Source organism: Platichthys flesus, chromosome 9, assembly GCF_949316205.1.
Source record: "Platichthys flesus chromosome 9, fPlaFle2.1, whole genome shotgun sequence".
Classification (NCBI taxonomy): Eukaryota; Metazoa; Chordata; class Actinopteri; order Pleuronectiformes; family Pleuronectidae; genus Platichthys; species Platichthys flesus.
In genome coordinates this window covers 20,004,031-20,076,119 of record NC_084953.1, presented here as the reverse complement: position 1 = coordinate 20,076,119, position 72,089 = coordinate 20,004,031, and the positions used below count along the sequence as shown (strand labels likewise).

Sequence of the window (72,089 nt, the reverse complement as noted above, 5' to 3'; positions counted from 1 at the left end):
TGTGGCTTAAGTGAAAAATTAAGCCACAAAGGATAAGCAGTGTAGCTAATGGGATGGAATTTGATCACAGTATAAACATTGTGTACATTATTGTACATATCATTTTTGTTACGGCACCTACCGAATACAAATTGTGTTTATTTCACATAAAAGTGTATGTTATTTTAGTGTTTATTTAGCTTTTTTATTAATTCACAAGCTGTCCAAGATGATGGAGACAGTTACAATGACAGTGCTGATAAATACAAAGGTTTTTGTGTCAGCACGCAGCTATTCTTATGAGTGTAAACTATCCATCTTCACATAAACAGCATTGCATTTTCCAGCAGTATCATTGTGTTTGTTTGCCTGTTAGGTTAAAATAAGTGTACATTGCTCGTCAGGAATCTACTGAAACTACATATTTTCATTATATTTTGTCATATAGGCACTTTGTACCTGCATTTAGAAAAGTGCTGTACATATAAAGTTATTTATTATCATTATAAGACAACAATTGAAATTCTGTCATCAGCACTAAGGCAAGATAGCGTTGTTTCTCAGTGTTTAAGTTGTTGTCGTGATGGTACGCGTGTTCATAATCCACGTGCTTTTCTTCCAGCTCTGAGCTCTCACTCAAGTTTCTGAACATTAATGCTGAAAGGAGGAAACATGCAGTTTGTAAGTGCAGTAAACGCTCCGGCAAACCTTATAAGGATGACTCAGAGGACAAGATGACACATAATGCATCAAAAGCACAAACACTAAAAGACCAGAGATGCTTTTTTATTTCTAAGTATGTATTTATATACTTATAAATCAAATTTTTCTGTATTAAAAAATCAAGAAACACACTATTTGAAATACAGATCCTTCGAAAAACCATCTCAGACAGTATGGCAACTTATTTAGCACATTCCTAAAACCTCAATCATTAGTCAACCCCATTATTGAGATTATTACATCATTATGACATATCATTGACATTTTTACGGTGGAATCTCGCAAAAGTAAAACGGTGATGTGTATTGTATGCATGACTTCAGTTTCAAGCTATTCCAAAGAAATAGATAATTTTGTATATTTCTTAGATTCATTTATTTGTTTCAAGTTGTGACTCAAAGTAGTTACTAAAATAAGTTATAAGGCATACATTATCTATGTGTATTTGTTTTACAAAGGTTCAATTTCAACCAGGCCATACAACAATGATAGAAATCATCACTTCCATAGGGTTGGTAGCATACAGCTGATACAATACGTTATAAAGGTTATTATTTTTTTAAATACACTGGTACCTGATATGTACTCAGTATTGGCCAGTATGCAAAGTTAAGATATTGGTTTCAAGAAGGGAAATAAGGCATTAGTAAGCCCTATAATTTATTCAGCAAAATTCTAATGACAAGGAAACAGACTCGATTGGCTTTTAGATGAATAAAAAAGATACACAGCAAATACATGACCCGACTAAACACACGAGATGAAAATATATATTAAATGCGAGAATAGAGTACATTAAATTGTGAACATTTTTTATAAAAGAGAAAAAAAACAAGATCAAAATAAAAATAGTCACTATAGTTAGTTACAATGCAGAACAATACAAATACAGTATTATATTAAAAAAGAAGCTGACAGAACTATTAACTCAGCAATTTCCCATGGTCCTGTTAATATGAACAGATAATCATGTACAATGATGAGTTCTAAGTGTGTTTTCACACGTTGAATTCTGTCAAAGGTTTTACAGTTGGTGCTAAAATAAGAAAAGATGTCAATGCACTTCACAACATCAACAAAACGTCAACACTGAACACCAAGGCTGAGTCTCCAGAGAAAAAGCCATGGCACAAAGTTGGTGAGTAGTGGCTGTAGTCTGCAGATGTTGGTCCTTCTGTGTTAACTCATTCATCACATGCGGACTTGTCTTTACTATGCTGTGTTCTGGTTTTAGGTTCTGACATCAAAGATTACTTTAACTATGGTTTTAATGAAGAAACCTGGAAGGCCTACAGTGAGAAACAGCAAAATCTGAGTGACGTAAATGGAAAACCACAATCTAAATCCAGGGTGAGAAAAGATATTATTGATATTAATATTTTCTTAAGATTATAAGAACCAAAAGTTGGTCACTTATAAAATGAGAAAATGACATAATTTTCCATTGATGTAATTTTAACTAGAAATTATTTTTTAGGGGAGTTAGAGCTTGATGTTTTTCCTCTTAGGTCGGGAAGTGGCACGCTGAACAGACAGAGAGAGAAAAAGTGCCCTCTTCTGCTCCTTCTTGCTCAGGCACTTCATCCATACTGACTTCCAGGTCTGTAACATAATCTTTCCTTCATCCAGTGTATATCCTCACTGCTCCAGCCCAAAATCCATTTCCTGACCTAGCTGCGAGCTGCCAGGCCAGGGGAAAATGGCGGATGGTTGTTTTTGTTTATTTGTGATGCAACAGCTATCAGACGGATGCCATCTGTTTACTCTGATCCTGAATGGGCTTAGGGTAATAGGGTTGTATTGGCAAGGGATCCCAAAGTGTTGAGGTAAACACAGACTTGTGTTCATCTGATGTAGGCCAAAGTTACATTTCATAGAAGGTATGTAAACACACACAGAGAATACTGTGAAATGACTTGTGCAAATATTTGGTTGAGAGGATAATGTAAAACAATGTTTGGACAGATAATGCTTTTCCAGATTTATTTAAAGTTTTTTTGGTATTGAGTTCATTCATTCAAGTTTCAGTTACAATCAGTGGTGGGATTGTGTATTTTCACCAGTACTCTACGGACTTGAATACAGTACAAATGGTATCATACATTTTTTCAGGCATTTTACTTTTATTGCGCGTCAGAATTCCTGTCAACTTTTTCCAATTTGTTACGTTTTACATCTATTCTCTTACATAAAATCTTAGCATTTTTTTTTACAATTATTGAATACTGTAGTCATACTAGTTGTTGTTTTATTGTCATAGATAAAAAGCACTACATACAGCTGCAGCATTAAAATGCAACTAATATTTGATGCAGCTATACAACAGACCCATCACAGGCCACACTGCTGTCTCATGACTACTTTTTTTGGTTGATCTTCTTCTGTGGCTTAAGTGAAAAATTCCCGTTACCACTAATTAAGTTTTCAAAGGGGGTTATATTAACACCCCTATCCTTTTGTTTGTTGGTTGATTGATTAGTATGTTGGCTTGTTAGCAAGATTATATAAAACATTGAAATAGATTTCTACGAAACTTTGTTGAAGGATGCAGTGTGCCACAAATCACTCATCGATATTGAAGGATAACAATCTGGCGTATTTAAGGGAGTGATATCTATGAAACATTTGGTGCAGCTTGGTGGAATAAAACAGGACTGTTGGGCCTTATCAGAGGTATGCTCTCTACTGAGTTAGTTACATTATTGTATGGTTTGTCTGTAATAGATTTCAGCAATTCCTCATTTCTACCAAATGGCTGTATTGAATTATTTTACATAAATTGGAGTAATCATAACATTTTACATCTAAGTGTACAAAGTGTCTCTATATAGAGGATATCCAGTGATTTGCAGATTGGAGAGCCGATTGAGCCAAATTTGTGATTTGTGTTTTTGGGGCTGACTGAATTAACATTGATTTAACTTGACCAGAAGTGATTTAAAAATAACTAAGATGGTTAGGATCATCTAAATTTAAGTGGGTCAGCGTTATGTGTTCAAACTGCTCTGGCTCCAGTCTGTTTACATTATGGGGAAAGCTTTTAAGAGCAGCAGAGCAGGGAAGCCTGTGGGAGACAGGGCTGTTTTACTGGGCCCATGGTGCTTTACAGTCCAGTTACAGTTTCCCATCATTTATGTATACACTCATGAGCAGCAGATGGTTGTCATGTTAGTAAATAGCATCCATCCCAGCATGTTTCTTCCTTCTATTTATGGACCAGGTGCTGTATGCCTTTGAGTGCTTTTGCCCGTGCAAAACTGCCCCAATTCCCTCCCATTTGCTTGGATGGTTGATGAGGATGTTGGAGGGTCTGACTCTCACCTGAGGCTGACTGGTAGAACTGGCTGATAAATTAAAGATTCTACCCTTGACTATGATCTCCTCCATCGGCAAGTTTGCCCTTCAGGGAAGGTCATATGACAGGGCTGGATCAGAGTTGAACCACACACACACTGACTGTGAGATTCAACCATTCTTAATTTGTTTTGTCTCAAAATACAGAATGGGAGATGGTCTATGTTCTTTTTTTTTGTACAAATCTGTTGTGTTAAAAGTTGTTCTATTTCAAAGCTGAAGTGAGCAAAAGAGACATTAAGAAGCTCGGAGCCGTCCCCTGTTGCGTTGCCTTTAGATGTTGTTGTTTTTCCTTTTTTTCCTCAATGTTCCTCTCTGCTGTTGATTAAATCCTAGTGACAGAAAGGGGTTAGTGTCCCATCTGTATGTGTGTGTGCACACAATGGGGGTGTGTGTGGGGAGGGGGTGCTTAGGACTTTAAAGAGCTGTTTTGTGAAGAAAGCGAGATGACCCACATAAGGAGGTTTAATGCGTTAATGGACCTGGAGGGGGTTGTAGTAAGGACGTTGGGAGTGAGATTAGGACAAAGTGATGGCCTGTTTTAAAAAATGTTATGTAAGTGCTCTTTCGAAACACATGAAGGAATCGTTTAAGGTGAACACGAAATCAGGACTTACCTTTAAAAAAGGCTCATCTAACATTTTCTGGCATTGTATCCACATATTGCATGTACATACTGTATGTGATGTATCTGTTGACTAATTATTATAACATTCCCGGGCAACAGAGAACCAAGAGCCATCACTGTTGTTACTGGAGAACGACCTGAAAAAAAAAAAGTGAGAAGGCACCCATATCTCATTGATGTGGGAATTACTCAGGTAATGTGTGTGTGAGCATTAATATACATCCTATGACTATGTGTGATCGGAATTCACTACCGACCCCCCACACTTAAACACAAAGTTTGCAAAGACCAAATGATATTGTTTTTATCCAGTTTGAGTTTACAGATGTGTCTGATGACAATGTTTCTGTGTGTGTGTGTGTGTGTGTGTGTGTGTGTGTGTGTGTGTGTGTGTGTCTGTGCGTGTGTCTGTCTGTAGGCATGAGTGATAGAGGAGAGCAAGCTGAGTCAGGAGGGACTGAATCAATGAATGCATGCGGCTATAAAGAAATAGCCATTTTAATAAAAGTATCTGTTGCTACTTGGTGGTCAGTGTTCACTTTGTGGCCACATAGATATCAGAAGCGTAAAAATATGTTTGAACTTCAGCGGGACAGTGGACGTCAGACATTAAGGTGGTCATTAATATTTGGGTGAGGACACATAAAAATAACATTGAAAAGATTCTGGCCATCGCAATCCTAGAGCATCTCAGAATGGGATTTGTTTGATCGCCTCTCAGGATGCATTTAGATTGTGTTCAGACCTGAGACCACTTGTGATCAGATCACTCAGGATGGATGTTGATACCAGGTCGGGGTTGAGGATACATTCGAGATCCAATTAAACAGACCACATTTGGAGGTGGCTTGGAACACATATGAAGAACTGGCTTCTCAGCTTTTTCCCGATGAACCAAAAGTAGTTAAACACGTCTCAGTGTTTTTGATTTATTTGTGGCCACCACCACAATATCAGCTCTGACCCCCACGTAATGAGCTCGGTTTTGTTTACCCCTAATGTTTATAATCTTATTTGATCGTGCTGCTCTCTCCCTCTCACACCAACATACACAATGAGAAATTATCCATCTATCTAGTTGGACTGGATAAAAACAACATCATTTGGTCTTTGCAAACAGAAATGATGTATGTGTGTATTTGCATTTAGACCGGGACGGTAGATCCGATCGCGCATGGTCACAGGAGACACATTGAGGACTCAGTTTAATGCCAGTTGGGAACAGACGTACTCAGAGCTGTCCTCTTGTGATTGGATCTCTCAGGACAGATGTTAATATCAGGTCTGACCAGGGCCAAAGACACTTACTGAAGCTATTATGTTTACCTTGCAGGCGGTTACTGAGATGTCCCCAGAGGAGGATAGATTCAGCTATTATTGTCTGCGCCCTGGGCCCCATTCCAGCTCTCTCCTCACATATACCTCGACACCACGTAAGTCACCACACCACTGGGAAAAACAAACACCTACACACTGACCGTGCTTATGTGGATACTCATTCACAATATCCTTACAATAAATAAACAAATATCTTTGCATACTATCTTCATCTTCCTCATCTGACGCTAATATTATGAACGGAGGAGTTGTGAAACACAGGTTTCATGTGAAAATAACCCCAGGAGCCCCCCCCCCCCCCCCCCCCCTGAGGGCCACATCACTCAATCATGCAGCTGCACAAATGACTAATGGCAATCTGAGTGTGTGTGTTTAGAGAAGCTGCCACACGTGTTATAATAAATAATCCTGCAGAGTTGAAGGACTAAGGTGAGCATCGGTGAGCGTGTGTGTGTGTGTGTGTGTGTGTGTGTGTGTCTGCTTGCATGGGTTTGAATTCAAAGGAGGGATATGGGCCTTCCTGTTGTATAATCCAGGTGCGAGGGGTCCATCGGTGCATCCTGTTGATCTTTGAAGTGAATCAGACAGAAATCCAGGAAGTCTTCCTGGCTCAAGCACACAACTGGGCACATGTCATATCTTCATCTTCAAAGGGTCTAAAATAGAAGTGCAGGGTTAGTCTCCCGTCTTACCCCCCCCCCCCCCCCCCCCATGAGCCACTGCCCAGAGAACTCATGCCAGATCTGCTAATACAACCAAAATGTCCAGCGCCATGTTGTGTGCAGCTTTCAACAGACGAGTCCAGCTTTGAAGTGTATTTGCGTAGCTTTTATCCAGGCCCCTCCCTTGTCTTTAAGTTATGGGGCCTGCCTCCTTTTGTGATGCAAATGTGTAACATGATAAAAATAGCCCCTGGTAAAGAAGAAAAAAAGAGAGAAAGTGCTGGGCCAGCAGATTGGGGCACAAGAAATGTGCTGAACAGAGCGACCTCAGGGAATGGAGCGGAGGGAAAGACATGAGCTGCTTCCATTCCTTGGTTTGTTTTTCAGTGAGGTCAGATTAGATGCTAAGTGTGTTTGATTAGTGCCCAATTTGGTGTCCAAGTGCATCATTGCAAGGGTATACTTGTGTCATCTTCTAGCGCAACACAGTGCACAGCCAAGGTGAGGCTGTCTGTGGCTGCAGCTCGGGCCTTCTGCAGCTGGTTAGTAGGTCAGTATGGTCAGTGTAGCAACACGGCTTGTACATGAGTGTCCTTTCATTTGGCATTGATACACTTACTGTAGATCGCGGCTGAGCAGATGTGCAGTCCTTGTTGAAATAACCATATGAACAGATGTCCTCTGATCATGGCTGTTGATGAGAGCCACTGACCTCGACAGCTCTTATAAGTGTAAGCATCATTTAAATCAAAAGGGGGAAATCAGCACTTTGACATTTTAAAAACACCATTAAGTTAAAAAAAAAAAAAACGGATTGGAAAATTGCTTTTAAGCTTTAGGCTTTTTCATCATTTCTAAAAACAGAATCTTAGAGCAGTAATTCTTATGTTTTGATCATCAATGTGGAAAGTCGGCACCCTGTAGTGATTCTGCAGATTTGCCAGCGTTTTTCCTTTTCAGGGAGTGCATGACCAGCAGCTAATGACTTTCCTTTTTAAGCAAACGAAACTCAGGCCTCTACTGTAGTGCAGAAGGGCAGCATGTGGTCCGATGGGAAATTTTATCTACTCCATCTAAACCCCTCCAGCCTGAAGCTCTGTGAAATATTAGCACGAATCGAGAGAGAAAGCCACGCAAGCACAATCGGCAGCCATTAGCTCTCGGCCATTAGCTCTCTCATATGTTGCCAAGCATGGAGCTCCAGCCTTCATCAAACACTCACTCGAGATCGCCACAGGTAGAAACAATTATTCACTCACGCTAACATGGATGCGATGCGTGTGGACAAGCCGATGTTTATTGTGCGTGCATGTGTGTGTGATTGTGTACACACAGTATAGGCCACTACAAAACGAGTCCTGAGCTCTGTCACAATATGGAGTAGATGCTTGCGGTTTTTCACTCACTTTTTAATACAAATCTTTAATAAATGTCCTCATATTGTTATACATTCTATACACTCTATGTTATCTTATGAAATGAATTCAAGTATTCCTCGTAATGAATCCTCGTCTTATTGTTTACTCCTCTTTCCTGATGAATCACTCCATTGTCTTTTAGTTTGTTTTCCTCCAAAAGGAATTGCCTGAAGGCCTTCAGCCCCAGGTTTTCCTTTCTCAAACTGTTGGATGTCAATGTGTGCATGTGTGTGCACGTGTCTTCCCTTGGGTGTCCAGGTGTCTGAGGTATCAAAGGCCTCTCTGGGTCAGTGCTCGGTGGTGAGCAGTTCAGGGCCTCTCAACTCTGTGGGACTCATATTTGAAAGGGAAGGAAGATGTTCTACATTTCAGTCTCCGAGCAGGGGAGCCCGCTGCTCTTTTTTTTCTTATTCACGTCTAAACTTCCAGCAGCTCTTATTATTCTTGCTCCAGTTTCAACCATTCTTTGTGTTCTTAATGTTGGTGAAAACTGCTCTTAGCCCATTCGCTTGTTGGGGGTCTTTGGGGAAAAAAGAAGGGGATGTTATCCAGATGTGACCGTGTATTTGTGTGCTTGATCCTCAAAGGGATGTGTGTGTGTGTGTGTGTGTGAGAGCGAGAGAGGGAGAGAGAGGGAGAGAGAGGGAGAGAGAGTCCATGTGTGTCTGATTTAGAGCTGATTGTGTTGCTCTCTCATGTAAGATGTGAACATTATAACAAGTGGGACGATGAGCTCTACAGCCAAGTGTTTGACTCATTCTGTTTTACTGATGGAGGAAAAAAATGATTCTTCATGTTAATATGCAGAATCTGTGACGAAGGACGACGTTTTGGGGCTGGAAGCCTTCTTGTTTGTATTTATTTTTACCAATCACATTTGAGTCAGCTTTGGGTAAACAGTGAGCAAAACAGGTGGAACACCTTGCCTGAAATGCATCAGCTATCAGCTTTTACATTTTTCTGCATATACAGTTTGCCAAAATGTCGGCAATACCTACAAAAGTTATCACTTTTTGTGATTTGTGTGCAGAAAAATTTGACTTGTGGCATCAAACAAGTTGAACTGTAAACAGTAAACAATGAATAGAAGATGGTGTCTTGGCCTGAATATCTAATATCTACACCAGAAGCCACAAAATATTTTCTGTTGCACCGAGAGGCAAATTTCTCTTGGACATCTGATGGGCTCAGAGAATCTCTTGTTGGTAATGGGTGATGTTGTTGAATTTTTGGGCTTGTGGCCTTGTTATGTGTTTCCCATATTAATGCTGCACTTTGATCTTCCAACAGTTAAAGTACCTCTCTGATATTTCTACACCCATCCATCTCAAACATGAGATCCACCTATCTAATGTCTAATGTTAGCTAGACTGCCTTCCCTAATGCATGTAGCCTGGAATCCTTTAGATCTTCATAAGGTTAAGTTATGTCTGAAACCATCTTGTATGAGTTAAAACTGATTTCACAATTTTGAGTTTAATATGCAACAAATGTTTTAAATGCGTTTGCCATTATGCAGCACTAGTAATTTTGCATGTATTTTCATGTGTGAAAGTAGTTGTCATACAATATTGTTTTATTTGCTTACACAATTTCAGCACACACCTCACAACTCTAAGCATCTGGAGCAAAATGCTCCAATATAAATTATATTGCATATTGACTAAAGGTTATCCTTGATTATTTGTTCTTTAAAATATGGAGCAAACACATCTGGATTTCACAGTGAGTCTGTCTATTGTCACTCCAGCAAGTGACCAATTTAAAGAAGTTTAAATTCCCTCCCTAATGGCTAGCTGTTGAGTTGGCAGCAGCGCACAGAGAACAAAGACATGTCAAACTGTGGAGAAAACAATGGACGGAAAAAAAGGAAAATAACTGGTTACAATGAGGCGTTCATTGCTTTATTGTAATTTTGTCGTAGTACAAGCACATTTATAACAGGGTTATGCTCAGACCATGTCCTGAGATGTCTGATGATTGTGGGAGCTAGAAGAAGGGATTTTTGCCATTTTAGTTTCAGGATGAATTACCACAAAACTAGGCAAAGGGTGCAGTACGGGTTGAGAAAGAACCCATTGGAAATTGGTGCAGATCTGGATCATGGGGCAGATCCAGATTTTTTGTCCCACTTTCTTTAACATTGTGCAATAGGGCGTTTTGCCTGCTAATCAATTCAATAGATATCGTGGATGTAAATGTGATTTCATAGGGGGATTAGTTGCTCATGAAAGGAAATGATCCTGGTCCCTGTCAAGAATGACTAAAAAGTAACGCTCTATCTTTTTTTCTCCATGCAGCTTTCCTTTGTGAACGTGAATCCCCTGCAGTCTTCCCCGACGCTTCTTTGGACAGGTAAGCCCGGGTACTAGTGTGCAGGGTCTGAGGTGTAGGAACAGGAGAAACTACAGGTGATATGGACATACTGTCTAATGAACAAACACCTACCCTTTGGAGGGAGGCTGTGGCTGAGGGGGTAGAGTGGTCGTCCTCCAACCTGAAGGTCTGCAGTTTGATCCCCAGTCTGACCCATCTGCATGCCGAAATGTCCCTGGGCAAGATGCTGAACCCTGAATGCCCCCCCCCATAGAATAACAAAGTGCTGCGAATAGATGCACCGTATGAATGTGTGTGTGACTGGGTGAATGTAAAACTGTACTGTAAAGCCCTTTGAGTGGTCATCAAGACTAGAAAAGCGCCATATAAATACAAAACCATTTACCTAAAGACAGAAACGAATTCAGCAAACATTTTGGAAGAAGAAACATCTGTTATCATTTATAAAAATCAATATTAGTGCTGACATTTAAAAGAAATAGATGCCATTGAAATCAGTTGCCTTTTCTCTGAGGCAGACTCTCATTGGACATCAAAACACAACCTGTAATTAGCTTTTTGGACAATTCTGCTTTAATCATGAGCTGGATCGATGTTTATCCCTGCTCATTTTGCTCTGTGGCTGATCTTGCTACTGAGACAATGTCCAAATAAGGTAGAAAGTAAGAGAGCAACCATGTTTGTGCCTCCAGTTTCCTGTTTATCAGTATCCAAGTCATCCCCCGCCCCCCTCCTCTTATCTATGTCACAACCTGTCAGCAAACTCCCTCTTTTCTGCTCTAATTTACGCCACTCAGATAACCAGAGGGCCACGTTGTACTCCAAGCTCTCCCGCATTTTCTGAATTAAGCTGCTCTCCTGTTTTGTTTGCTATGTAGGTTGTTTCATCTGGATGCTGTCTGTATCAAGCTCGTCTCAATCCATCTCTCTGTTTGTCTCTGCAGCTTCCTGCCCCTTCATCTTCTTTTCTCTTTTCTAAATCCCAGTCTTTTCCTTGCTCCTAATTTCTGTCCACGTGTGACTGAATTCACTCTCTGCTCTGTCCTAAAAGATGGGATTTCTCACATCTCGGTCAATCTGCCAAATCCTCACATCCTTCAGGGACTTACTGTTCCTATGAACTCTGCCAACCATCTCCCGTTCGCTTTATAAATCATTTCCTTTTTAACTTTTCACACACACACACACACACACACACACACACACACACACACACACACACACACACACACACACACACACACACACACACACATGTGCAGTGTCTACACAGACTGTCCCTGCCTTACTGTAGCTGCTCAGCCTTTGCCTCAGGGTTATTCTGGCATGATCTCAGCACTGGCCTTTCATGCTGTGTGGAGGGCCAAGGTCCAATTGCGCTCCCAACATCCATATTTTGTATTTAATACAATAGTTGTGTTAATGTCTCAACGAGAGGCCTTTACGGAAGAGAAATAACTACATGTTTCCACACTGTTCAATCAAAACCAATTATTACTTGATTTTCATAGGAAACACGCCTCCATGTGAAGGACAAAGATTCAGTCGATAGAGTATTATTTATAGGGTCATATCTGCCTTACAGTTTAAAATGGGGGCCACGTTGACCTAGATCTGAAATTAACACCCTCCCTGAATCAAGATGTAGGTGTTAACATATAGATCAATATGTATTTTGATCCTGCTAGCGTTGGTGCCCAACATACAGTAGCTGTAGGTTCGGTTCCGACTTGACTGACCTATATAAATATAAATATACATATGTATATATATATAGAATAATGCTCAGAAAAATCTATTTATTTACCATATCACCTACCTCTGATTAAGCATTAATGAGTTATGCTTGTTTTATCCTCTGGAGCAGCACTGAGACCGAGTCAACGTGTGAGCCCTGAGTAATACATAATACTTTGATGATGATCACAGTTATTATCCTTCTGTTAGGGCCTTGCCAGCAGCTGCATGCTCACTCACCCACACTCACTCTTCAATTCACTAATTCACTTAGTCTCCATTCACAAACAAGCCTCTGTTTAGCTCTGTGTCTGTGTTACACCAAAATAAAAATCTAAGGAGAGAGAACTTGCCCGGCCAGTGCTGACGTAAAAAAGGGAGAAATAGACCCAGTTACTTCAGGATTTATGGTGTAGTGTGTTTGGACCCACATCTGGTGGCAAGCAGTTCCATTGGACGAGCTTCACACACAACCAGTGCACCTCCAGCCCACTCGGAAGTTTTCAACTGGAAGCGGGTGGATGAGCCACGTGAATGAGCAGAAGATCCAGATAGGATCAGTAATGTGCCCTCCATCCGTTCCTGGCTCCACCTTGACAATGAGCCAGTCACTTCAAACACTTGGAAAACGCAGATGTGCATTTGGACAAGTGCTTTGATCATGCTGCAGAGCAGTCCACTTGTTTTTTATTCATTGATTCATCTGTAAATGTATCTGCTCATCAGGTTTTTGTTTCAGTTCCTTGAATGAATCAGAATTGGCACTACAGTTTGCCGGGAATAGATCATTCACAGGAGGGTTTATAAATGCTATGATATGATATTACAATACATCTATACAAAGCTATTTTTCAAATAAACTCTATGCCACAGAGAAATATACTTAGTATGATCTTGTAATCTAGTTTACCACAAACAGATGCATAACACTGCTGTCCTCACATCATCAATCCTGTATAGATTGTTTTGGTGGTTACACTTGTTATTAAATGCACTCTGTCTGTCATTTGCCATTATATAAACTCAAATTGAGGCAGGTTTTCATAGTATATTTTTGCAATTCAATTGTATGTATATGTGAAGGAGCTGACTTTGTATTCACACCACCATTTATTTTTACGTTTCAGTGGAGACTTCGAAAAGACATACAGTCCCTCAACTTCACAATACCCAAGTTCATCAGGTAAAATCACTATTTCTATAAACAAACAAAGTTCCGCATTCACAATGTTCAGCCAAACAGCTTTATTGTACAGAATAGGATGCCACCTGAATGTTCTGGGAACGTTACTGTGTTGTAATGGATGGCCGTGAACCAGTATTTATTTTATTTTCAATAGAAAAACCTTTGTTTTTAACCTCCAGTGTGTGTGTACCTCCTAAATTTAGACATTTAAATGAACATAACAGTTGAAAGTAGAAAGAAGAAGTTCCATTACTCATACAATGGCATGTTTTGAAAGAAAAAACAAAGACACAAATTGGTGGCAGGTGCTCATCTGAACACTCTGATGTGGTGAATGCTTATTTCATACATTGAATAAGTAGAATCGATGTCAGAACAGCTGCTGCTGTTTATGGTCTTCTCCAGTCATGTGCCTGGCTTGAATGTTCTTTCTTTGGGGTGTCATCTTCAATCCCAGGGAGTATGGCCTCCAGCTCCAGAAAGATCCGTGTTGCCAACGCTGAGAAATGCTTCATGTGGCAGGAAAAGTGTGACAATAGCAGAAAGAGATCCAGAGAGCGCGGCCACGATGAAGACTCTACAACAGACAGAGAGAGAGAGATTGAGAGCTGGTCCTCTGCACACAAGAAGAAGAAGAGGAAGAATAATCATTTAGTGTCCAAGTAAGTTTTACACACACAGGAAATTGGACCTCCACATTGAGCACATCTGTAACTATTGAGCACAAGCACATTGAGAAAGCAGTGAGCACACACACCTGGAGAAGCGTGCCAGGGATGTTAAGGGAGGGGAAAGCACTGTTCTTTCACTCCCCCATCCTTCCTTTCTCTTGCCAGTTCTCTCTGCCAATCCAGCGATACAGTGCACTGTATTCTAGGCTCGAGCTCACAGCTTCCCTCCAGGTGGGTCTCTGAGACTTGAGGTTATAAATACTCCTTATCAGTTCTGAGATCAGTTTATTTATTTAAGACATGTAATTCTCAAGTCTGTTTCCCTTTTTCTATATCATATTAAGGGATGGGTACTGATCTGTGTGCTTCTGAAAGTATACACACAGAGGTATGTCAGTATATGTCTAGCAATGATTGACATTAAATCAATTTGTAAGAGAGCAAGTTAAATCATCTGGGTGAGAGCAAGTAGAATCTGTGGAGAGCCTACGCAAGTGACCTAAACCCTAATAGGGCGCTAGTGTATCTGCGTAGCATGCAAACCGATGAGACACCTAGTCTAACACATCAGTATACCATATTTGATAGCCTTAATGCCAAGTCACGAGCAGCAGCCGCAGCTAATGTTAGCAGCCAGCCTGTAGCCTATGCTGATGAAGTTGAACTTTCCCATTGACGACATAACATCGAATACTTCACCATTTGGACAAGCTATGGCAGGAGAAAATGTTCACAGTTTATTTACCTGTACTTTTGTTAGCATTATCTCTTTCTTTCAATTTACTGGCGTATTGCAAACAACTTTACAGTGCATATCACCACCCACCGTATCTACTTTACTGCAGGAGGTGAAATTACATTTTCTGGCACTACAGAGAAAGCAAAGGACTGAAAAAAAGTAATGTTTGGTTCTGATACTTTATTTAAAGTAGAGGAACTTGCACGAATCAATTTGAATGTGAACGAATGTCAAACCATAATCACATATAAAATATCATGGTGCAACCTCTGCAGTCACACTTCCCGGCTGCAGTGGATACATGTCAATATCTGCTGAGCAGATGTGGCCGTCTGGATTAGGCAACATGCTATGTGTTGGTTCTATTCCAGATAGCCACTTTTTCAATTTCAACTCTGTCAATATGTGTGCACTCACAACCTGGCTCTCTCTACCTCTCTCTTTCTTCCTCACATACACATGCCTACATATTCTGTATATGATTAAGAACTTTAGAGGAAAGACAAAAAAAGAAGTGGAGGTTGTCAGGTGAGTTATGAGACGAGTGCTGTGTATGGTGTTGGCACCAGTGCCGGGTAATATTTCATGTATGTATGTGATGGCAGTTTCTGTAGGATCCTCTGAAATACTGGCCGCCTCAAGTGGCAGAGAACCAAAAAACCTGAGGACACGTGTAGAGGGAAATAATTCAGTCGGGAAATGATAGTTTTTCTAAAAACTATGGAACAGTTGCTGTTCTGTTGCTGAACAGATTAAAAGTGTTTTCTCCATCTAGATGTTGGTTATTTTGGTGCTGTAAATACAAGTCCCCAACAAATGATATTCTGAGTCTGTTGGTGGTGTCTCTCCCATATCTCCAGCCGATAGGTATAATATAAACTGCTATAACTGTTGTGAGAAAAAATACAATTGGGAAGAAATGCACACTATTGAAAAGTAACATTGGGCTATTGTGACAGAAATAAAGACTATTGCAAGGCCAGGAGAAATTACTGCCGGCATATGCAGAACTATTTTAGTTTTTGTGGTGCAGTGAGGAGGGGGGGGCGAAGGGTGCCGTGCACATGAGGGAACAAATACAAATCATTGTATTAGCCAACTACTACTAGGACATAATTGAGTGTCTACACTTCTCTGCTTGGAGTTTGGGCCTTTCCTCCTGGTGGCTCACTGACAATAAGTACCACTTCAAATTTCACTTAATGCGCTACTACCCTACAGTCTGACAGAGGGCCGCTGTATGTGTACTGAAACATTCACATGCTTACATTCCTGCACAAGCCAAATCCTGCCCTGAGTTTCCTCCCTGCACACAGTAGCCAGTTGTCTTTTTAATTATTCAGTCAGGCAACTGCCGGCCATAGCTCCAGCATAGCCTACCTGCAGATGTGTAACCAATGCCCTACCCTGACGTGCACCTCCCCAAAAATGTGACCACGTGCCGAGGCAACACAGAACACAAGAGCTATGTTCAGCTTGATAGCATCGCATATACGGCAGACAGTATTTCTGGGATCTCCCGCTTTGCTCTGTGGGTAAACTCGGTGAGAAGGCTCATTGCGTATGCTCCGTGCGTACGCTCTGTGAGTAGGCTCTGTGAGTAGGCTCTGTGAGTAGGCTCTGTGAGTAGGCTCAGTGAGTAGGCTCCGTGAGCTTCGTGAGTAGGCTCCGTGAGTAGGCTCTGTGCATAAGTAACAGAACTATAAATAGCCTTAAGCGTGACATTTCACTGTGACAGAGGACTCACATGTTAGGAATCAGGGATAGTCTTGCCCTTGACCAGGAGAACTTTCTTTAGACCAGGAGTGGGATACGGACATTAGATATTCACTGCCTATTCACTGAGAGTACATGCAGTACAACCCAAAGTTGAACTTAGCAAGTATAATTTCTCCATCTGCGTCTGTGGTTGCAGAGGCTGTAATACCTTTGATAACAATGAATCCCTCTGTCAGCGAGTGTAGGAGCTTCACTGTTAATTAACTTGCATGGAAATAAGTGCAAAATAGCAAAAACGACAAACTGAAATATCTCTTCCTGTAATCTGCTTGAAATACACTGTTATGCTTCTCAGCACTTTTCCTACTTACTGTGGTGAGCTTTCGCCTGTTTGCCTGGATCCAGGTTTCTATACGGTGCTCAGAACAGTGTTGTGGGTCAGTTGAGGGAAGTGGGACATGGGGACAGCTGGGAAGCTGTAGGCTGCAGAAGATGGGAGGTATGGGACGCACATGTGCATGACAGACACAGGCAATGCACAGGAGGATTGGTGATTCCTGCCATAGATTTGTTCTAACGTCACAGTCACAGCAGCTCCCTCCTGTGCTGCTCACTCCTTCTGAGCTCTCATGTGTGTGCCCTGCATTCTGGTCACATGATCAGACTTCATATTGTGCATGTAAAACACACACACACACACATACACAAACACACACACTCACATGTGCAGGTTATATTTTCTCTGTTACATTGATTTATGACTGTGCTTGAGAGTATTTTTAGACTTGAGCTGGAGGAATTCATCTTTTGTGTGTGTGTGTGTGTGTGTGTGTGTGTGTGTGTTTGTGTGTGTGAGAGAGGGAGAAACAGATGGAGCCTTCCACAGCCACCGTTATTGTTCATCGATGAAGATGTGCGTGTTGCTTCTTGGTGAAGAGTTTCTACGCATTTGTGTAACTGATGTGGGAGCTGTGCTTGGTATAGCCCACATGTCCTGCGCTGAGTCACACACACACACAGGCTGTTTCTGAAAAGGTCAAACGCAGGCAGATTGTGGCAGGGAAACCCTCTGGGCATCAGCTACTGCTAATGTGGTTGTGACTACAGGCTTCAGATTAACCACCACTACTAACTGATTCCACAAGCTCAACACCAGCATTTCCTGTCGTGCACTTATCCAACGTGAGTGATATACACTGGGTCTGTTTCCGTCTCTTCTCCAAATGGGTGCAGGCTGATTAGCTGACTTGCCATTTGGTCAACACTTGCCCTCAAATTGTAAATCTTTAAGGATGAATGTCATTCTTCTATTCTATGTTATGTGCAAATGTGAGCGCACACACATAAAACAATGGTACAAAGCGATATCTATTTTTTGCCTGGGTCCATTTCTTCCACATGGCCTTGTTCACACGTTCAAAGAGACGTAAACTAATTGAGATATGCTTTGGCAGAAAAGCTTGCACACAGAGCCCAGTGTGTTCAGAGAAGTCTAAGTGTGATGAGGAAACTAAAACGACAATTGTCATCCAGCTTAAACTTTCACTGAAAGCTTTAATAGAAATTGCTGTGAAGCAGGAGCATTTTGAGGTATTTTAGGAACCCGTGCAAAAGAGACCTTGCTGGGCCCAAAATGTCAGACTGTGCACATGAATAAAAGTAGAGTAGTCAAGTTTAAGTATAAACTCCTTCCCAAAAACAGAGGTACAATGTTTTTGACAGTGAGCTAGAGGCACGATGATGGTGTCGTTGCCAATTATAGAATATATTCAAGGGGCCGCCCTCTCAGCCAGGGGCCCAGGTAAGTGGTTATTTTGTCTCTCCTGTGGTAACACTGCTGCTAAGAAGTTGGTTTCAGTGTTAACAAAGGGTTTGACTAATTCTAAATGAAGAAGAGAAACTGATAAAGAAACAGCTGCAATTCTCTGGAACCAAAATTAGGGCAAAGCTAATTCAGAACAGCACGGCGGTTTACAGAGTCAAACTAATTTGCACCAGTCAATAACAACAGCCTCTTTCAATTTGAATTAATTCAAACCTTCGTGATTTCCATCCTTAGAAGAAAAGATTTGGAGAATAACATTTTCATAGGTTTAATATGTGTCTGTTGTTTGATGGCAGCCTTGTGATTTCTAAGAACAACTATGTCTGTCTCCCAGGTCTGGTTTTAGATTTAGGAGGGAATTTGATCTTCTCCCACTGGCAGACAGGTCTCAAATAAAAGCCCAGATTTGTTCAACTTCTATTGTGCCTGGTGCCACTTTTATCCTGGCCCCAGGCTCTGTCCTGGAGCCTGTATAATCGTCCTCCTACATCTGTTTTTATTTCCCCTCTGGCCAACTTGTTTTAGTGCTGAATGTGACATACTTTCTGCCTTTCTGCCTTAACTTCTTGCATGGAACTAAGTTCTTTCCAGAGCCAGTGTCTGGGGATCTTTACCAAGTCAATTATAATGTTCCTTCCAACAGTGCTTGCGTGTCCCTGCATTCAACTCCACTTTGGGTCTTTAATGCTATACACTCTGCATCAGCCTGCCTTGACTTAACACACATATGTGTAGGAGCTGCCATAGATTCCTTTGCACAGCTTCTTCTTTTCCCTGCGGCAGCAGCATTGGCTCACTAACCTGCTTTGTATGGGTTAAATCCACCATCTCAACATTCTGGTCATCCTTCACAAAACATTTGCTTCTCAGAAATAGCTGCAATTTCCAACTCTTTTATTTTTTAGGTTTGACCAAAGCCCCTAATTTTGTTCGATTTTACACCCACGCTCCAGCAGGAATAAAGGCTGGTAAGTCAAATCTTTGTTCTAGCTGAAGCAAACTGATTTGCACCGGTGTCTTTACTTAATCATGGTTCTGTCAACCTTAGTCACTGAGATAAACTCTCACCGTTCGGCCAAATCCAACAATGTGTTAAGAAAACAAGGAGAATATAATATTAAATAAAGAAAAATGGCTTATTTCTGATCCCAGATTACTGCCATATATTACAGTTACATGTCGTTTGCCAACCAAAGACTTATAACCATAAATTTGCTGGCATAACAACATATTTGCCTGCATGATTCATCAGAAGTTACATTCTGTCCCTCCACCCACAGCTGTTATTTGTTTTTATGGATATTACTTTCACTTTAATTGTGTGAGTTATAAATTCATTTCATTTAGCTGACGCTTTTAACCAAAGTGACTTACAATAAGTGCCTTCAACCATGTAACCATGTAATGTAATTACTATATATCTGTAGTGAGAGTCCCTACATCCTCTAGGTTTCTGAATTAAATGACCGTAGGGATGGAGTGGGCAACATTACAACATGTTCGGCTCATGCATCTAATGAAATCTGCACCGCCTGGCCTTAAAGGCCTAACCACTGCTAATGAATAGAATTATAAAACGAGAAAACAAAACCTGAGGCTTCCGTGCTATTATTTACTCTAAAACTAAAATGGTCTCCTTGGGAGCTGTTTGACTGTCTCCCTGGTGTTATGTGAGTTTGCTGTTTCTGTGTTAGAGCTTTGAGCAAGAACAAATGTGGGCCTTGGGTCCTAATCCCTGCTGCTAACAGAAGAGCTGTCTCCAAATATTGAATACATTAAGCTTGGTACTCGCAACGAGTCTGCCCCTTGAGGCTCTCTGTCGCTCTCTCTGTCTTTTCTGTGTGGAGTGAGTGAATGGTAATAATTACTCCAGCCATGTGTGAGCTGAGAGCATTAATGGGGCAAGATCTGTACTTTTTTTCAATGGACTTTTCTGAACAAGACGAAACCAGATTTACTAAACTTTAGTGTGATGATTGTGAAAGGTCAGGTTGATCATTTTAAAACTAAAAGCCATGATCTGGCTTCTTGTGCAGTATAAACGTGAGGCAATTTCAGAGAAAGTGAGAACTTATTAATTTGTACAAGCTACAGACACAACAATTTATAAAACAAAACAAAAAGAAAACCAATATCTCCCAGTGAAAAAGCGGTGACACACACGTAGAACACACTGACAAAGGAGTTTGTGGTGATCAGAGCTGGCGACGGTGTCGGGGTGCTGATCAGGTGATCTATGCAGCAGAGTTAATACGTCACTTCCACCTCTCGCCTGAATAATGCAGAGGATTTGTTGCTGCTGTGATCGCGTCTGTGCAGAAAACCTCCCGCTGAGTTGTGCATGTGTGAAAGCCAAACTCGGTAAACTTCGGAAAATCTATTATTTTGATTTTACCCAGAGGTCGTGTCTGACAATGTCTCATATTTCTACACTGTCCCAGACTGGAAAACCCAACCTGTTTCTAGAGAGGGCTTTTTGTGTTTTTATGTCACCTGAGGGCAGACCAGAAATTTCTACTCCTCGCTTGTAAGGGGAGGGTGAGGTGAGGGGTACCCAGCTGGTCCCAATCTGCACCCACACGGCACCGTTTTATCTATCGTGTTGTTTTATGACACTTGGACTGAAAACCAGTTATTATCAAAGCTATCTGTGTGCGTGTCTGTGAACTGCAAACACACAGTTCAGGGATGAAATCCACCACCTGGAGTCAGATCTCCAAAACAATGGATAAGCTGCTCGACGGCTTTGTCTTCATTTCTGCTGCACATTGCCACATATACGTCGCTGTTGGTTTCTCAGCTGCAGCCTCGATCAATCCCATTAAAAACGTCACGCGGTGGAGATGTCAGCTGCTCCTGCTCTTTCTCCTGGTTATCCACTCACCATATTCCGTTATTGCTCCACCAGGCCAGATCACCCACCTCTGAGATGTCCCAGATGGTCTCAGGTTCTGAGGCCACACACACTCCCCTGGCTGGCCCTGTCATACACCGACACTGTACTGGTCAGCCTGAAGGGTCCAGCAGCCGAGGAGAGTGAGCTGGAGCCAGGGGTCGCAGGCTCCATGACAGTCACCCCAACGCTGTCAGATGATCTGAAGGACCAGCCCTCTAGGCTTCAGTGTGGAGCGCTACCCCAAAGCCAGCTTTTTATTTTGAATCTGACCATCTGTTCTTCTCATTTCTGCCCTGACTGACCATCGTCATTTGAGTTTCACCAAGCTACAGTTGTAGGAACCTGCATTGTCCTGGCTGTGCATCACTCAGACATCAGTCAGTCAAAGAGTGTTATAGAGCTTGAGAGCTCCAGAGAGAAACTTCACTAAGAGTTTGCATAACTTCAAATATAACAAGTGTGAGCAAACTCTAAACACTTTTTTTTTACGTTGTATTTTAACTTTGGTTACATCACCTAAAAAGGCGATTGACACCCTTCCTGTTGCCTATTGGCTGTTTACCCAAATTAGGATGATGATCCAGTTGTCATGGTTCCATTACTGCCCCATTGCAGACAAAACCCAAATGTTAGTGGGTGTCAGTGAGTTTTTGACAAATGGAAAAAGACTTAAAGGGATTTCAGTGGTGGTTGCACATTATCTTGTTGGCACTTCAGGGTGCTGCAGCACTCATTTTGGGAAGCACTGCAATTTACAGTGTTTAGTTTGAACCATCAATGTAAGGAGACATTCACTCCAACCATCATTACATTATTGGAGGTGTGAAATCTTCATTTTCCCTCCCTCTTTGCATGCATATGTTGTGATTCATGTGTGAATCATGTGAGTCATTTGGGGTAAAGGTGTGAATGAATGTAAAAGGTCAGTCTCACAGGGCAGCAGTGAAGATACAGCAGCATGACTGTAAGGACATGCTGTGACACTAGTGCTGCATTCATTGTCACGGCCGGGGGGAGGCTACAAAATCTCAGACACGCATTGGCAGGGACAGTGGTTAAGGTTTTGGTCCCTTTAGTTCTGACTTATCTCTGTCCCAGTGGAGAAGGAGGCAAAAAAAATCAGCCAGCAGTCTCATTCCTGCGGGCAATGAGCTATTTTTCCTTTTTTGTTATTTCACGATGAAATGCCTGGAGTTTTATCAATAGCAAATGTAAGAAATTCACTGCATGTGTGTCTGGTATTTTTCAGTAGAGAGAGGCGAGCGAGGCACAGGGACACTACGGAGCGAGGGCACAAATGCCACAGTTTTGAAAGATTCAGTGAAGAAGAAGAACAAGAAGAAGAAGAAGAAGAACAAGTAGGCAAAGCAACAGGGAGAAAGCGTTAAAGCCCGAAATAGAAAAAAATCCCTATGCAGGTCTGTAACTAAAACAAACTCATGAGAAAAATAAGGAAAAACAACAGAAGTGATTATGTGATTCTCTGTCATCTATGTCCTCAGCAGCAGAAGCAGATGTAGAAGGGAGGATGGCGAGGGCCAATAGAAAGAGACACAAGGAGACCAGCAAAATGTTCTCTATGGACAGAGAGGAAATTAAAATCGGACCGACTTTTAGTCTAGACTTTCAATCTGTGTGACGAGAGAAACTGTCCTGAGGCAATTTTTTAGAATGTAAGAAAATAGCGCTGTCTCTAGCTGAATTACATAATTTCCTTTATTAGAGAAAGTAAAGAGAACTGTACATTGTATAAAATATGAATGTGATGTAATAGCTTTTGATCTATTGAAGTTTCTAAGATTTCTAAATGTGTTATTGCTTGTCGAGTAGCTCTGGAGGAGAATGTGAACTGTGCTTCAAACTGGTTTTCTTTTACAATGACTTTATTGATCATTTAACCAAATATACCATCAGATATATTACACAGGCCGAAGCGTGACACATAGAACCACAGTAGACGGACCTCAGACCATCCACTGATACACAGAAACCAAGTCAGCTCTTTTTCTTAAAAGTAAGAAAATAAGTAAGGCCTCCACAATGTCAATTATTTTTTTTAACATGTTGTGAACACATTGATCATTTTTTTTTTTAAATTTTCTTTGCAAGTGGTTTGATAAATTAGCCATAGCTTTTGAAATAAAATAAACTCAACACTGACGACGACTTGGTAACGTGTCCTCAGGTTAACAGATGATGAAAACCACTGTCAGTACAAACAGAATGGAGCCTGTATTTAAAGGCCATACCACAAACAAACAAAAAGAAACGTATTACAAGTGCTTGGATCAGTACTTTTATAGACACCCAACATTTACAGTCAAGAAATGTGAGTCCAACTTAACGCATACCCTAATATATAACTACTGGAATTGGCAATGTGTTGTGTCTTCTCTTGATCCACCCACACTCGCTGGATGATGTGCCAGAGAATGTCAAATGTCCCCTAAACAGATAACACCCCACATCCTTGTTAGAGGCGCCTCCGGCCTGGATTCTCCCGGTCCAGCGTTCTCCGAGGGACAAGTTAACCTCTGGTAACAATCCAGTCTTTTTGTTTTGTCCCCCTGCAAACTCCTGGCAAAGTCTCAGCTGTCCGTTCAGATTGTGAGATATCCGTAGAGCTACAGCACTATTCTAAGCTTCTCCCACACAGCAGGCTTATGGTGGTCGACCAGTCTAAAGCTCTGTCTTCCACGTTCCTTGGTCAGTGCTCGGAGTGCCGCTACAGCAGGCTGCCTGGCCAGGAGACGATGGTCAGGGTGATCCTGCCCCGCAGCTCCTTCAGAAGGCGCACCAACGCTGTGTGGGTCATCCCCCACGTGCTCTTCCCATTCACCTCCAGTAGGATGTCCCCGCACCTACACAGAGAAAGATCCCCATTGAAACAATAAGCTTAATACAGGGTTATGTAAATGTACACAGGTCCGCTAAATACATAAACTGATTTCAGACATTCACTGAGCTCCATATCATTTAATTAAATTATCTGGAGAGGACCTACGCCTGATAGGTCCTCTCAGTGTCTGATTCCGTTGCAGTGGACATTCTCAGGATCCTTTCCTTTCATCCCCTTGTAAAAACTCTGGATTATGTCCAAATCAGCCTATGTAAGAATACAGCAGGAGTTTATCGGAGGATTCACGTGAGCAAATGGGGCACATCAATTAGGTTTCTAACACACAGAACGTTTACACGTAGAAGCCATCGACAAAGATGTCAACTTGGAAAGACCAGAAGATTAGAGATTTTCTGTCAATAGGAGCCGATGCTGGTGTTGATAGAAACAAAAACACGTGACCCTGCCTCCTGCATGCTGCACCCCCCCCTGTAAATGTGAAAGCATCTGACCAGAGAATCTCCTGCTGCGTTCTTCATATACATGAAAGATAAACTTCAGAAAGTTTTCAAGTATTTGTCTGAAATCAGCTTTAGAGTACAAAAAAGAATCGGATCCATATACACTATATTTTTTTAATTGATACCGTTATTTTGCAATTACATTTTTTGAAGCTAGTCAATATAATTTTGCTCATGGGCAATAAGAGGTGATATAGGCTGAATACCTTATCCTGCCGTCATTGTAGGCTGGCGTCCCCTCCACGATGGAGCGGATGAAAAAGGATTGATTGCAGTTGACCTCCTCCTGACCTCCAACGATACTAAAGCCCAGGCTGCCCGAAGTGCTCCGCCGCAGGATGATGTCTTTGCAGCAGTAGAGATGCCTGCGTGAGCCAAGAGGGAGCTTTAAAACACTAATCTCTCAACTCCACCTTTGACGTACATGACATATACATATATAAATATATATATACTGTGTATCCATACTGAGTGTGAACTGTAGCTAGGCTGTAGCTAGGATGAAACCAGCTCTGCTCAGGAGATAAAGGCCTGGTAGCTCTCATGAGCTGAATGATAAGGCTTTTCCTCTCAGAAGACGTGATCCAATGAGACTGATGGGACTTCTATGTCAGCCTCATACAAAGAGCCCAGGGCTGAATGAAAATTTAATTCCAATCCTTTTTGTCGCTCCACTGGTCTAGACCACGTTCCCGTGGTGGTTTTCGTACTTAGTTGTGACTCAGAATCAATTGGAGGATGGAATTCCAGGATGAGCAAATTTTTATTTCACTGTGAAGATAAATTCATATGCTAAAATCTGAGTGAAAGTTCTGAAAGAAAGTTGAGCTGATATAAGAGCAGTGAAAGTATAATGAGTATTCTCTCCCAGCTGGCTCTGTCAAAATGTTACCTGGCACCATCTGGCAGAGGTCAGAGGAACCAGTGTGGGGGTGTCAATTATACTGGGCACAAAAGTAGTAGGAGATAAGGTAGAAAAATGAATATGGAGTGGATTCAGGAATGCTCACCTGGGTAGCTGCAGCCATGACACCCACAGTGGGGAGTAGTCGTCATTGGGCAGCATACTCTTGGTGCTATCTGTGGGTGAGGGTGTGAGGCAGGGCGGCAACGTGCACTCCTGCAGGCTTTCCTCAGGGGGACGCATCTCTAAGACCTTGAGCACGACAGGAGAGGTGGTGTTTTTCAAGTTGGCCACGGCCTCGCCTCGCGTCACCCCCGTCAAATCCACGCCGTTCACGTTTAGCAGGATGTCACCTGCGGGGTGGGAGAGTGGACAGCACAGCTCATCATCCACCCGGGTTGGCTGCCTCGATAATAAGCGTTAAAAAACCCACAGGACAGGGACTCATCATCTGCCTATTTAATATTCAACAGCTTCCCTGCTGGAACACAAAAGGGATGGAAACCAAGCGCCACCTGTGCATTAAAAAGGCTCCCAGTCATGAAAGCGGTGCATGAAAAACAGACGGCTCGGTCCAACACGCTAGTAAACAACTTGAAGGACACTGCATGGATAAGCAAATGCAAAATAATAGTTTTTAACAAAACACAACCAGGTTTCATAACCACACAAACAGAGACAGCCTCTGCAGCTGGACAGGGAGGGTAATGACAGGCTTAATAAGGGGATATTTTAAGATGGATATGTGGGAGTTTGCAAATCTCTCACTCCCCTGCACGAAAAATGCATTATCGGATATAAAGATTGCTGCAATCACATCCAGTTATGTGTGATTTTGCTCCGATCAAGTACTCTACACAAATACACAGTGGGCCCTGAGCACTGCGATGCTAATGTGTGTTTGTGTTTTTTGTTTAGGCGTGTTAGAGCCAATTTGTGGAGCGCTGAACCGCAGCAGCGCCACAGAGTTTTCTGCCGGATGAATAACCTTCATAATGAAACACGAGTCAAGAGTGTTCATCAATCAGCATTTCTGTTATATACACAGTATTCATTTCAAATTGAAATCCATGACACCCCTGTGTTATGTGACAATCACACAGAACAAATACTACGTTCCCCAGTGGAAAGGCTTTTAATCAAATGTAACAAGACATTCATTAGTGATTGACTTTACCTTTCCGAATGGAGCCCTCCTGTCCCACCACTCCATCCGAGTCCACGTTCGTGACGTAGATGGGGAGGTCCCACCCTCGGCTGGACATGCCCCCTGCCACCGTCATCCCCAGGGAGTCGTACGGCTCCTTCGTCAGAGTAACTGTCTTCTCGTAGCACGCGGGCTTCTGGCAAGAGTCCTTCACACAGGAAAGGTGGCAAATTAATAATGGCTGTTATCTCGAGTTTTGTAAGGCCGTGACCTTTCTCTGTAAGGTACATTGAGATAATGGACGTTATGATTTGACATTATTTGAATATCACTGCACTGAAATGTCAAATTTTTTAAAGTCACAAAGCTGTTTTTTCTTTATGTCCCAATCTCTCTCTCTCTCTCTCTCTCTCTCTCTCTCTCTCTCTCTCTCTCTCTCTATGTATATTTATATATATATATATTTATATACTCTATGGCCCAAATGTGTTGGTAAATGTACATATTTTGTCTTTCTAAATGTATTCATATTCATATAAACACTACAACGCAATACCAGTACATGACATGAGCTCAACTGTTACACCAAGGGCACCTTCAGACTATATAAACTGATTAGATTTTACAGCAGCACATTTGCATATTAATAAGGACTGTTTTCTCTGGGACCTGCGATAGCCCCTTAATGTTTGGAGAATTCATATGAAAACCACCCGTGATGAGTGCCATAGGGAGTCCAATGACAGAGACGTGGTTGCTAATTAATGAATTAACTCATTACCATAAGTGGTAATATATATATGGTGGTTATTAGAGTGGAACATCAGGCGGCTCAAGAGCCGTTTCATAATGTCTCCACGTTTGATATCGAGAAACTGATTAATTCAGAGACATCATGGTTTGGAGAACGTGGCTGTGAGTTAGATATTCCGGGTGAGTGTGTGTTGGATGGGGGAGGGCGAGGGAGCGTAATGAAACACACGGACACATTGAGGTTGATGGGATGTAGTGTGCGCTGCTTTCTTAATGTGCTGCATTCACACGTTTCCGCAGCGCTCGCAGGGGGGAGAGCACTTGTGGTCACGTGGTTCCGAGTGTGGTGTCGCTGGGTAAACACCATCCACACGTAACTGCCTTCCAACGCAATATGAAGTAGGTTGTAGTGCAGTGTATTGCACTATGTATTTAATATGTAATGGGGGCTACGATAGTGACAGAGACTCATCTTATGTAACAATTGCCTCCAGAGATAAGTTCAGAGGTAAACCACCTAAGCAGTGGTGACATTAAACAGAGTCCTTTGACATGTACTTATGTGTCAATACAGAAAACATCACCTGGATGGCTGCCCAGCATTGCACCCCCGAGGTACAGAGAAACAGCTCCAGTAAAGCTTAGTAATTGCAGTGATTCATTACATCGCATTTGTTTAAACATAAATAAGCCAAAGGTTATACCACAAGGTTTTGTTGGGGTTTATATGCTGGGCACAGTGACCTTTAATCAGGTGTTTTTTAAGCTGTTTTCATGCATGTACTGAGGGACTGGATGTGCAAATATGCAAATGTCCGAGTCAGTTGCCGCCACCATTTCCTAAATTTCTCCGCAAGACCCCTTGTCGTGTGATAAACAAAAAATTGGGCTTTGCAGCAGAAGTAATATCCTGCCTCCTGCATGCATTACCCAGACACCTCCCGTCACCTGAATGTTCAGGACATTTGTTGCTGTGAACATGTCTGACCCAAACAATCTCCTGTTTGGACCCAACATTTTACAAGTTATTTCTATCTTTGGATGCAGCAACGCTAGCTGTTTCTGGTTACTTACTGTGGCATCGTGTTAACCCCTCAGTTGTGAGAGCAGTGTCAATCAATCAAAGATATTTTTGTCACAACATTGAACTATGTGAAGCCCCTAGTGCTTTGACTGGAGATACATTTTCAGGATAGTAATGTACAGAAGCTGACTTCGCCCGAGAAAAGCTTTTGCTGGAGGATGGCAGACGCTACCCTTAATCCTGCAGGGTGATGGGATGTTCATTCTTTGTGGTGAAAGATGGCTGATGTGAATGCAACAGCTCTGTGCGAGCAGAAGACAGTCTGCTGTACTGCCTGACTGACATGCTTTGACGGGAGAATAATAGTCTACCTCCATGGATCATTTGCACCTGAAAGGGAATATTTATCAGGAGAAGGGGAGACGGGGGAACAAAGCTTTTCTCTGTATATCTGTATGCGCTGCTCACCAGTAGTGTTTGCTCGATATCCACGGGGGAATATGGGGGGGGACCATCCATGCCCCACGGAGCTTCTTGTAAGATGTCTGGTGTTGGTAGGCAGATCTGACGAGACACTATGAAGTGGACGCCCTCCTCGCTTGCCTGGAGACCGTTCAGAGACAACAGAGATCAGAGATGAGTGCCAAATGATAATTAGACAATAATCATTCTTTCAAGTTCACCAATCTTATGTCTGCCTGGTTATTTAAGGCTACAGCCCTTCCAGTCTTAATATTAAGCTACACATACTGGATAATGGCTTAAGTCACGGTGAACGGAGTGCCATCAGTCTTCTCATCAAACACTCTGCCAGAAAGCAAATAAGTATGTTTACCAGAAATATTTAACAGTTCCTTGATAAGTGGACATTGCAGCATAACAGTTACAAAATTATTCACGTATATCATTAGACATAAAGTCTCAGGGTTAAAGTATGATATTTTCAGTTTGGGTGACTCAGCCCTTCAACAATAATATGTAAGAAAATTTAAATTCACTGCCACCCAATAGTGGCCTATTTTGCAATTCAAAGACCCACCGCTGAACTTGCCAGTCCCACTTTCATTCACACATTTAAATGAAAGTGCTCCAGTAGACCCACAGATGAGTTGGCTGCCTGCCCCCCCTCTCCCCTCTCTCATTTCTCTGAGGTTTCCCCTGGTCTCGGCTGCACAGAGCTGACTCCTGAATTAGCCAGCTACGGCCCATTATTGCCCTAGTTGGACTAATTTAATTTCTTCCCTGCCAGTTCTTAATCTCTGACAGAGCGTGCCGTCTCTGAGAGGCCATCTTGGCTCTCAGAGAGATTCACAAGAGCCAGTCAGACTGCTCAGACAGGAACTGCGGGCCGAGAGACTCGGCACAGTCGGCCACAAACATTCTGCAATTAACCATGATTAGCAACAAACACACCACCATTGACTGGCATCAACCAGGAACCATAGGCCGCTGCCTGGTCCGCTCCGTGAGGGAATCGCCACAATTAAATACCATTAACTGCAGTGAGTGCAGACACAACAGCGCAGTACAACACAATTAGCCTGAATCACCACAATTATCTTTAATAGCTCCGAGACCCCGGGTAAGAACAGAGCCCAGTGTTGTTTGTAGTCTGTAACAACATGCAGACTTATTTGAGTGTCACAACTATGAACTTTCCATAAAATGCTCAGACCTGCTCTCTTAGTTAAATCGGTTCATTTAAAGGAGGACCGACTTTCCCTTGACCTCTGCTGACTGACCTGGATAAGCAGAGCAGCGTGTTCTGGTGCTCCATAGCGTAGGTCGTGCCCGTTGATGGCCAGCACGCGGTCACCAACACACAACTGTCCGTCCCGAGCTGCCAGGCCGCCCTCCAGCAGGTGAAAGATGAAGACGCCGTGCTCCTCTGGCCGCCTCACCAGCTTAATGCCCAGCTGCTCCTCTGGGGTGCTTTTATTCAGGACCACATGGATGCTGTCGTCCCTCAAGGGATGCTGGGGTATTCCGTGAGACGGGTGACCCCCGGCGCCATCATGGCCGTGCCCATGCAGGTGGCTGTGTGAGTGCGAGCGGTAGCGGTGGCGCTGCTCTCGGAGCACGGTTAGGCGGAGGAGCTGGCACGGCTGTTTGAGGGTCGCCACGGCGTAGCAGTGGGGTACATTGCTGATGTCGATGCCATTCACCTGAGAGAGGAGGAAATAAATTACCACATTGATTCTTTCTTGTTGAAATGGGATACAACTGTAATTACATCTGCCAAGGAGGTTTTGTTGTTATTGGTGTTTGTTTGTTTATTTATTAGCGTGATATCTCATAAATGTAGTGATACCTTCAGGATCATGTCCCCGGGCAGCAAACGTCCGTCCCGTGCAATGACACCTTCTCTGTAGATGTCCTGGATGAGGACGCGGACCAAGGGGGTCTCATTGCCGCCGACAGTGCTGATAGCCAGCGGATCTGAGGGATCCATCCGCGTGATCTTAATACTGGTAAGTTCTCCATCAGGGATCAGGTGATGGAGCTGAGGAAGAGCCAGCACTAAACAAGAAGATAAGAGAGAAAGGAAAAAGCTGATCATTATCTCACCGCATAATGACAAGAGAAACTACATTTGAAGAACAGCCAAGTAAAACCGGAGAGGAAGTAGGAGATGAAGTGAGTGTTGCAGAGTGAGAGAGGGACACATAGAGGGGGAGAGATTGTGTTGGAGAGGATCAGCGCTGAAACCAGCTGTCCCTACTCCCTCAGGTTAGTTAAACAAACTTGTACAAGCCAAAAGGGAACACTTACTTGGCTGATTATACCGGTTGATGTTTTAGTGATTAGTCATATACATCTGTATCAAGTATGCTTGGGAAAACCCGCAATTTCACATTTCCACAGTTATTACTTGGGTGGGGATGCAACTAAAGCCATAATACACTGAAGGTTTTTTTATTATAGTTCAACCAGTGCACTGCAACAATGTTAAATAAAAATGTGTTTTCTAGTTTTTCTTATAACAATATATGTATCCGAGGTTTTTAATTAGTGTCACAGCATGATATAAAAAAAAAATGATTGGCATTTGCAGCTAATTCTTAAAACTCAACGAAATCAATAGACCAGATTTTGCTTCTACAATCAACACAGGATTTAATTAGAAAAATATTTCTCTAAGCATACGGCCCTTATTTAATATCTCACGTTTCTGAGAAACGTTTACTTGTCTGCCAGTTCTATCACCTTCTCCTGTGCACAGGCTCCCGTCACGCTCAGTGGTGAATTCCGCTTACCACTGGAATGACACATCCTGGACAGGCCTATGTGGAAGTGGGTGGGGATCTGTTTGGGCCAACAGCCTTTGCCAATAAATTATAGAGAATTTTTTTATTGCATTTCTTTTTCTTTGGTTATGAGAAATCTCTCCCTTTCCCTGATCCTCAGTGGGCTCTCTCCCCCTGAGTCTCTCACTCCGTAGCCTCAGTCGTCGTTTCTACTCACGCTGCACTTTCTCCATTCCAAAGTCAATATTTTGTCTTTATCACAGCAGATTGCTCCAAGGGTGGAGAGCACATTACCACAGAGATCTGCAGCTATTATGTAACCCCTCCATCTCTCCATCCCACAGCCTTTCAACCTCTGTCTCATCCGGTCATTTCTCTTTATTGTCCACCCTCCTTCGTCCACGAGGACATTACTCTGCCTTTATTTATTTCCTCAATTATTTTTTTATGTATCTGCTCTTCCTTCCATTTTTTCCTGTATGGATCAGTCCACACATTGAAGACCATTTAATATTGCAGCTGATCAGAGTATACCTCACTCTCCATCCTCTCTGCCTATCTTGGTGTCTTCGGCAGCAGGCAACGCAATGAATATTTAATCTATCCTCTCTGCCTCCACAGTGATGGCCACAGAGAATAATCTAGTCCCTGATCATTCGTCATCCTTCATTCTTACGCAATACCACATTCCTTCTCCTCTTCCCATCATGCTGCACTTGTACTTCAAACATTAAGCTCTTGGATACTTGGCTTTATTCCCGACTCTACTTTACCATGCCATGAGGGTCCTGCTGTGGATATAACATTAAATATCTCTCAAGCATATTTTCTCTTCCACAAAAAATCCTATGGATCTAGCATGTCAAGAACACGGCTCCCTCTGTGGACTACTCCATCTACTTGGTGCACACCTGTTGACCCCAACTGGAGGGAGAAGGGGAGGAGATAGAAGGGAAGATGAGGTGGAGAAGAAGAGATTGGAGAGAGAATTGAGAGGAGAAAAACGAGGGGTGGAGGATGTCATCAGCCATCTCCAGTGACCCGCCCTGTCCAGAGTGCCTGAGGCTACCACTCTCCCTCCTGACCCGTCTCTAGTGATGCACCAGTGGACTTACGCAATCTGCCACTGAATTATTAAAGAAACATATGCTACTGTTACGCTGTGGGCTCCAAGCTGTGTCACCATCCTTGTACAGCCAAGGTAACATTGCACATACACACATTTAGAAGGACGCACGCATGTTCAGCACTCTCTCTCTCTCTCTCTCTCTCTCTCTCTCTCTCTCTCTCTCTCTCTCTCTCTCTCTCTCTCTCTCTCTCTCTCTCTCTCTCTCTCTCTTTGTCTCTCTCTCTCGTATCCTCTTCTAAAACTGTAAAGTGCAGACTCAGCAGTAACATCCCCTAATCAAGAAACATCCCAAAAAGTAAGAGAACAGATGTGTAGAGCTCGATCCATACCTTCCTGTGGAATTCCAGTGGAATTCCTGGCATTGTCTCTCTCCTCAGACGTCTCATTGCTCACTGCGTTGCCACTCTTGGTCCTCCGCAGGACACTGAATGCCCGGTTCAACCTCCTGAAGGAGCGGCTCCTCACAGAAGATCGGTCAAAGTTTCTGACTGCAATGGAGACATGGGAGAGAGAGAAAGGCACTTTATAGATTACCTCAGCCTCAACATGCCCGGACATGTCTGGATCTGCCTCCTCACAGCCAATGACATGCCTGTTCAGGCTTTAGAGACCATTAGGTCTGAAAAACTCCTGAATGGAAAAACCTCATAAGCTCTGTTCAGGTAAGGATATTAAATACCTGTATGATGCCGTCTGAATAATATAACCATGAGTTTTAAGGTTTACTTGATGCTAAAACATTTTACTTTAAAATATGATTTCACAACTTTGGTCAGTTTTCAGCTGTCTGTTGATGTAATGATATGAAGCACTGTTTTTACAAATGGGTCTTTTGTTTCTTTATATACTGCCAGTTTAAATAAATATCAAGGATGTACTGAGTTGGCTATAACTCAAGTGACATTAATTCCTCATACCTATATATCCAGCATATTTGTCAATACAAAGTACCAATCCATCCATCCATCCATTCATCCATATATCCATCCAGCCATCCAGTATCTCTGATGCTTGTCCTTTAAGGGTCACAGGGTAGCTGTGGCCGATAATAACACGTATACCTCCACGAGCAACCCTCTGATGCAAAGGAACGTGAGTCAGTAGCCTGAATAAATGTTACTGATAAAAAAGCAGTGATATTTGTTGTAGATGGCAGACATGCAACTTGACATTGGTTGCCACCTGCCAATAAACCGATCAATGAAGGAGAAGTAAAAGCGATGATATTCGTAAAGACAGAACTAAAGAAATTGAACTGTATGTAAAGTCACTTTTTTAAAGACGGCCCCAGAGGGTAAAAGCTGAGCCTGCTTTCTTGGTCAGAAAGTCCTTTTGTGTCTTCTCCTGGAGCACGTCGTAGCAGGATCTGATGTGTCATCGCTATGGGCTCACTGAAACGAAGGAGGAGTTTTTGGCCTCGACTCAGCCTTTTGTTCAGAGGTTTATTTGTTGGGCAGCTTTCTATAGACTGAATAGAGCATCCTCTTTGTGGATAGTGGAGCTGTTTTTAACCAGTGGCTGTTTAATTAATAAATCCAGTCTTTGCTGAGTTTAGTTGCATGGTTGCATAACCACAGCAGTGATGTAACAAGACGTGGACTCTAATGACCATGTCTAAAAAAGACCCTCCCAGAGAGACTCTCGTCTCTTACTTTGCATTTCTCCGAAGAAGACAGACGGGCAACAGGAGGCTGCAGTGGAGAGGCAGCAGCCGTGGCCCTGCTGCACTGAGCACAGGGCAGCGAGCCTCTGCAGCACCCCTCCCTCTCTTTGTGGGCTCGGGGAGATGCAAGGGCTCCTGACAGCCACATTACTCTTTAAAAGCCCCAGCCGCTTCTGGAGCTGACAGCTTGTTCAGCAGTAGTGGTGCTCGTGGTGGTGGCGGGCACTCGGCCGGCCGAGCCTAAAGTGCTGGTGCAGCGTCATTTGGTGTCCCCACTTCTCACGTTAGGGCGTGGGGGAAGCGATGGAGGGCCAGCGTAGAACACCCGTGACCGTTTCCTGGTTTCACAGGTGGGAGAGATCGAGGGAAAGCTGCGACCACGTCGTCCGGCATTGACATACCTCTCCTTCCTTTTTTTCTTTTCTTGAGTACATAATGTACCTGCCCTCTCCGTGACTTTCTGTCTCTCTGCTTCTCTTCTGTTTTCCACAGAGAGACTTTATGGATTGGTGGGAAAAACAAGGCAGTAGAGCTAATTGGCTGATGGGATTTCTATCAGAGATCATTAGGGGAAAACAAAGACTGTGTTCGAGGGTAAACGAGTGGCTAGGCTGTATGTGGAGAGTCTGCAGGAGTTAATGTACGTTTGGACATAGATCACTTGTATCAGGTTTTGACCGGGAGACTATGTAACTGTGACTAGAAAGCTCTCCACTCTCTATTGATTTTCAATCTGTCATTCTGGCTTAACACACACTCCCTCTAGCTGTCTCCCTCTCTCTCTCTCACTCGACAGATAACTTCAGGGTTACATCATGCAAGACCGAACTAACCACACACACACACACACAAGTACAAACATCCATTCGCCCACTCACACTCACTCTTCTTGGAGCTGCTGCGGGCGGCCAGGCTGGTCGTGCTGCCTGACTGGCTGTTCTCCTCCATGCTGGGGTCGAAGGCAGGGTTAACCAGACCCGGGTCATCGGACAGGAGGGCCACAGCGGCGGAGGTGGGGCCATCGTTGGGCAGCGTGGCGATGGTGAGCTCCGATGTGCTGTCGGTGCATTCGCCCTCCTGCGAGCGTCGCTTCCTGTCGGCGGAGAGCCCATAGTGAGAGGCCCCTTTACACCTGAGCACAGAGGTCAGAAGGTCACTCTCAAACTCATATTACACAGTTGGCATGGTGCAATAAATACCCGACATGTTGATGAAAGGGCGACGTTGACGATGTGACATAGCATGCTGACATCCTGTAATGAACTACATGTCGAAAAGGCCAAAAAACAAAAAACTGCACCGCTTACCGCAGTAGAGTGAAAGTCAACAAATTCATGTTAACATCGAAGGAAAAGGTCGTGTTCTTTGGAAATAATGTGAGCAGATTTCCGCATCTCCTCCAGCCTGAGGCTTTCTGCACGCCGACCTCTGTCTTCTACTGTGAGACTGCCTCCACACAAAGGCTGCTTCTCTGACCTTAACACTCACACAGAAGTAACCCCAAAGGAAAAGGTTGGCGTATTATGTTTTCCACACAGCAGCTCGCTGAGAATGTACCGGGATTGTCATATTTACACTCAAAAAGAAAAAGTGGCAGTTTCTGTTGCTTTAGCACCTTCTTCGTAAAAAAACAATATCTGGATCACGTTTAGGATGGCTGTTCTCTGCGGCATCGTCTATGAGCATCTGCGACAGATGATTGAACACAAATGTAAGAAAACAGTCATTACTGGGCGGAGAGGGTTGGAAACTGACACAACATTTGAATATAAAACTGAGATCGTCTGAAACAAATTCCCAAGATGTAGGTGTCTTCTTGCTTTCAACATCACCACAACACATTGACAAGGTCTCTCTCTCTTTCTTCTTTCTCTCTCTCTCCCGCATTTTGGTTCACGCCATAAAAGGCTTTTCACACTGCCAATATTAAATCGGGAATGTTTCTTTGTGAATTAAAGATATCCCTAAAGAGCAGGGTATTGTACTGTTGGAGAATTTTTTCCTCCATCTGTAAGCCATAAAGGCTTTGAGCTGACGCTTCATCCGAGGCAGGAATAACACTGGCTTGTCTCTCCGGCTGTCTCTGCGGGGCCATCAGCACAAACATTAACTGGGTTTTAATGAGCTAGATCAAACCCAGGCTCTGCTTCAACAGTAGCCCAGAAAAACAAGAGGGAGCAGCATCCTTTCTCCTGTGCTGTGAGATGGGCCGGGTACCACTGACTCTTATATAAGCGGTGGCCATGATTGCTGAGCCACAAAAGAAACAAGACTACAAGCTGGTGAGAGTCAGTGAGCTTCACACATCATCACATCACAAGATGGAGCCTCTTCAAAAACAGAGCTGTCCTGGTGGGTCCTACATTCTGTCCATATATATTCCACAGGGAGAATCTTCTCATCCTGAACTAGGCTTCACATCTCACAAGTCAGGCTCTCCTTTAGGTTCAGCTTTACCCGAAGCTGAAGAACCCGTTGATCCCACTGTGAGCTCTGTAACATAACACTGCCATACAGTGCATGTGTCTCTGCGTGTGTGTACCTGTGTGTGGGCAGTGCCCCTTCTGAGTTATTGTTGTTCATCGATCCAGTTAGCAAATTGAATGCTATCAAGCATGTCCGTGCACCAACACACCACTTAACTGAGTGAAGTGGTTGAATAGAGCAATATTTCAATCATCAGCAGAGGCGAGGGCAGCGCTGCAGCGTGGAAGGGGCAGAATCTTTCCTCGTGTCACTCAGCATCAACTAGAGGAATTGGAGCTGAATGCAGCATGAAGGCTGGTGCCCACACAACTGTCTTCAAGTGGCTGCAGAGATTATGAGCGGGAAAGGATAGTGACACCCCAAACAGATACATGTGCATACACACACGTTTGCTAAGCTGTCTTTATCAGGACTTTGCATTCACTTTCATTTATTGTGGTGAGCACAAGCTAAACGTAGTCCGAACCTTTACCATTAATGGTTAACCCTTACCTAACCACTGTTCACATCTTAGCCCCGACCTCAACCAGGAGCTCTGACATGGTGTTTTACCTCATTAAGACTGAGCTTTGGTCCTATTAAGGTCTACTTGTCTTAAGAGGGTCAGTGTTTATATAGGAAAGGGTCCTAAACAGGGAACAAAACTGAGCACATATGGCATAATGCATTCCCCACCCCCTTACCCTAACCTTAATCATCACTACTTAATGCCTAACCCTTACCTAAAGCTAATTCTTACCAGCTTTAAGACCAACCCTAAACCCTCAGACGGGCCAAATTGTCCTCACTTTCCCATAAATGTCGTCACTTCATAAGGTCAACAAAATGGTCCTCAAAAATTACACACACAAACACACACACACACACCTTTGATAGGTTCTCAGACGGCACTACTGGTCTACTGACTACATGGAGTTGAAAACCTAAGACAACATTCCCCTGTTTTGTCGAGAGTAGTGGAAAATGAGAAACCACAGTCAGTTAGTGGAGATGGGAAAACACTGTTGAATACAGATTCGTTCAGTTAAATAAATCTTACAGACCACCCAACATTTTTGGTTTCCAGGTATTAATTAATGCACACCGCTCAAATAATTTGAGTCAGAGTTGCTCTCTGACTCTGCAGGGTCTTGCAGTCTTTATTTCTCTGAGTGAAAATTATTTAAAAAATGAATTAAATGTATATTTGGATCTGTCCCACCTATAGGGATAAGTCATAGAAAAGCATAAAGGCCATCGCAGCACAGAGTCTGTGATGCAGCAGCAGCAGCAGCACAGCCATTGTTTATTGTGGTACTGGTTTATTAGAAGGTTTGTCTCCCTGTAATTAAAATCTCCTTCCTCTGGGGGGAATAGGAGATGCCTTAAAGACATATTTCAGCTGCTCAGACTTTTAATGTTTAAGGGCATAGTGCGTGCTGGCTGAGGTTACAGGCAGGCAAGCATGACAGAAAGCCCTTGTCTTCCTCACCAGGGTGGTCTTGGAGCTTTGAGGGCGGAGGTAAGCGAGCCAATTAAGTCTGCACGCAGCGGAGGTGAAGCGCTCGCAAAGACTTCCACTTCTGCTCACTTTCCCTTCGTATTTTCATCCTCCCTCTCTTTCTCTCTCGCAAAACAAACATTATTTTTTTTTGTGTGCAAAGATGGACGTTTGAGTGCTTATGCAAAGCTGTCCTTTGCATAAGCATCGAGGCATCGTTTATTCAGGGGATGATCACTGAGCTTAGAGGATGCTCATTAGCGCTGCAGTATCCTTGTCTTGGTCAGCACAGCCTCGGTTATCACATCATCTCTCTAAACCCCGGGATCTGTGGCGCGATAAGGAGCACAGACACCAAAACATGCTTAGCACTCCTCCATGTCCTCCTCCTCCTCCTCCTCCTCCTCCTCCTCCTCTCCTGCACTTTCTCTCCAGCTCAATAACGATATACCCATGGTGCTCGCAGTGACACGGTGGTCGTGCGGAAGCCACCCTGGCTGTGACACAAACAGCCTTGTTCTTGCGATGTGAAATAAACACCAGCTCACGACTCATCAAAGCCTGTGAGATTCTCCAATCCTCTTTAGGGGTGAGTGGATTATCCTTACTAACCCAAATACTCTCTCCGCTCCCAGACTGCCACCAACATTGTGTTGGGCCACACTCCGCACACGGTCCAAATTACCTCCAATTCCAGGTCAGACAGTCAGATCCAGAACCTATGCTCTGTCTGGGTGCACATATTCAGGTGCTGCGTACGTGTTGCACACTGTAATCTTCTAACTGGCCTGGAATCTGAAGTGTCTCTGTGGGGTGCAGCTGGCTGACCTCTGCATGATCCACAGCTTGAGTCAAGAGAACCTTCACTCTCCACTGTCAGCGCTTCTTGTTTGTTGTGGGAATATTTTGTTTGCTGTATAATTTTTCAAAGTCTTGACCTGTCTATGTTAAGTGCCTTGAGATAATGAATGTTGTGATTTGGAACTACACAAATAAAATTAAATCTCCTATATTGACTTATTCATTTGAAAGCATCACCACACATTAGATTCAGACTCTGGCAGACAATCTTCAGATTTTCTTAAAGAATACACCAGAAACCCCAGACAGTGTCTTCACAGGGCACCTGGTGGTAGCCGGCAGGTTTTCTTTCTCACAGGCTAATGTTTAGAAAGTGTGTGTGACACGTGGGAGGTTTCCTTGTGTGAAAAAAAGAACGTGGGAAGATCTTAAAAGTGAGAGAATGTGTGTGTGAGAGTTTATTCTTCGAGCAGCAATGAACACGGGAATTCACAGACACAGTTGGTGCAATATTCAATGACTTATTAGGGTTAGATTAAGCACAAAATATCCTGATCCCAACTCCGTCTTCATTTGAGAAAACTTTTTTCAATTATTCCCACCTCTAACAAATTTCCCAGGTCTCCTGAATAATGCAAGAAAAACAATCTTGCCCGGCTTTACTCATCATCTAATCCAGTTGATACCAGGATGGAGCTCATGAGAGAAGATTGTCTGTCCAGAATAGCCTTTAGCTAAGTCCCATTAAGGAGTGACTTGCTCTACACCAGTCTGAGCTGGGGGAACAACAACCAAACACAGCACTCTGGGGAAGCACCTTTGGCCCCTAACATGCACAAACACAATGCAGCCAAACAACTGCCGGTGCTGCGTGCAATCCTTTAATTTACCTTGATTAAGGACTGAATTTACTCCTTGATTAAATTAATGGATCAATTATTACTTTGTCAAGCACTTAGCGCTGTGGCTCAGGAGGCAGAGAGGATCATCTAACCACAAGGTGGGCGGTTTGAATCCTCGCTACTACATTCTGCATTCCGAACCTCAATTTACCCTCTGACGGCTGTGTCGGCAGGGTATGAATGTAGTGTGTATATAAGCAGTGTATAGGTGAATGCGACTGTGATGTAAAGCTCTCTGAGATATTCATAAGACTGTATACATGCCATTTTCAATTCCATTTACTTAGGTCACATAACTGTACATCACATTTATAGAGAGGGCGAGACAGAGAGAGGGGAGTGAGCGACATAAAGACAGACAGAGTAATCCAGTTAATGATGAACTAGAGGAGTGTGAAGCAAGGGATGTGCTGGTGTGTTGATTGTATGCCCCTGCTGTGCGGTGTAATCCCATGAAGAACTGGAGGAGACACTCTCTGTTGGTCCTGAGAGGAAATTTCGGCTAAGCTTGTTTGCAAAGACAGATCTGCTAAATTGAAGTAAGAGGCGAGGCTTAGCTGGGTGTGACTTCTTACAGCCTTATGGAAAAAAAACCCTGATGCAAACACGAACCAAAAGCGAATGTGAGCTGGAGACTCATAACACACAACTCCTGTCTTTGTGTCTGCACTTTCCTTTGCGCTCCACCGGCAACGGCAGGCTCGGCAGGTTTGGCGTGCTTCCTGCGTCCGTGGGTCACGAGAAACGAGGCTTCCCAGCCACCACAGTCTCAGCCGAGTCAGCCCGTTAGAAAGAGCCCCAACACTGAGTCATGACTTTTCGGCCAATCAATATGGACAATCATCAGTTGAGTCCTGACCCCATGATCAGGCAGGAAGGTCGTTTATGCAGCATTTGTTGTGTCAGTGTCCGGTTTCATCCAAGAGAGGAATCTCCCACTACGTCTGTCAACAGAGAAGAGCACAGGAGATACTCCAGCAGATTTAATCACTGCGCTCTGGCTGAGCTGGATCTCAGCTTACTAATGCACCTTACATATGTCCACCTCAACTGTGGCAGCTTTCCATCCTGCTGTGAAGTACTATGTGTAAAGTCCTCTCACTGAAGTGCAGACGACTCTGACTGTAAATCCCTGTACACTACACTACATGATCATAGAGAATTCCCACGAGGCTGCTGTCACACATTGCTCTTGGCACCCTTTAGCCTATATTTCTCACTTTATGCCACACCAGCCCTTGGCAGTGTCCCGATTTCTCTACCTCCACGTGCGTGGGTACTACAGCCTGAAACGCGGCCCAACCCAAAGCCCTGGCACTCAGCAGGGCATCGCTCACGTGAGAGATTAACTCCACACTGCTCTCCTCTCTGCTGTCAGTTACACCCCACTGGCTCGTTGCTCTGCAGGCCGCTCAAACGGAACCCCTCCTGCAGATTAGCCCGCTGCAGACAGGAGGAGGCAGTAAATATTCCATGTTTAACATGTCATGCCTCAAAAACCCTCAACAGCAGACAGAGTCTGAGGCAGCCAGAGGCAGCAAGGTGACAAAACCCTTTTTTTCACAAAATAAGATTGTCTTAGAAAAAGGGGCTGATTACCAAATACAATATATCCAAGCTTAGTAAACTGACATGTTGTCTTAAAAACAACATGCAGTGCTCAGCCCCATCTTTAAAGCCTCTCTGGATGCTGGCACCTGTTCTCCTGGCTTGTGCTGCCGTATCTGGGCTTGAACAGAAACACATCTGAGAGGACGGCTCTGCTCAAGTGAACACATTGACCTGCTGCTCACTTCTCTCATGAATAAATGCATAATTCATCTGCGTTCATGTGAATGTGTATTTACACATGCGTCGTGCATACTGCAATTAGGCATGTAAAACATGTTGTTTCGTGCCATTTGTTCTATGGAAAGTGTATTGTATTAAATGTATACATTGGTTCTGATTGTTTGTAAACACATCGCTGTGTCCTCTACATGTGTCCTTGCCCCATGTTTCCTTTCCTGCTTCATTAAGCGTGCAGTGCTGACTGTTTCACACTGTTGTTTCTTGTTGACTCTGTGTACTGTGCATATAAATACTCCCACGACGGAGCAGCCTGAATGTGCTCCGTAGTGTAAATCGCATAATCAAATAATTAAGCTGATTTAAATATTATCTCCTTCCAGAGCTGTGCGGGTTGTTGATGAGGGTAGGATGTAGCCTGTCGATTTTGATCTCTCAGCCACTTCCAGCCTGGACGTGCCTGTATTTCTGGCGTGACAGCTACAATAAGACGGGGGGGAGCTGCCTCACCACAGAGCACGGATTAATATTTAATCCAAACAAAAGTCTAATTAGTGAAGCCTTCCCCACACTTGGAGCGGCTACGTGGGCCGGAGAGGTCACGGAGAGGTTCTCTGCCTCAGACTAACAGAGGGAACTGGCATAAACCAATGACTGGTGTTGTTCAGACCCAGCGAATGCGTGGCAGGCGGGTGGCTAATCTTGTTAGGATGCGTCCATGCTGAAGATGTCCGGGGTGCCGGGGCTGCGCTCGGCTCTCTGTGATCAAACACCTCAGAGATGAGGGCTGAAGGGACGGAAGCTAAGCTAATCATAGTGCTTAAGACATGTTAGCTGTGGCCCAGAAATGAACGTGGATTAATCATTAATGCTCTATGGCACTGTGCTTTAATTATCAGGAAGGGTGTGTGGGCTGGGGGAGGGAATAGTGTATATGAGTCTCAGGAAAAACAAATATCACCATCTAGGTGCTGTCCTCTTTGCCGTTGCAACGTTGGTATTGGTAGAGTAAAATGTCAGTAACCATATTAAGCATTTCATCACAGAGCAGCGTTTACTCTCCTCTTTCATTGTTAGTCCCGTCTAAACCCTGTGTACAGCCAATATATGGTCTGTGTGAGCCAGCCACACTGCAGCCGCTCTCACTTTTCCCACTGTGGTGATCCTGCATTGAAAGGCATCAGTGAAGGGAAGAGCTGAGGGAGAAAGATGAGTGGAAAGAGGGAGCAGGGAAAACCTGGAGGCTTCTCCTGTCAACAGCAGTGTGGATAAAGATGAATGGTGTGCCACGGCTCTCCAGCCAGGCAGAAAAACACCACGTCCGCGTTTGTCTGCTCCTGGCTTCTCTCTGTGTCATGTCATAATCAGCAAAAAAAAGACAGAAACACACTTCTACACACACACACACACACACACACTGTCTGACTATCAGGCACTGAGACAACCCTCGCTGCGAGGGGTGCCGTCACCATGGCAGCCGTATGTATGGCCAGATGGAAGACAGGCACAGGAAGTGACCTTATACCCTCCTGTCTCTTCTCCGCTATACTGCTCATCCACTTTACTTCCACTCTCACTGCAGCCTTCTCTTCCCTCACTCCTCTGTTCTTTCTTGCTTTCAGATGTGAGTATTCCGCCTCGTCTAACCTTTCCTATTCAGTTGCCAACATTGGCTTTTCTCCCCCATTCTCTTCTCTCGTCTTTGGCATCCATGGCCGTCCAATGTTGGCTCTTGGTGTCCGCTTGGGGCAAAAGCCCCACTCAGAAGAAAGAGCATACAATGAAATGAGGGGATTTGCGGAGGCTCTCCATTGTTCCCTGTATTCAGTCGGTATAATGGGACATTTCCGCCAGGGCTGGAGATGCGAGCGGCAGCCCAGCTGAGGGATCAGAGAAGCCCGGCTTCACATGGAGCTGCTGGTTCTAGTCAATACTAATTCCAACACCAAAAGAGTCTAGGGGCCAACCCAGAGCAGACGTTCAGAGGACAAGGAGTCAGGAGCAAAGATGCATAGATGTAACAAAGTTTGTCTATCCTTTTGTTGGTTTCTAGTGAAACTAGTCATCAAATACTCAAGAAGTCGACATTAATTTTGATAACTGATTATTCATCAAGGTGATTTCCAAGATAAAATGTGAAGCTACTTTTTGCAGCTTACTTTTTCATCTCATCGTAACTAATACCGACTATTAGTCAGACAAAACATCACTGTTAGCTCACTGAACATGTTGTGTCGGATTCCACCTGATTCCCTCATATTTTAAACTACAAGATTAGGGTTCATTGTGAACACATTTCACAGATCAGTCAGTGATGTCATCAATCCTTGGTTGCAGCTCCAATGTTGACACACAGCCAAATGCTTGTTTCCATGGTGTCAAAACATTTGACACGCTGCCCATCTTTATGTGTACAGTGATTCAATATTCATTGAAATTTTCAGTGACCGGCTTCAACTAGAACTGCTTGCTATGTGTTGTTTCATGCTTTATTGTATATGATGGATTTTGTGTTGTATATTGAACAGTGGCGATCCAAGAAAAGCAAGCTTTGAATATCTAACGCTGAGGTGAAAGTCTTATCCAAACACACACACTGTACCTACAACTGTCCATATGCACAGCGAAACACACAGACATACACACACATGCAGACCCCCCCCCCCCCCCCCCCCACACACACACACACATACACACAGATGCCATGCTGCAGCACTGCTCGGTAACATCCCAACTGTCCTGAACAGCACAAAGCTCTATGAACCTGCTGCCTCTACCGCATCTGCATCTCACTGACCACATCATCGGGACGCAGACCCTGTGGCAATGCTCACAACTCAAGAGGCATATTTTAAGTAAATGATGGAAATGTAAACACAGGAAGTTGCACGCTGATTGTGCATGAAGGTCTAGTCCATGAGCACACACACAAACGGCTGATCTCAGTGAAAGACGCGCAACAACAACACATTCAAAAGCTGCATGGACTGTGGATGGAGGGAAGGGATGGAGGGGAGAGGTACATGGTGCCGATGGGAGGATGCAGGTGGAGGCTGAGTGTCGTACTCACAGCTCAGAGTAGAGGATGTGCAGGTTGCCCAAATTGTCTGTGTAGTTGGCCGGGCTGAGCCAGGGCAGGACCAGCAACAACAGAGCCTTCATGGTCAACGCTGGGCTCCTCTCCACCTCCTCTCCCCCCCCCTCTTTATCTCCTCTCTGCACTGAAGCCCTTTCCTCCCCTATTCCTCCCCCTCCTCCTCCTCCCCCCCTCTTCCTCCAACACCTCCAATTCTCCGAACCTGGCCGTGCTGTTCCCCCCCTTCCTCTCCTCCTCGCCTGCTTTCCTTCTCCAGAAATCAGAAATAATTCTTCACTTCTTACCTTTCAACCCTCCTCCCTGCCTTCCTTCCCCTGTCCTCACCCCCTTTTCTCACCCTTTCTATACCTCAGTCTGTGCGAGTTTCTTCCTGTGCCTCAGGCTGGCCGCCTGGTCATCTCAGCTGCAGAGGCAAGTGGGCCAGTTGCCAGAGGTTGCAGACGGAAGAGGAGCAGGAGGAAGCGGCAGAAGCAGGTGCAGAGGAGAGATGTCCCGTTGGTGCACAGGAGGAAGAGGAGAAAGTGCAAGAAGAAGAGGAAGGAGACCCATGCAAAGGTGGCACATTTGGAATACAATTTGAGATGTGCAGCCCCTTAATCTGCTCTGGGCACTGGCGAGTTGTAAGAGGATTTGCGCTTGTATGCGTGTGTGTGCATGTCTGTTTTTCCCTCGGTGTGTGTGCGTGTGTGTGTGCGCGCGAGTATATGTCAGAGAGAACAGCGCAGGCTGTGACTTATACTGCAGCAGAAACCACTGAGGGGGGGTGTGGAGCAGACCAAACAAAGACATGGGGGGAGGTAACTGGTGCTGCTCTGATTGGCTCTGGTCTCTTCACACGCATGTACTCACACACACACACACAGGCTCAGACACACACTGTCATACACGCACAAACAACCTCTGCATTCACCTCCCACTGCCTACACCCATCAAGGGGAGGATGAGGAGAGAGGGAGCGAATATGTTGCCTCCAAACCCTCACCCCCTCCTCTCCAGCAATGGACTGCTCCCTGTGCTGCAGATTGGTCTGATCGCTCAAAAGAATCTGCCTACATGTGTGGAAAGAAAAAAAACATAAGACCAAAACACACCAGCAAATCAATATTCTCTGCAAGGATGAAGCTTGTTATTCTGAGTCACACGAAAGAGAAGGGCGGATAAAGAACTAATGGAGATGTGGAAGATGTGTCTGTCATTTACAAATTCATTCTATTTCAGAATATATAAACGCGAAAGATAAAGGGAGAACGGCTAAACCCTCCTGTCATCACCACCAGGAAGCTGGGAAGTGACTGTGGGAGAGGTGTGTGTTGACGGACTGTGTTAGGTGGCTATTGGTGACTGGTGATTGAAGGTTTGATTTGACTCTGAAGACTGAAGAAATCAGCAATGAGCTTGTGTAAGGTGTGCACAGGATTCTTTCCCGACCTTTTCTGTCTCTTTACTGTGTCCTCACACTGCCGACCCCTACCTCTGTAGTCGACACGTCGGGGAGCTGGTCAATAAACACCTTTAAATATGAAACACCGCAGCACCTTGGATCTATTTTAATTCCCTCCTGTCAAATCTCAACCATTATCCTTGTATTATTTATTTTAGTCAGTTTTATATATATCCATGTCACAAATTTGTCTCACCGTTGTACAACATTTTCCCTTTACGGACCTTTATTTCCATATTTTTTCGCTCACTTTCTTCTTTTCCTTATACTTGATTTCCCTCTTCTTACCTTTTTTCACCGCTCTTATCATATTTCGTAGCACTGAGCCATCTGCAACCCCCGAGAAAGACATCCAACTGGTGTAAATACCCGTCTGAATGAATATTTCATAGATGGAGTTTGTGTGGTTACAGGCTGAATTTGTCTGTGTGTGTGTGCCCGTGTATGCATGCGTTTCGATGTGTGTTTGTATTAGCGCTTGCATGTGTGCATACTGAGGCATGAGTTGTCCTGCGGTATTTGAACAGTACGCACAGCAACAAGACCACAGGGCACGCAGGAAATGGAAATGTAATTGGATTGTGACAGGATGCAGTTTGTGAACAGAAACCAGTCTGCCCCACAGGAGCCGCTTCATACACTGGCACATTAACTCACACTCACAGAAAACACCATCATAACTCAGTGTGCGCACGTCGACCGATACACTCGACCCCATTGGTCACAACTGATTTGCGGAACATCGGCTGGAGGAGGAGACGAATGGAGAAAGGCAGGTTTGTAGGTGCAGTGAAGACACTCCAATGAAAAACATGAAGTTACAACACAAAATACTACAATCAGGTGGATCATGGGAAAACTGGAAAACACGAGTGTTTCTGGGTAGGGATGGGGAAGTGACTGAGACAGGTAAAGTGGGAATGACGGTTGGGATGGAGGGAGTGGGACTGCGGCTGATTGGGAGAGAGGAGCAGAATTAATGACAACACTTAAACGTTTTCCCCATTCACAAGAGCCAAGGACAAAAACCGATGAAACTCTGTGTATTGTTCAAGAAGTCCAACCTAAATGATCATATAAATTGCTTGTCCCTACACTTGAACTCAACCCATTTGTGTCTACCAGGGGCAGGTGTACCAGACCTCCATTGAGCTCCTCTCAACACAGACCATTGTTGAGGGTTTAACTGTGTATAATAGTGCAGTGCAGATATAGAAACTATAATACTGCAGAAAAACAGGTTACCATAACTGCACTGGTTAATGTGGTTTCAACCCTGTCTCACTCTCTGTTACAAACATACACAGACAGATTACACAAAAAAGTAACAAGAGCAAAATTATAGTAACTGCTAGGAATTGTATTTTTTTTTTGAAAACACATTCATTCTTCACAAAAAAGAAGAAATAAGAAACAACTTCATGCTCAAGGCATAAAATCTGAAACACCTATGCATCGATAATTACTCTGCTAATGCAAAACATCTACGACTAAGAAGCAAAACCTGTTATAGGGACTGACGGCGATACACGAACATGTAGCGACACAGAAACTAGAGAAAACCTGAAGTTTGAGGAGGCTTGATTCTGTGCAAGCCCTTACAGGACGAACAAACAAAGCCAACACAGAAATACCACTGATCAGATTTGATCTTGATCGCAGCAGATGTGTCCCGAATAACAATTTCTCCATCCAGAAGCCGATAAAGGTCACGGGTGATTGGATGAGTATGAAATCAGCTCTGACCAGATGGTCAGCTGTCTCAGCGACAACAACTCCAGAGCCAGTGCCAAATTCTGGGGCACAGCAAGAGACACTACTGGCACAACAGACACCCCAAAAAGATATGGTCACAGACGTCAATTTGAGGTTCAGTGTCGACAATATGTCCCTAAATATTTAGCTCTACCACCTGGTCCACAGGCCCCCTTGACATATACTTTACTGAGAGATGTGTAACAAGTAGTTACGCTAAATAATATATTATATATTATATGTTGTTTAAAGTTAAAAGAAACCAACATTGTCATAGATAATGGTCCCTCATATTAAAGTCTGCTTTCCCATCCAACCATCCTGACCTCCCTCCTCTGCAGACTTTTGTCTTTCCACAGCCACTAGAGAGCTTTGGCCCTTGAAACTACATGAATGTCATTTAGGCCATTTGTTCTTTGGAGAACAGCTATGAGAGATTGTTGTTGTTTCACAGCTCTAATTAATTCCATTATCGATAAAAGTATTCCATCTATCCTTTATGGTTGGAATTTATATAGACAAATTTAACGTGTATGAGTGTATTTAGGTGACTTGTGGTAGTTCTACCAATACCTTAGCATAAACCTAAGTGTAAGGTATATACTGGTTAAGTGTAGATATATTTTCTCTCAAATCTAAAAACGCAACAAGTAGGCCAACAACCATTTCCAGAATTCTCAAACAAAACGATTCAACCACAGATACAGTTACATTATCAATAAACAGCTGCAATCACTAGACCATGGTTAAATAAGTCAAAGGGAAAGACATGTCGAAATGGGTGATTCACTGAAACTTTTTCACATCCTTGCACACTATGTGTAGAGCTGTCTCTCTGGATGTGGCCTCTGACCTCCACTTTTAACCACTTCTAACTATGGGAGAGCAGCTGAATCCTTATGGGAGTCGGCCTCGGAGCTGCACACTACATTATACCATTCACACTACATGGAGGGAAAGACAGGGAAACTGTGGAGCCATGCAGAGAAAAAAGATGGAGGTTGAATAAGTGTGTGCGTGTGTGTGTGTGTGTGTGTGTGTAGGTGAGGGGAAATGAGACAGACGAAAGGGGCAGAAAACAACTGCTTACGTTGGAGGAGTTTTATGCACCTTGAGTTTCAGTAAAGTGCAAATTAGAAGGAAACCCTCTGCTGCCTGTGTGGGATGTGTGGCGAGGTGGACTAATTATCCCAGCGGCCTGTGGGCTGGGGGAGTGTTAATGAGCATTAATGAAAATGTACCAAGACCTAGAGAAACCAAAGTACTGCCTTTTGATGATATATAGTGTAAACAGAGGACCTGTGCCTAGTTTAGATTAAAGCCTGGTTAGAGGAAGACATTTCCCATTTGGGGCTGGAGTTAAATAACAGTGGGGCAGGGCACTAAGAGTGTGTGATTACTGCAGGTCAGGTTTATTTCAGATTGCAACAGTAAATAGGAGAGAAACACTTGAAACAAAGTAGCTTAAGTTATTGCTTACTTACATATAAGAGCAACGATTGTATCTTAGTTTCTTTAAAGGAAAATTATAGAAGTGTGGGGGTGAACTCAATCCTGCGTCTACCATCCTACCTGCTCTTGATGTGGGCTTCCAGTTCACATCGGGGCACTACTTCAGTGCAATGCTCAGTGAATGGACAAGCCACCATCAGCTTGTCCAGCAGTTTGTGCACCAGCAGGCTGGGCTTCCTGCAGCTCTGCAGCATGAGCGCCGCGCGGCACACGGGGCAGAAGTCGCTCTCCAGCAGGAAGCTGGTGAGACACTCCTGGCAGTAGGTGTGTCCGCAGGGCGTGTCCAGGGGCTGGATGAGCGGCTGCAGGCAGATGTGACAAACAAGGTCATCGTCCACCTCGTCTTTGTAGAGGTACTCGTGGTTCTCCTCCAGCTGGTGAATGTGGCCACACGCTGCACAGAGGTCAGGGGGCGGGGACAACAGCCCATAGTCAGAGGGAGAAAGAGGCAGCGCCGGGGCTTCGGCCATTGCAGCAGCACCTCCAGGCTGTACGCTCGCCTCCTAGTTACTCACATGGATTCAGGATGTCTTGGAGGATCCAGTGAGGAGGTTATTGGCAGCATCTGTGGGGTAGTATGGGAGAAAAATAAATAATGTGCAAGAGAGACAGTTATGGTAGAAATACTTAGATTATCTTTCTGCCAAAAGAGGGAAGCAAATGGTGAAATAATGGTATTTCATTTAGAATCTTCTACAATCTTCTAAAGTGCGTTAAAATCATTCTGGTGAGTTGTGGTGGTATCACCAACGCCTCAGCATCAGGTATTATACACTTATATGTTATATACTATAAAGGTTTCCCTTTGTCATTGAATATGAATAAATAATAATTGGCCAATATTCATTATTCCCAAACAAAAACAGTTACGCCAATCCCAAACTCACAGCACATCATTGGACCATGGTTAAATAAGTGAAGGGAATAGAAATGTCGAAGCGGGTGTTTCACTGAAAGCTTTTCACGTCCTTGCACACAATGTGTAGAGCTGTCTCTCTGGACGTGGCCTCTGATGCACCAACGTGTGAGCAGCACTTCACTGTCTGCTGGAGCTTCCATACTGTAGGTGGGATGTGTGTGTGTGGGGGGGATGGGGGGGCTGATGATGATTAATGGGGAAGGAGAGAAGAAGTTCTGATACATAGTTTTGTAGATGGTCTGTATTTATATATCCATTTTCTAAGGTTTTGAGCCAATTTTAATATCTTGATTACAAGTGAATTAAAAATGCAATGGGTCTCTCTGAAATGCAGCACAGTATAGAATTAGCATCTAATTTAGTAGATGCAAGTACCTCAAAACTGTACTCAACAACAGTACTTGAACAAATTGACTTAGTTGCTTCCCCTCACAGCAGAAACATGCAATATTCAACAGGGTGTGGAAATATTCATAAGATGTTTTGGATGTTCTTGTTCCCTTTTAGACACACGTGAACAATGGCAGCACAGAATTTGTGCAGCTCTACAAAATGTATTTTGTCGCTGAGTTTTTTCAACTTTTTAGATTTTTTCTCCGCTGGCACTGAGAGGGATATCGAACCACTGAGTTTTCTTCTGTGGCTGCAGGGACATCAATAGCACCGACCTCAGCAGCAGATTTGAGACAGATATGCACAGACGAGTCCTCACTCAGCCTGACGTAGGACGAACACACATGGGGATGTGACATGATTTCCAACATGCCAAGTGTTCCTTTTGTTCCTGTCATCCAGATTTCACTTTGTGCTCCGAGCTGTGAGCGTGCCAGTGGTCACGTCATATCCAAAACAGGATCCTCGAGCACATGGCCACGAACAGATGGGCTCAGTCACACACGTCACCTTGGCAACAGCCATCTTGTTGGCTGCGCACTGGACCCACCATTGTGTCCTGGCTGCTTAATGAATCACTAGATCTGATTAAAATTATTAAAAAATACGACAACGACAACAGAACACAAATGTTCTCATTGCCACAAATTAACTGGACACGTTCCCATCCTCTAAATACAAGCATAGCAAACAATAGACTGTGATGTGCGTCCCAATATGCTAATGCAGACAAATACAGCACGTGTATACAAATCCACAGAGGAACCACCAAGTTGTCAAAACAAACAGGCTCTCTTCATTTCTGTACACACACAGTGTGTAGACAGCGCACAGCGAGGTGTGTCAGTGTCAGTAAGAGCTCAGCGTGTTTGGTGAGTCGGGGAGGGGAAGGCTAATGAGAGGAGGCTGAGCAGTCTTAGCGAGGATGAACTTTCCCACTGAGAGCTTGCGGTAACACGGCTGATTCATCGCACACTGTGGCACCTGCTGCATCCCAGGTCTGCTCTGATCTGTGGAGCAGGGCACTTTCATCACCACGCAGGAGGAGATGTGCACAGAGACATTAAGGGAGAGAGAAAGGAAGAGAAGGTGTCTGCCTGCAGGATCCGAACATTACAAAAAGAAATCAATTCAAAGTTAAAGAAAATGACAAACGAGGGTGCTTTGATGTTTTTCTCTCCAGCTCCAGGATAACAGTGGAGCAGTTTCCTGTAGGTTTACCTGTTTATTCTGCTGTTAAGCTTAGAATATATCAGCACAACAAAAACAAAAACAAAAAGGATCAGAATGTGCTCTTGTTTAGTCTGAGACAAAAATGGATGACACATCCAACATTTTACTTAGAGCCTGACTGGAACCTGCATTACAAATAACGTGTATCTGGAATGGAAATCGCACATTCCTGCTCACAAATACCGCCAGCTGCATGCTGGGACATGCCCTGAAACAAACACACACACACACAAACACCTACACTCTACAGGCAGGCCACACCCGTGCCTGAGGAACAGCAGCTCCCTCATTCCCAATCCCTGAAGTGACAGGAAGACCCTGCCGCCACAGTCCTGCTGCATTTCAGTGAAAATAACAGAGAACGGATTGGCTGAACTTTAACCACAAATTGCTGATGTTTTATTAATAACTACACTTGCAAATCCAAGAACCAAGCAAGCAAGAGATACACGACGGGTTCAGTTTTGCTGCATAATAACGACTAACATTTCTATTTCAGGTTTGATCAGAAAGCGAAAAATAAAATTGTCTCCTGTGTCTTTGAAGCAAAGTCATGTCCTGCCTCGGCTCAGCAGGCTGTCCCCCGTGCTTCTTCAGCTATTAGAAGAAATGCCAGTTGTTTGTTTAGGGCCGATACCCTCTTCCCCACACAGAGCGGATGTTATGCAAACATGGAATCACTCTGGGGTTACTCTCCTATGAACTGCGACGACTTGAGTTAATAATGATACAAGGCTGTGCCAACTCAGCCCCTTTTAATGACTGAGGGTGAAAAACAACCCAGTGACAGTTAACTGTGTCTGCGTCAGCACTCCTGCTCTCGGCTAGCATGTCGCTATGTGCTGCACGTAGCCTTACATTCCGCAGGAGAAATCAAATCACACACACACTCACACACACTCAGAGCAAAAGGCACACTCAATCAGACAGTGTGTGTGTTTGTGTGTGAAACGCATGACGGCTGACATGTAACACAGCCTTCTTTTGCTCAACTGCTTTGTTAATGATTGATGATTTTCTTTTATGTGCTGCAAGAAACGTCTCCAAAGTCCCAGAGTGGACGTGCTCATTGTGGTTTAACAGGTGTGGCCTCAAAAGATTATAAAATTCAAGTCCACTGACTGCTCTGTGATTCACATCAAGAACAAAACTCCTTCACAGACTGACACACAGGGCCAACACTCACGCCTACACAAATACAGCACAAAGCAAGTCGCTCATGAACGTCACGAGCAACTGAGAGGTCGTCATCCGAACATAAATAAAATAAGGCTGAAAATACTCCCAGCTAAAGTCTGATGTCAGAACAGCCCCGCTGCTCCATGCAGCTAAATACAGAGCCTGAACCCAAACTGAATTAACAGGATGCGTCAAATCCAACACACAGAGAATCCAGCAAGGACTGTTGTGTTCAGACATGTCCGTAAAACGCAGGCAATTCAGGAAAGAAATTCTTTCGTTTCTCTCTTTGAGCTGACAGCGAAGTAACAAAAGATAAAACAACGTATATACAATATGTAATTCACTAAAACTCATTATAATTAAGTAACAAGATGTGTGCTATTCCTTATTAGGACCTAAACTATAAGTGATATAATACACACCCTGTCGAGAAAGTTGTCATCTCATGTTAAAGCCACACTCATTAAGTCCTGGACACTATCATAACTGTAATATTAACACAACATGCAGTCATTTGAAGTTCAGCGCTCCTTGTTCCATCTCCAGTGAGTATATGGGACGCAGAGAAACGCGTCAATAACCTCCACATAAAGCTTGTGTGTGTGTGTGTGTGTGTGTGTGTGTAAGTGTGCGTGTGTGTGTGTGTGTGTGTGTATTTGTGTATACCAGTCCCTCTCTGTAGTTCATAGCAAGCTCTACAATGAGTCTGAGCCAGACCTGAAACCCCAGTCTGGGATAGCAGCTGCAGGCAGATGTGAAGCTCTGTGAAGTTTCTCTAATATTAGAATGGCTGACTGGATCAGCACAGATTGTACTGAACACCAACACACACGCACAGGTAACAGAAAATCCACACACACACAATATAATTGTAGATGTCATCCATCTCTCACTCACATGTGAAGTGACAGTGAAACTGTGCTCATATAGGGAGACTGTGCAAATGAAAAAGACCAGCAGAACCAGTTCTGTGACTTCACATGAAGTCGAGGCTCAACTATTACAAATTTAAGACAATTAAAGATCCTATTTCAAATAACAAAGCCAACTTGGAGTGGGAAAGTTTACTTACATATGCGAAGTTCACTTTCAGCAGTGCAGTTCACCTGGACAGGTAAGACCTGGCAGAGGGTGTAACGTTAAACCATTCAGAGACGAGGTGGAGGGGAGGTAAATGACTCAGTAAAGAGGACTTTGTCCCAGTCACCGAGCCTGCCGATTGGCCGCTGGCCTTCAAGTGGAGAAACTGTATCTGGTTGCCGGTCTCGGGGGAATTCTCAAACCAAAAGTGAGGAAAGCTGCTCCGGTGTGAGTTCAGAGCCAGCTCACCTCTAATAGGCCAAGGTGATCAGAAAGTGGCAGAGCAGAGGGGCGGGGGCCGCAGAAAAGGTAAACAAGAGAGCTGCCCAAACCTGCTCGGGGAGTTCAGGAGAAGCTGGAATTCCCTATTAAAAGGAGTGGACATAGAGCTGGAAACATAGTGTGACAGTTATATGACGAGCAATTGAGACATTTTAATTTCAAAAGTGCACCAGTACCACAAGCAGACAAAGGCTTTTTTCCTTCTGAAATATTAAAATGTCTCGCAAAAGGGCACCAACTTTTTGAGACACAAGTTCTGACAGGGCCGCTGCTGTAACACAGTCAAAATGTAATCACCCACAAAACATTTGAAATACCTGCATGATAGATTTCCAGCAGACAATTTGTATAAACACAGGCACTGTGCTCTGCTCTTTGAAGAGGAAGCCCATAATCTGAGTAAATGACAACATGTCTCAGCCTCGGATAACAGTACTATGTACAGCAAGTATTTTAAACCTGTGTACAATACAGACCTGTTGCTTGTGTAGGGCCCTTTTTTGTTGTGCATGGCTTAGCTTCTCTTTGACAATAGCTGCCATTGTAAAGCTGTGCGTGTGACTCTGGCTCTGAACAAAAACAGTTGTTATCCTGTTTTTCAGATGTGGTTTTCCTCTTGACTTTTCCTGCCACACACAGCTCCTTAAACTCCGACGCTGAGCCTCAGGTGCTGCAGGCAAACGCGACTGCAGACACAAAATGACGGCTCTTCACATGAGTCACTCAGAAAGCAGAGGTGAGTCATTGCTTACCAAATAAATGGAGAATAGGCTCAAACAACTTGCAGCCACATGCCCACATTGTTAATAATGCAGGATGCTACACTTGCTTCTTAACTTTCAGGTGTTATCACCATCTACGTGTTTTGGCAGACTACAGTGTAGACTACAGTGAAGGCAGATCGTAGATGGGTTAGTCTTCTCTTCTCTTAGGGAAATTAGAGAAACAAGTGATGGTAACAATCCTGTATCAGAAGTCTGGGAATAAACTGTAACCCCTGTCTCAAAAATGCCTTGAAATGTCCCAACCTATCAGAATGAGCCGGACACTTGTAGGCACTTATCATTGAGGCAAAAGGCCTAGAAATGTCCCAATCTTGTAGTTAGGGATGTACAATACTTGGGACACTTGTAGGCACTTTATACTAAAGCAAAATGCCTAGAAATGTCCCACACTAGTGGTTAAGGAAGTGCAATACTTGGGACACTTCTAGGCACACATTGAACATGACTATGACTACTAGAAGCCATCCTGTTCAAAGCTAAATAACTGAATTAGGGCCCCTTGATCTCATTGCCACGATTAAGGCAGAGTATAACACAAAGTATAACAAAAGCTTGTGCTAATAAGTGAGCAGGTTCTGGTTATAATTGATGAAGTTGACATAGTGCCACATGAATGAATGTGGTAGGCAGGTGAACTGTGCCCTGTCACTGTGTTTACTAGCCCTGTCTTTTTGCCTCATCATTCTCATGAGAGCATCGTCATTTGAAAATTACAGCAATGTTATGGTTGTGTAAATGATCAAAACACAGGCACTCTAAAAAGTTGAGGGGACCTGTGAAGTAACTTGACGGATTGAGGCGCTATTTAAAAGCTGTTTCTGACCTTCATAATGAAACAGATAAACCCATAAGACGGTGCTCCGTTTAGAACACTTTTATTTTTAGGTGGATTACACTTCTAGCAGCCGATTTGCTTTTGTCACAAAAAGAAACAATTTGATAAAATTTTCTGCTCTGGACAGTTAAAGGTTTTGTCATGTAACTTCACACTCACTGAACAATCAGGCTGAGTGTAGCCCCTTCACCAGACGAGTGATAGTTGATTCACAAGAGACTGTGGAGTAGTTCACTGTGACCTTTACGGCTGTCGTATCAATACAACTTCCTTTTCACATGACTTCTCTTCTCTTCTCTTCTCTTCTCTTCTCTTCTCTTCTCTTCTCTTCTCTTCTCTTCTCTTCTCTTCTCTTCTCTTCTCTTCCCGTCTGCACACCATGGCAGGATATGCTTACTGGTGAGAACTGCCCATGAAACGGGCCGAGTTCTTTCGCTGAATGAAACTGTCTATTTCTTCAGTGGTTTAAATGGGTTGAGTTTCTTGAACTCTTGAGTTTTCTTTGAAGTGCTGAGTCGAACCTGCATCCTGTTCCATTTCTGCTGAGTCCTCTGCTCCCTGCTGCTGGAGTTTATCTAAACACTGTGGTGCAGGTGAAACCAATCTCCCCTCGGTTCTCTAGGACACTTTCTCTTTCTCTCTCCCTCTCTCTCACACAAACACACGACACACATGCACACATGCACACACGCACACACGCACACACACTTCCCTCTATCTCTTCTTGGCTTAGCTAGCTTTGGCTTAGGACTACATCTGTGTTTTCTGAAACACCCTTCGTCTCTTTCTTTTTTCTGTTCTTTCCTAATGTGCCAGTGAAAGGTCAGTTGTCCCTCTTCCTTCCATACCCCGTCTTTATTTTGTGGTTCCCAAAGCTAATCCTCTTCATAGCATGAATATTAAAGAGGGAAAACAGAAGGAGGAAGGTCGTCAAATAGACATAGCCACGGCGGCTCGACTGTCACCAGGGAGATGGCCTTCTTCTTTTCCTTCTGATGTGATCATTCAAAACAAGGTGTCTGCTATGGGTGCAGGTGTTGAGTCAAGGGAGACATTTGTGTGTGGCAGTCGAGAAAGTACATTTGGGGTCGATACAGCAGAAAAAACACTTTCAGCTTTCTGCTTATTCCGAAAGGTCAATAATTATATGTCAACACACCGTCAACAACTGCTTAAAAGAAAATCCTATTTTGAGACCTAGCCCTGTTGTTCTCTTGTTTGTGTTATTGGAAATCATTCTGAATGGAGCATTACCAAGAAATGGCTGCAAGAAAATAACACAGAAATTCTACTCATAGACAATCAACCCAGGTGTTGTTGTCATATTTGTGTCCTTTATCACAAGAGGTTAAAGTGGGTTGGAACAAAGCTGTGTTCTGACACCTTTGATTAATAAGTATATAATTGTGATAGGCAGTTCCATGCATAATAATGTGGACCAGAAGACCATCGAAAATCCATTTACGTTTCTTTTTTCCATCTCTGTCTGTATCTTGATCAGACGATAATTCCCTCATCACTTCTTCAGTAGAAATCTGAAGAATAAAAACTGTAGCACAATCATTAATCTGAGAATGTTAAAAAATAAACTGTATTGACTGAAACAGAAACCATCTCAAATAAAAAAGAAACATTTTCCCTGGAATTCCTGTAGTTACTGTACTCATATACCAAGGGCCGCTTCTCTCAGTGACTTACTGGCTGTGTTGATGCATGCTGATTCATCGTCAATGACTTTGGGTCCCTTTCAGTTCTGCTTTGCCAAAGAAGATTTGTGCAAATACAACAAATGCTGCAACTTTCAGTACACATAAAATTACATTATCTACAATTTGCAGCCTTAGCCATGCAAGTAGCATTGGACTGGCAACACCAGCCAGTCAACTGGTCCAAACATATCTAAACAAAAACTGGATTTGAATGGATTTTGTGAAAATTTGCACAGATGTATCCATGGTGACCAGAAAATGAATCCTCACTCTCATCCCCCGACATTCCCTTTGTGGGATTTGTAGTTAAGAGTGAATGTTACAGTAATAGCATGTAGTCAGCACAAGACCAGTCCAAATCTGTTCAATACTCTTATGTGGGATATTCTCATCACACTTGTCTACTTTCTGTTTACTGCTAATTAGATGTTAAACCAACCATGTTAATGAGCATGTTAGCAAGGATGAGAAGGTGCACGTTAGTTCAGCTTCACAGAGCCGTGAACACCTCCCCACTCCCAGGTTAGCGAGCAGCTTATAAGCAACACTCGGGATATAAGCAGCCTGCTCTTCCTCCCTCAACGTATATAATCAGGTGCGAAACAGTTGTGACATGGCACCAAGAGACTACATTTAATGACTCATCACCACTTGCTTTCAGTTTTTTGGTTAAATACTGCATTGGGACTGTGACTCAGGAGGTACAGAGGATCATCCACTAACCAGGGGATTGGTGGATCGATCCCAGGCTCCATTCTGAAGTGTCCTTGGTCAAGATACTGAACCCAAAAATGACCCCTGACGGCTGTGCCAAAAGCATAGGAATGGTGTTTGTCAAGAAAGCATTGCGTGTAGAAGCAATTTATGAACACGTGTGTGAACGGGTGAATGTGACTCATCATGTAAAGAGCATTCCCTCTGTTTGAATCACTGGTGAATTCCCATAGAAGAAGAACAGGGGTTGAACTTGCGTCACCACAAACTGTTTTTAGTTGGTTATAAAAATAAGTCTTCTAACTGTATTCGCTGACACAATATGAAAGACAGAGACTCTAGTTGAGGCTGGTTGCTTTACAGCTGCTGCAGTTTGCTGGGACAGAGTATTTTTATGTCCTTTGTTTTGTTTTGGTTTAATGCAAAGGTCAGGACAAGCGTTACAGGATGATTTCTGCTAAGTTTCCGTTTTTTGTAAAGCTCCTGCAGGGCCAAGTTGCTTGACCCGATCGATATCATTTTTGAGAGTCAGAGTTTCACAAATCTTCATTGTGTGGTGAAATGTTTCATCACAAATATCCACATCTACTCGCAGGTTGACTAGAATCTCCCTTTAATTTCTCATGTTAGACCAGACTCACAGTGACATAACTATACAGGCCAAACATGATTCATTATTAATCATTATGTCGTAGTGGAGAACTGTTATATCTGTGTGACAAGATGAGGCTATTTGGGGATTTACTTAGCTGGAGAGGTTTATCTCAGCTGATTCGGTACAGTGGGAAAGCACAGGTAATGGTTTTAGACTTGGCCCCTGTGTCATATTCTGTGTAATTATTCAACAACCTGAATGAAAAACATTCTGGGCTGCGGGTGAATGACGCACATTCATACATGGCTGAAAAAAGAAACACTCCTCTCTCCTCTCCTTCCCACTTTGGCATCTATCTGGTAGTTTGCCCTCAGACCACTTTCTGAACCCACTTTTAGTTCTCTCTGTTGTGCCGCCTCTCATTTCACTCAACCTCAGAAAAAAACGTCTCTGCTGGGTTATTTTTCTACAAACGCATTTATTTTACTGAGTCAAACGCATTCCACTCCTTACCTTAATCTTCAGGTACCTAATTTAAGGTGGCATCTGAAATACACGGGGCCCCTGTCTCATATATTCTTACCAATCCACTCACAGCAGTAACAGAATGTGGCGTCCCATCATTCACCGAGCCACAAATAAGAATAAATGCTTTACACTTTCACTTAAATACACAGAGAAACAGCACAAGAGATCGTCCATTAGACTCTGCCTTTACACGCCTGGCCCACTGCCACCCAACCATACCCCATCCTCCTCTATCACACCTCTATCTGGAGCCACACACTGACACAAGACATCAGAAAGCAGGGGTTCTGGGGCATTTTTATGAAAGTGTTGCACTCTTTCATTACTGCTCATTCTCATTCGAACAAAAAGGCACGGTGATAAAGTAGGGCAGTCGATTTTAATTTTCTCAGCTCTGACAAAATAATATGTGGAAATAATGAAGTGTTCAATAAGCCATTAGTGTGGTGTCAAAAGGGGCTCCACATTTGACACAGGGGAAAGTGCCATGTAAGTGTGTGGGTGCAGAACACGCACCCGGGTGTCGGCCTGACAGCTGCTCCATAAGCAGTAATCACTGGCGTGAATGTCATCATTCAAAGTGCAAGGGACGGATAGGGTTATTTGTTATGCTATTTGTCAAATGTCACAGCGACACCGAGCCAGATTGTAACAAAAGAGGGAGACATTTGTACAAGTGGGTTGAGAGGGACGTACGCTGAGCAGAATACAGAATCAGACGGCACCAGGAGACACATGAAAGAGAACGAGGAACGAGAGAGACAGACGGGGAGAGATGAAGCGGTGAGTGGTGTGTCTGGGTGTCGAATCGCTGGTCCGAGTCTCAGGGGGAAACAGAGCGTTTCTGTTCCGGCAGGTAACACAGCTAACGCCGGCCAGCAAATGAAGATGAATGGAACCTAATCTCTCTGCTGCCAAAACTACACCTCAGCATTGAGACACACAAACACACAACACACACACCGGACACACACACACACACACACACACACACACACACACACACACACACACACACACATTAGCCATCAATCTAATACAGAATGTTTGAATGTTTATATCCTGGCTCGTTAAAAAATTCCTGTCACTAAGTGAATTAAATTTTGTTTGTGACTCCATATAAAAGTCTCGATGTGTGTGTCTGTGAATGTGTGTGTGTGTACGTGTGTGTGTCTGTGTGTGTGTTCTGAGTTTATTGAGGGAAAACTAGACCGAGGCCACAGATGCTTGACAGCGGGATAGTCTCATTATCCTGCTCCGGTGTGAGAGGCCACCGGCGCCCTTGCCAGCCCCGTATGTCACTCAGAAGTTTCCCTCCGTTGGCAGCAGATTAGCCTGATTGGCTGAGAGTACTGTAGCAGCAGAGGGAATATTAAAATGTGGTGCTAAAAATAACAGAGAATAGAACACAAATGGTTTGGATTATATGTAGAAGCAAAAAGACACAAATTACTGGAGATATGGTCCATATCTCCAGCGAGGCCCAACAGTTCTCTTAAATTCAGCACCAAAGCTGTCATGATCGTTTGGACGTAATTATAAAAGTATTGAAGATACAGATGAACCGTTGATTCTCTACTGCATCCGAATTATCACAAATACACTTTGGTGGTACTTTCTGGTTTGAAGCTAGCTGAAAAAATTCATTGAGTAGTTTTTGCGTGAACCTGCTAAAAAAATACCAACAAACAAGGAAACCAACCAACAAACAAATGGACAAGGGGGAAAACATGACTTCCCCTGGTGGAAGTAATGATGTATGGGTGAATGAACCAGCAGGGGAATCTGCAAAGATCAGTCTCCTCTTTTGTTCAATCCTGCATATCCCTGTCCCTGGCGAGCCCTCGGTAACCCAGCAGGACCCTCTTGTCACTTAAGCACTGGAAAAACACACTCATCCCACTGAGAATAGACGGCAAACAGAGCGCGTCCACGTCCTAACACACTGTGACATTCATCGCGGTCTCTGTGGAGACACACTCACTGTATCACCTCAATGTATTCTTCTCTCAGGAAAAGCCTCACCTATGAAATCACAGCCCATCCCCTCCCATTCCCATCCTGCCCATCTCTCATAATGTTGTTAATGGTTATGCAAAAGTCAAGTTAGGTCGCAGCACAAAATAAAAAGCAGGCTGTTCATTTGATAGTATTTTTGAGTGATTAAATTGGGCTTATGATGCAACCGTCCAGATGACCAGGACTTACAAGAAGGTGAACAGACGGAGTCATTCATCACTGCTGTAATCCTCTCGTCCTTTTATTAGACAGTCACTCTGCTCCCCTGCTGTGCAACTTTGCATCCTCATGCATGAAATCAACACAAACGGCCAGCTACGATTTAAAAAATAATCCAGAAACGCACAAAAGCAGAAGCGTGTAAGAGGAGATCCGAGGCTGTTTCTGTTACCGCTTCTGAAAGCGCACGTCATTTGGGGAAGAGCTGCCGAGCGCTGAATGAATTAAGCTTTTTAAATATTCACACATCTCTCCTCCTCTCGCTGCCCTACTGCGATCGCTTAGCTGCACGTCCAGAAAGCTTCAGATCTTTGCAGGCATTCACTTTCAAAGAGGCCCCCATAAAAAAACGTATTAACATAGTGCAACACAACATGTTTATTTGTTGAGAGAGACATGACACGTTGCCGGGGACTTGCTGCACCCAGACACATGAATTGATAATCGTAGTTGTGAGATCAGTGTCATTGTTCTAGTCTGTTTGTTCTGACATCAAGTTGTGACGGTCATTATTTCTGTCTGTCTGTTGCCATGGAGACAGTTGTTTCATTCCATGATTATTTACATGCTTGCTGTTGACACGTTGACACCTTTTGCAGGCCGGTCTCCTGCTCCCTTGTTATCTGACCTGTGCACATTACAACTGCTGGAGTATTTCTGTGTTGTATAGATTTTCAGTGTACACTGCTAGTCTCTCTGTGTTGCTACAGCGGTGTGTGACGTGCCGCTCTGCCCATTATCGGTGCTGCTCGGCTCTGTAATGCCGGCCACCGGTCAGGGATCACAGTGTTTGATGTGGAGCATCTTGATGGCTCTCATTCAGCCTCTGGGTTCTCTTTACAGCCTCACACTGACCCCCACAACAGCCATATCAAAGATATAATACAGACATAATGATATCAACTGTGTGTGAGGCCGCACACTGTAGCATGTGTTCCTGTTTTACTACTGATTTCAATGTACTTAAGTGTACGCTGCAATCGCATATGTGTGGGCATTAGAATATCCTTTTTAATATTACTGAAGGAAACGAGTAACAGAAAGTTTAGCTAGTGTTACTTTTTATTTTATTGTGGTGAGCTTGTGGGGAAGAAGGTAAAAGTGATAAAGATTTTGATTGAGATTCACAACCTACTGGATGACAACATGTAATGTAACTCATTCAAAGCACATTTCCTGTTTTCTAGCGAACACTTACTGCTCACATCAAAACAATACATTTTAGGATTGGTTTTAGTATATGGCTCTCAGCACCACTTGGTTCATCAGCTACTTAGTCACTGTCTATCAAATGTGAAGTGCTGTGCAGGCACGAGCATTTCAAGGGCCTTTGGGGTCCTCAGGCAAAAAGGGACCATGCAGGGAGGCCCTACATTCAACCAAAGCGACCCAGTCCCTCTCTCAAAAAAGAAACACAAGACACCAGGTTCCAAAACGATTCTTTAAGTATCACAATTGTAAACAAAGTGAATATTGTGCACATACATATAAATAAAATAATAAAGTTTAATTGCGGTCCTCCACTACCATCCCAGGTACATCATAGACACACATTTAGACATAGTCTTCAGAAAGCTAGTGGTATCAGGTCTTGTTAGGGGGTTACATTACATTACATTACATGTCATTTGGGTTCCTGCCTTGGTGTCGTTGGAGTCTCCTGCACACAGCCAATCATAGACATTAATCGGGTTCTCACAAAAGTCTGCCTGGGGTCCCTCAGTTCACTGCCCCAGGTAATTGCTTGCTTTTCCCAGCCTGATGCACTGCCCCTGTGTGCCGGCTGCATATGGTCGGTTTGAAGCTTTTTTTTATCTCACAATCATACGAGTGGCAAGAGTCATCTAAATCTTAGACAGCCATTAAACATAGTTTCTCAACTGTCTAACTTATCCTCAATGTGGGCTTGGAGGCTGCAAATGACTTTCATCTGAAAAACCTTTACCACTTTCTCTTTAGTGTCTTTGTCTTCCCTTTCAGTACAATGTGTGCAGTGTTACCAGCATCTGCAAGACACACTTTGTGTAAGTGGCTGTCTTAACCTAAGGGGGACACAGATGTTCAGGCAGGGCAAGCTTAGCTTCTGAGAAAAAGCTTAGAGGGAACAGTCAGAGTAGAATGAAGAATAACAGTATTTTGAACCTTAAATCACTACAACGTCGGAGAAACTGAAGAACAGAGCCTGTGTGTAAAATTAAAAAAGAGCTTTCACATCATAAAGCAGAGAGAAGCAGAGAGAAGTAGAGAGAAGCAGAGAGAAACCCGACGCGGCTAATAAAGACATGCAGAGGGAAAAGGGAGAGCAGAGGGAGACAGAAAGCTTTTAAGTCAAATGACTGGTTGACGGAACAGAAGAGGGAGAAAAGAGATAGCGAGTTGATTGTAAAACGAGAGTCGACCAGCAGGAAAAGGCCAGGAGTGACTCTTAGGTCACACTTGGAGCCGTGCCCCTCTCTCTGTCCCTTCCTCCCTCTTACTACCTCCTCCCTCTCCCGTGCTCTCTCCACCATCCTCTCCTCTCATCCCTCCGCTGCTCATCCATTCCCCCTGGTCCCCTTTCCCTCCCTCCCTCCCCCGACCTCCCCTACGGCTGTGCTGTGACGTCGAGCCGACGTGGAGGTTAGCATCACGGAAAGGATGGAGGCGAAGACGCAAAAGGGGGGGCTGATGGTGGGAGTGGGCTCGGACGTAAATAGAAACTGACCTATCATGAGCACACACACACACACTCACATTTACCAAGCATTAAAGCACAGACGGATGGCGGTTCACCCACCAACCCAAACGAGCACATTTCTGTATTTAGCAAAGGTTACAGGCTGCATTAACATAATCTCTTTTCTGTGTATTTTTGCAGGAGGATTAAAATTGAAGTGCCAACTACTGTAAGCCTCACAAAGTACAACGTCCCGCATGATTCTGGGAACTGATGCTCTTTCCTCAGACTGTCCCTCTCTCGCCAGCTATCCCCTGACAAGTAGAAGTGTAATCAGACATCTCAGGTCCGTCTGGCACGGCTGGTGCTCCGCCTCATCTGCCGGCAGCGCCGTGCCACACAGTGACAGGGCAAGGTTGGTACAGAACAAAACCATTTAGCCAAACCACAGGATGGAGAGGGGACACACAAGCTGCATGAGAAGGATGAAGAGGGGAAGGGAATTACATTTTCATCTATTTCATGTGTTTAAAGCAAGCCCCACGCTGAATTGGAATATAAAGTGGTCTATTAATCTCAGAGTGGGTGAAAGAGCGTATAACAAAGGGTCCCTGCACTGGTGGTAATCCCATTTATTTGCTCTCTAATCCTGTGGTATAGATGGCCTGAGCTGGGTGGACTGTACTAGATGCTAATTATGAAGCATATTGACTGTGGCAGAGGCCTATTTTTAAACTGAAATTGTTACATAATTAAGGAAGGATCGATAAGTCAATTGAAGGAGAAAGAAGAAACGGTGACACAGCCCACATATAAACATGTTGACAACCCCCGAGGGAGCCGTGTGCATGTGCTTCCTTTTTATCGCCACTCTCCTCCTCCCTCTCTCTTTCACACTTGCACACACACATGAAAACAAACATCATCTAGCAACCACCATGTATTATACACTCACAAACCAGAAAATGAAGGATAGCATTGACTGGTTGCTCGTACAGCAGCACAAGAAACACCAGTGAAGTGGCCTCGGACCATTAAAAAGGGAAGCGGTGAACCGTTGTCGTAAGAAATTAGGAGCAGATGGAATTAATTGAATTCTCTTTTGTCATTTTTATTAGAAGAGAAAGGCATCTGTGTTTACTCATTATGCACATTATGTAAAATTATTCAAATGAAAGCGACACGCGGCTCCAGTTTTGAGCTCGTCTAGTTTCGCGCATTCTCAAAATGTAGTGTTTTCGACAGCGTTATTCCAGTCAAACTGTACTGGGGCTGAGGTGGAAAGGCAACACAGTTGTAATACAGTGTGTGGTTAGTTAAGTCTTGTGCAGTCTCCTTTCTCCATATTGATCTGGGTGGCTCAGCTATAAGAAAAGCTTCAGCGAGGTTGTGCTGCACCGTGCTTTATGCGTGCAGTAAAAATGGATTTGAGTTTATGTGAGTCAAATGATGCAGCCTGGGCAACACTGGGGCTAGTTGGCTAATACACTGCATGGGGTTCACATGTATTTACATTTAATTCAAAGGAGCTTAATGTATTTAGTTCAAAGCTGGGCGTTAGTTTAATGTAGCACAACAACTGGAAACAGGATACCGACTAGCTAAAGGCTAATGCAGAGATAACCTTCCAGCGTTATGCTTGTGAGCATGACCTTGGGCTTTGAGTCTCCACGGGTTACCGGGCAACTGCTCAGGCCAAGGAAATGGACCAACACCCAGTCTGAAACGGAGGGATATGCTGTCTACACTCGGTGGTGGATCCAGGATTTTTCTAAACCAGTGACTATAGAGGAGCCTCAATTTACAGAGGAGACAATTATGTAATCATACACAATTCCGGATTCAGTGAGATGTACATTTAAGTCATTTCTTGTTTACTGATACCTCTATAGTGTTGCCACATCATTGAATACATCCATTGAATGTGGAAATTGTGCTTTGTCCAAGCAGATTCTGTTCTTCAAAAAACCTGAAAAAAATACAAAGCCTCAATATTTTCATATTTGTGTTAGTTTCCCTGGTAAGTGACTTGTTAATTTAAAACAAACGAATAAAAAAAAAGGGAGTGGAGCTCTTCAAGGGACACAAAAAGGATATCATCATCTTAATTAGAGGTGCTAATGGGCATATTTATTAGTTTCCTTCTGTTTCCTTTCTTCACACTCTACTGCAGCCTTTTATTTGATGGACAGTCATGAGTATTGTCCCCAAAACGTCCCCCAATCTCAAACTACTCCTTGAAGATACATAAATAAAATGTCACCACAAATAGGTGGATATCATGCACATTGTTACACCTTCATACACATATACTGCTTCTATGGGATGAATCGTGCAGTACATCTGAGACATCTATACAATCTGTACAAACTAGCCAAGGCTGCGCTCTAAAGGACACCTTATAAGTTGGATCTGAACACGGCAACATTAACAGCTGCATCAGGCACTTAATGGATAGAGCTGGGGTTGGCTTTTAGACAGCACGCTGTGTGTCTGCTGCTGGCTCTACACATTAAGTATCTCAAACTGAGGCACATATAGCACACGTCTAATGAGCCGGCTAGAGAATTTTTCATAACAACTGCAGGATATATGCAGATAGCTTGATAAATCTCTCTGAAAAAAAAAAAAGGTTATGCCTCTGAAAAGTGCCCGTGTCTGTCAGGTAGCTGCTGTCGCTCCAGACTTGTGGAGTTAGGAGGGAGTTGTTGTGCGCTGCTGCCGGAGTCATCAAGATGCAGCCACAGCCACAACACAGTATTAAGCTCTAATGAGCCTCTGACTTTGAGGCACATCAATGAGGCGCCTCATTCCTAATAAAGAGCCTCAGTCACCGCGGGCGGCAACTAAATGAACTGGGACCGAATGCAGGCAAACAGTTTAGCCTGCTCCCTCAGCTCGGTGACAATTAAGCACGCAGCTAAAATCCAGAGAGGTCTAATTATACAGACACCGGAGATACACGTGCAAACATCTTGTGTCATGTCGCAGGATGACAAGCTGATGAGTCACTGCCATCGACAGAGTTACAGACAAACAAATAAACAATTCCTCCATTCCCATTATGTCTGTGAGTAAGAGGCGAGTGATTACATCTCCCCCCCACCCTCAGGATTCAACCCTCAAAACCCAAGAAATAATAATGCAATAGAAGACTTGTACGAAACAAAGGATTAAGGTCAGGAATAATTAAACTTGTAGCAATTATAAAAATTATCTTACACAAGAGACAATTTATATACGATGCCCTGTGGATCCCAAAAATAAATTCGGTGTTTTGTCGCACACACGCTCCAAATCCCCTGAGAAATGATCAATGGATCAACTCCGCAATTCTAATACCCAGAACACAGAACACAGGGGATTAGCAGTGTTTATCATCATTATCCTAATAGTCCCCATCCAAATGAAATGAATTTCAGGAAATGGTTCATGCTTCTCTGTGTTTGAGTGTGGGCACACGCAACTGAAGAGGCCACCACGAAGCCCTCAGAAGGAACTGTGTCCGCAAAGGTCAGTGGTGACGGTGATTGAGTCACAGCCAGTGGGACAGAGATGAGGGGAGGAGCCAGAGAGGGGCAAAACAGAGCATTCATCTTATGGAACTGCAAGGATTGCAATGTCAGGTTTATTCCTCTATGTGTGCAACATAATCATGTTGTAGAAGTGACTCGGACTGCGACTGAAAATTTGAAAGGGGGAATTCAAAAAGGGCCATATAAGATAAAATCGAATAAATGCCTTATCTAGTGCATAGACAAGAGGGTGAATATCCCATGTACATTTGAAGGTCGGCATAAATGAAGATGCCAACTGCCAGAAGATGTTAGTGGATGTTATCGACTACCAGCAGATGTTTTATACACTTTGGTACACACTTCATCAGCAGCATCCTCCCAGGGTACTGTCAAATCTACAAAGTAGACAACACACAGGGTGCTGGGTCAGATCTGGTTTTAAGGTGGTGGTAACAATGTGTGATGGGACTATAAGGTGCTGGCCTACATCCACCAGCCTTTCCCAGTCTGTGGCTTGCACCAACTGAACCCTCCCAGTCAGAGGAAGAGTTGTGTCCTTGGAACTGTGCTCAATGTTTTGGAGGACAAGGCATTGGCAGCAGTTCCCTTAGTTTCAGTTGTTGCTGTCAGGCGTTTCACTTGGCCGTGTTTCCTCGTGAACCTACCAGAGAGAGTCACTTTACTACCAGTGAGGATGCGTCTGACGGTAGCTGGAATTGAGCATAATATTAAAAGCATGTCAGATTGCTCTTCTTATACACAACGTACACAATCTCCAATAGTAACGACCTCTATCTTTTAGTATATGAAGTATAATTCAATTCAAAGACATTACTTACCTCGATTGTACATTGAGGCATTTGCAGGCTCCATGATTGTCCAGCACATATCGTGTTGCTCCAGGCAGTGCTGCTGTTTCAACTGATGCCAAATGTTACTGTGCCAAAGTTACAAAGTTGCAGAAGCAGACACATTCTATGAGTGTGGGTCCTTAGTGACGTGTTAACCTTTGACTAGAGGGGAAACAGGGAAACACATTGTCTCGGTCTCTGTTTTCATCAAAGAGAAATGATTCACAGAGACATTATCTTATGGGATTACTCCACATATGTATTCATACATAATGGACACTTTCTTTAATTATAACTAAAAATTGTTTATCAAATTAAATCCTGTTTGAAAGCTACATGCTTACATTGAATAGCTATTTAATGTGTTTGAATTCAGTAATTACACTCTTAATAGTATTTCCAATGTTTATCATTTGAAAAATCAACTGACAAAAGACAGATATCACAGGAAACACAAAGGGTTTTTCAATGTGCTTAACAAGGATTGTACAAATAAGAAATTGCTATTATTTTTCATCTCAATGCACTATATGCTTTCATTGACGAGCTGTTTTTGTATTTCAGCTGCTAAAGGAACATTTGCTGTCGAAAAAATTCATGGACCTGTCGTACAAGCTGTAGTAACACTCCTGGTGATCCCATCAGTACCATGGCACTGTGCCGGGCTCTTCAACTAAACAGACCATGGACTCACAGAGAGGAGGTTCCTGTCAATCATCACAGATAAATACATCACAGAGGATTTTGCTGAATCGACCTCTGCTTGTTAACTCCATAAGTGTTTTCATTGCTGTTTGTCTGACAGAAAGTTGGATCACACAAAAACTACTGAACCGATATTCTTGAAACTTGGTGGGAGGTAGGGGTATGGCCCAAGGAAGAATCTCATAACTTTAGGAGTGGATTCCATCAAGGGGATCCAGGAATCTCTGTGACATTTCAGTGATTTTTTTTTAGTGAAATAATGTATAGATTTTAATGTGGAAAAAGGCAGGTATATTTAAAATACGAACACCCATGAAAAGGTGCAATTTAAATAATAGTGTGTTTTTTCCTGTGTGACTCTGAACGTCCTTTATGGCCGTGCCTTTGCCAAACCGTCTGGTTTATTTGGAATGCTCCACTTTCCCTTCCTATGTAGCAAACTCTTTTGCTCTAGTTGAAACTTTCTGGAACCCAGGTTTTATGACTGAGTCAGGCTTTGGAGTCTGTGCCTTGTGGTTTTCAGCTGTGTGAACTCACTGATTGACCACTTTGTGTTGTTCATGGAAGTGAGGTAAAATTGCTCCATTAGCAGTTCTGGAAATGGTGACCCTGCTGTGGTTACTTTTATTTCTGCTTTAGAAATGCTTGCAATTCAATAAAAGTAGAGACTTCTAACGTTCTGTTTGTGGGAAAGTGTGAGTAATTCATGAATCAGAGTTCAAACAAGTTTTAACTTTGGTACGAGTTGGACCTCACGGTGACACCTTATGATATATTAATATATGAATATATATGCATTCTCAAATAGTACCTCCTGCCGAGGCATGAATGGATAAATAATAATGAGGTGGTTGTGTTAAGTGGCATTCAAAAGTTGCTGGTTGAGATTTTTAGATGTTGGACTTATTTCTGGTGTACATATACTTGAGCACATATAAAACAAAATATATAACTATGATCTCACTGATCTACCATCTGGCAATTCTATAACCATAGAATCAGCAATCAAGTTGAAATCTACACTAGTTCTCGACAATTGGAAAATGTCTCTTCACAGGTAAATTTCACAATTAAAAGATTAATAGGAACAAAACACACACATACATGGGGCGCTCAAAGCTTGGTCTTGGATTGCACTGAACGATGATGGGGGGATGCTGAGTGAATATGTACTTGGCCCCAATTCAAAGTCCTTCACCTTCTGACCCAGAATTAGATTAAGCTGCAATGATAAAGACACATTTAAATGTACAAAGTAAAAGGTTAAAAATTATCGCCCTTGACTCTAGGTAATAATACACTGTACATTATTAATAACCACTATTTTAACAAAACAAAAAAGAAGGCAAATTAAACAATTAGCATAGACACAGCTTCATCGTGTGAATAGCATGTCCTCAAGATTAGGCAATGTTATGTTAATACCTATAACTTAATTTAGGAGTTTCTCTGGTGGACTGTCACACTCACAAGACAAGTTGTTGAGAGTGAATGTTATAAATTTAAGAATAACTATACGAGATTATATTTCATCGTATTTAGTTTTGATTGAGCAGAGCTGGCAAAAAAATAACCTTTGCTTATCCTGGACATTTGGGCAGAGACATTCATACTATGCATGGTAAAGATAGTCATTTCTGCAGAGTTGGCATTAGTTTAATAACATAAGAGTTCAACCCTCTTACCTCATTAGTTTAATGTGTAAGCAGCACTAATTTAATTTTTCTCCAATTGGCAGAAAGCATAGCGGAGGGTGCAGGGAATATGCAGGGAGTATCACAAGTAATGAAAGTTTAAATTTTCTTCTCTAAGAATAAAGGAACATTACACTGGTTTACCTATTGCCTACAACCACAGTTTATATATGGAATACCCTAAACTAATATCCTTACACACTTCTTGCTAATTTGAGAGAACACCATTGACATGCATGTTATCTGTAGAAACATTAGTCTATGACCCAGCGGCTGTGACCTGTACACTCCTCCCCTGGTGTTGTAAACTTCCTCTGTCAGAATGATCTGGAACATACAGGGACTTCAAAAAAAACTTTATGCAGAGGTTTGAGAGATTGAGGTCAGGTCTGCAGACAGAATGAGGAGGTCTGAGGCTGAGACACTCCGGACGTAGAGAAAACAGGTCGTTCTCACCTGAAATAAACAA

At 43.4% G+C, this 72,089-nt stretch overlaps 1 protein-coding gene across 4 annotated transcripts; it reads right to left on the bottom strand.

Moving 5' to 3' along the window:
* Nucleotides 1-23,077: 23,077 nt before the first annotated feature.
* On the bottom strand, nt 23,078-54,726 carry lnx1 (ligand of numb-protein X 1). 4 transcript variants are annotated; one of them, XM_062396146.1, is made up of 11 exons: nt 54,503-54,726; nt 49,764-50,268; nt 35,319-35,572; nt 33,107-33,265; nt 30,712-30,920; nt 30,143-30,565; nt 28,869-29,003; nt 26,654-26,831; nt 25,583-25,829; nt 24,779-24,937; nt 23,078-24,073 (listed from the first exon to the last, which is right to left on the bottom strand). In XM_062396146.1, exons 2-11 carry the CDS (start codon nt 50,171-50,173, stop codon nt 23,938-23,940), a joined length of 2,310 nt encoding a protein of 769 aa, XP_062252130.1. In that variant the 5' UTR covers nt 50,174-50,268; nt 54,503-54,726; the 3' UTR covers nt 23,078-23,937. The 4 variants fall into 4 exon arrangements, with proteins under 4 accessions (XP_062252130.1, XP_062252131.1, XP_062252132.1 ...); XM_062396147.1 differs by having other exon boundaries at nt 35,325-35,572; XM_062396148.1 differs by lacking the exons at nt 49,764-50,268; nt 54,503-54,726 and adding an exon at nt 44,969-45,089.
* Nucleotides 54,727-72,089: the final 17,363 nt, after the last annotated feature.

What these genes read in the sequence shown, in the direction of transcription:
- lnx1 (XM_062396146.1), bottom strand. Translation starts at nt 50,173, where the DNA reads ATGGCCGAAGCCCCGGCGCTGCCTCTTTCTCCCTCTGACTATGGGCTG. An exon ending in GAAGCCCACATCAAGAGCAG is followed by an intron (nt 35,573 to 49,763) that starts GTAGGATGGTAG and finishes CTCTGTGCTCAG; the next exon opens with GTGTAAAGGGGCCTCTCACT. An exon ending in TCATGGCTGCAGCTACCCAG is followed by an intron (nt 24,938 to 25,582) that starts GTGAGCATTCCT and finishes TGGCTCACGCAG; the next exon opens with GCATCTCTACTGCTGCAAAG.